Below are 72,089 nucleotides of genomic sequence, written 5' to 3' on the forward strand. Positions count from 1 at the left end.
TCCACATAGACACTCACCCACATGACAAGGAACATTCACACACATCAATGTCCAGGGGGCGTACACATCATTTGGACACTCTCACCACAGCTCCACTCAACTCACACACATCTGTGGGTACAGTCACCTGTCACACCGGGGGGACCACAGAATCACATCAGGACTATATAACAAAAATGGCCAAAAGGATTAGCCAGGCTGAATATGCCATGCACCATGCAGTGATTGTCACAGTAAGCACAATGCAAGTGAGGAGTGCAGACATGAACTACATCATGCTCTGCATGGGAGACATAAGGCATTCTCCCCCCCCTGGGACCCACTCTCAACAACATTGCATGTCTGTGACACCTGGACACAATGCCAGAAGTTACAGTCACAAAAAAGGGGCACAGTCAAAGCTAGTGGAGTCAGCACTCACCTGCTCCCCTGGTCTCCCATACAGGCTGGGGTACTGTGGGAGGATGACGTCCAGCAACGCCTCTTTCTCCTCCTGGGTGAATGGCTGGGCCCTCTCCACAGACCTGGACATGTTGACAGAGGAAGCAATGACAGCAGCAGTGGTGTCCAATGACGTGTTGTGCAGGCAAGTGCCCTCTCATGGGTTCTGGCTGACTTATATCTGCCTTGCTGGCCTATTTCATTTACAGGAGTACAGAGTGATTGGTCAGACTCATTTGCATCCTACGTTTCCTCCAATCCCTTTAAACATACACCAGTGACAGCATTAGCATCTTTCAAATTTGCAGCGGCATGTCAAGTCAACAACCACTTTGCAGCAATGTATAATGTGGCCAACTGCTTTTTCCAGCCCACATGATGGAAAATTTTGATCTTGAAACTCGGTATCCATGACATCCAGCATGCATTGAGGCCCTAATACTTGTCCCTTATGTGTCCCCATTGTAATTTTAAAATCCCCACACAGGTATGGTGCATTTCACACGTACCCCTAGGGCACCACTACTATAGTGATACGGCCCGTACATGCGTGTGTACGGGTCGTATCCCTATAGTAGTGTTGGCGTAGGTGTATGCCATAGTGATACGGCCCGTACAAGCACGTGTACTGGTCGTATCCCTATAGTAGTGTTGGCGTAGGTGTACGTCATAGTGATACGGCCTGTACACGTGCGTGTACGGGTCATATCACCATAGTAGTGTTGGCGTGGGTGTATGCCATAGTGATACGGCCCGTACACGCGCATGTACGGGTCGTATCCCTATAGTAGTGTTGGCGTAGGTGTATGCCATAGTGATACGGCCCGTACACGCGCGTGTACGGGTCGTATCACTATGGCGTACACCTACGCCAACACTACTATAGGGATAGGACCAGTGTGTACACGTACGTGTACGACCAGTGTGTACACCTAGGTGTACACACTGGTCGTACATGTACGTGCACTACCGTAGTACACGTACGTGTACACACTGGTCGTACACATATGTGTGTACGGTCCGTACACACACCGAACTCCTACCCAAACCCAATATAGTGATACGACCATACACACGCCCTCAGAGCGTGTGTACGGTGCGTTTCACAGCTTACACTGGTGATAGGAGGCGCACACGAAAGGAATGGAGGTGTCAGACTCGCACAAGGCTGTACATCAAGTCATTGTCAGTGCAGTCCTTCATGTGCAGGGCCTAGGTGTGTCAGGCAGTGATGTGGCACATGTCTCCTCATGTTTTTGCACAATATATGTGTGGTGACCTGTGTACACATGTCATGTGTGATGGGGCACTATGTTGCACGCTTCCCCTTCACACTTTGCACATGTCTGCATGTAGTACAAATGTGTCAAGCACTGCATCACTGGTATGGCACAGTCCCCAACACCCGCAACTGTCCCCTGATGCCAGGTACATGGATAAATACACCTGACATCTAACTACCATCGTGCCACTATGTGACTATGTCATGTGTGTGTCATGTGTTCCCATGAGCTTGCTGTTGGTGTTCCGTCAACTGCATCTGCTGTTGCTGCATCCAACATGTGTCTGTGTGTAGATGGGCATGGCACACAATTACGCACACCATGCCACATGTGGAATCCCACGTAACGTGCGTCTGTATTAGGCATGGGCTAAAATTTCGTCCCGTTTGCGGAAATTGCGATAATTTGACATTTTCGCGTTCCGCGGAAAGCGCGAAAATGTCAAAATTTCCGCATTCCGCAGCTTAGCGATAATTTGGTTCTTGCGCGCGCTATAAAATAATACATTCTCGCGCGCGCTCGATCGCCTTACCTGAATCCCTGCGTTCGCCGACAAGTTTTCTTGATCCGGTCGCATTCTCCATGAGATGTTGTATTGTTTTTAACCATTTGCGCTGTCTCGCGACAGTTCGCGCCCGCAGTGACGTCATGCATCGCGCGATCACGTCTTTCTTCTCGCGATCATGCACCGCGAGACAACTGAAAACAAGATGGCCGCGCCCACGAGCAACCACATGGGTAAGTTGGCGAGCCGCAACCATGCAGAAAATCTCGCAAACATGCGGGAAAAAAACTTCCGTATCTTCGCGATATTTCCGCGTGTTTGCGATAATTTTTAACATTTTCGCGATAATTTGCGAAAGTGGATTTCGCAAATTCCGCCCACCCCTTGTCTGTATGCATCGAACATGGTATTTCGACCTGAGGACATATCTGCGTTGTCTCAATGTCTGTGTTATCAGTTTTGACATGTACCCCTTCATGGCAATGTGTGTGATCTGTACTTTTTAAATGACATGTGACCTGCGCGTTTAGCTTGCCGCAAGCTGTCTGAATGAGATAACATCCTTCTAATGCAGATATGTGGATGTATGCCACTCCTGTAATGTGTCTGGCTGTTCACTTGCACTGTGCCACAGCTAGTTTCATGGCATGTCATGTCGACCTTGACAATCAACGTTTGTAGCTGGCTCTTAGTAGGAGTATCACCTGGCTGGCATACGTGTCCTGGATGTATTGCACAGACCAGACTCTGTATTTAGCAGATGTGTATTAGCTGTTGAACATGTGCTCAGTTAATTGACATTGGTGTTGTAATGTACTCAATCTTCGTTATTCCTTCCAAATTTCTGCAGGGCACCGCCTCTCCCCCGACCAATGCCAGACTTGGGTGCCATGAGGGAACGTGACTGCATACGCCGTTACAAAATCACCCAACAGTTAATTGAGGACCTGACAAACAGGCTGGCACCACACCTCCAACCGCGACACAGTTATCCGACTGCGCTGACCCCCAAGATGAAGGTGATGGCAGCCCTACATTTTTTTGCCACCGGTTCGTTTCAATTCACCATAGCTGATGTGGGTGGCATGTCCCAGACTATGTTCAGCCATGTCCTGCATGATATTTTAGAAGCCATGTTGGAGCAACTGGATGAATTCTTCCATTTTCCAACTCGTGAGCAGTTGACAGGTATCAAGGGTGAGTTCTATGCACTGGGAGGGATGCCCCATGTAATTGGGTCCATTGATGGGACACATGTGGCTTTGGTACCACCACAGGCACAGGACGTAGCCTATCGAAACCGAAGACATTATCACTCCATTAATGCCCCTGTGGTGTGTCTTGCTAACATGCTGATTTCCCAATGTCTGTGCACGTTTTCCAGGGTCAGCACACGATGCCTACATCATGAGGCATAGCAGGGTGCCAGAAATGATGCTGCGGCTGCACAACGAACGAGCATGTCTTGTTGGTGGGTATACTCTGTTTGTCCTGTATTTAGTGGTATCTTTGTATGTTATGGCATCTCCTGACCCACTTCTTTACATGATGTTTCCATGTAGGGGACTCTGGCTATCCCAACATGCCATGACTGGTGACGCCTCTCCGCAACCCCAGAACAGCTGCAGATCACCGTTACAACAACGCCCATGGGCAGACCAGGCAAGTGATTGAGAGGGCGTTTGGCCTCCTGAAGAGCCGATTCCGGTGCTTCCACAAGACAGGTGGGTCCCTCCCATATGCACCGGTGAAGGTCTGCAAAATCTTCCTCGTGTGCTGCATGCTGCACAACATGGCAGTGGAGAAAGCTGTGCCACTCATCCTGGATCCCGATGAGCAGGAACATCCACCCGTGGAGGATGAAGGCCTTGGTCACGAGGCAAGTGAAGAGGAGGAGGAGGAGGATGAAGACATCCGGAGTCAGCTCATACGCAACTTCTTCTCATAATGGTGAGTCCCTGGGTCTGAGTGTGCACGCTTGGAGCCTTGTGTGGCATGTGTTGCAATGTGTGTGTCCAGCTGACTGTATGCTAAGTGACTTAGAGGTGTGTTCTGATGTGTCACTCGAGTGATGATGTCATTCAACACATTTTAGCTGACACACTCAATTTTCAACTAGCATGGTGTCAACCATATACATGTAGAGTACATGACCATGCATGCAGATGACTATCTTTTTCCTGACTTCTTGTGTGTCTGTCATCCCCAGGTAGTTGCGCATGCTGTCTGCTCGTGGCATCGTTGTGTTCCTGCTATTCCTCATGAGTATTGCAACGTGTGCTGAATCAGCGTTACATGCACGGACATGGTGAGATGTCTCCTTTGGGTAAGGATTGCAGCAAGGCGTGGGTGTGGTAGTTGTTTGGAATGTGTGGGCACTGCTCAGGCAGCATTTTACGGACCAGCAAGTACGATCCGTGCCCACGTCACTCCGCACCGCTCATTTTATATGGCAGCCAAAAACTCCCGGGAAATTGAGGACGACGTGAAGAAGGAGCACCGGTACGCGACGGACAGCCATGGACCCCATCCTACGTGTCAGCCCGGCCCTCCTAGCCTACGACCTGGTGCACAGAAACCGACGCAGACGCAGCAGAAGGTCAGAACAACACCCAGGGGCAAAGGGAGGGTGGGGGAGTGAGGGGCAGGAAACATAACCCCCACCCAATGTAAAACATATATATCCTGCACATAAATTACCTCCATGGTCTGGTCACTTCGGGGGGCGTGTCCACCAATCCCATGTACCGCCACAACGGAAGTGGACGTGGACGCATACACGTCACCACTCCAATGGTGGTACGGCCCGTACCCACGCCACCCAGAGCGTGGGTACGGTCCGTACCACCATTGGAGTGGTGACGTAGGGGTACACGTCGTACGGACTGTACCCACACTCTGAGGGCATGGGTACGGGCCGTAGCACGCGTACCCCTACCTCACCACTAAAATGGTGGTACGGACCGTACACACGCTCTGGGGGGCATGGGTACGGCCCGTTCCACGCGTACCCCCACCCCACCATTACAATGGTGATACAGACGGTACCCACGCTCTGGGGGGCGTGGGTACGGGCCGTACCACCATTGGAGTGGTGACGTAGGGGTACGCGTGGTACGGACCGTACCCAGGCTCTGGGGGGGCGTGGGTACGGGCCGTACCACCATTGGAGTGGTGACGTAGGGGTACGCGTGGTACGGACCGTACCCACGCCCCCCAGAGCGTGGGTACGGTCCGTACCACCATTGTAGTCGTGAGGTAGGGGTACGCGTGGTACGGACCGTACCCACACCCCCCAGAGCGTGGGTACGGTCCATACCACCATTGTCGTGGTGATGTAGGGGCACCGTGGTACAGACCGTACACACCCTATGAATGCAGGGGTACGGTCCGTCTCACCCGTACCCCTACGGCACCAGTACATTATGGATACAAGGCATACACATGCCACAAATGTCGGACTACGGCCTGGTGCAGCATATTAGCAGTAAATTTGGGGGGGTGTATGGCCAGGACAGCAGTGTACTGCACCAAGGGGGTGGGTGGGTGGCTGCAGAGGACTCCCAGCAGTGTCCAGACATATGAGGGGTGGGTGCAGAGGACTACCAACAGTGCCCAGACATATGAGGAGTGGGTGCATATCACTCCCAGCAGTGCCCAGACATATGAGGGGTGGGTGCAGAGGATTACCAGCAGTGCCCAGACATATGAGGAGTGGGTGCATATCACTCCCAGCAGTGCCCAAACATATGAGGGGTGGGTGCATATCACTCCCAGCAGTGCCCAGACATATGAGGGGTGGGTGCATATCACTCCCAGCAGTGCCCAGACATATGAGGGGTGGGTGCATATAACTCCCAGCAGTGCCCAGACATATGAGGGGTGGGTGCATATTACTCCCAGCAGTGCCCAGACATATGAGGGGTGGGTGCATATCACACCCAGCAGTGCCTAGACATATGAAGGGTGGGTGCATATCACTCCCAGCTGTGCCCAGACATATGAGGAGTGGGTGCAGAGGACTCCCAGCAGTGGACAGAGACATGGGGGTGTGTACATCATCCTCAGATGACCACAACTCCATGGGTGTATGAACGCATCCCCAATGTGCGACTATGTTGAGAGTGCCATAACAACACATCACTGACAGCAGTGTCCCACTCCCATGAGGATGGAAGTCTTTCCCCCACTGCATGACACACCACATGTGGGTGTGAGGACAAATGACACATGCATACCCACCCCTGGCGGATGCAGCACAATACACACACTGAGATCATGTCACTAGACTGTATAGTTACGTTAAACCCTACTAAACTAAGAGAGCCAAAGGGAACACACACCGTCACGCACATTCCAGGACTGATAGGAATGTACAGTTGCTGGGACAGCCACCAAGTTGTTGTCTCCCATGGAAGGAATAGGGAGGACTTCCCACAGATACAATGCCCACAATTGTGAGTCAGGTGAACAAATACCCTGCTGAACAAGTACCATATGTTTGCCAGGCTGGGAGTAAACACATGCATAGTGTGAAAAATGGACAATTTCTACATGAAGGCATGGCAACATACTCTATACACAAGTACAGTGACTACCAAGGATGGCACAGACGATGCAGCCGGAGACATTGATGAGCAGGCATGGCCATAGTTGAAGGGATTCGACACCCACAAAGGAAATGTAGACACAGGTTCAGCACAACAATTGTGCAACTCCCTGCAGGGAAGATGTCAGGTGCCACAGAGGAAGGAACACTCCTTGGGACAATGTCTCCAAACACAAAGAGCATACACGACCAAAGATTCTTTTCTGATACCTTGTGATGGCACGCAGATACCAGGGTCCACCCCATGAGCAGCAGACTACATCATTTCCCAGACACCTAACACATGATCACCACCCCAACTCATGGAGCATCAGCACCAACATCAATACCTGAAAACCAATCGTGGTCAAAGGAAAAACAAAATGCTTTATTCAGCATTAAATTAAAAGGTATAAAAGGACAATATTTACAAAGGCCACAGGCCAGTCCAGATGCGAAGTCCTGGGGGGGACACATGTCCACGCATCTCCCCGAGCTTGCCTGCACATACTAAACCTCTGGTTCAGCCACTGGGGGGGACATCATGTGGGGAAGGACCAGGCACCGCAGGGACAGGAGGGGGAAGGGTAGGTGTCGTGGGTGCAGGGACGGACGAGTCCACCACAGGGGGTGGGTCAGAGCCAAAGGTGGCGGTTAGCATGGCGCTGCCCACGTCCGCCAGCTCGGCCAGCGTCTCCCCTGCACCCGAAGGAACCACAGACCCAAGGAGGGGGGGGGGTCAGAGGGATGGGTTGCATCGCTCCTGGGGGAGGTGGTGGACAGGGGGGGACTCAACTCCCCTACCCGTGGAGTGCCTTGCCCGTTTGCGTGATGGTGAACCAGTGGGGCTGAGGCCCAGCACGGCCAAGTATGTCTCCTTCTCAGACTGTGGGGCAGGGGAGCCGAGGGGAGTGACATTGGAGGGACTGGGGAGTGAGGCATGCGGACTTGGACTGTGGCTGCGTGTCTGCCTGTGTGCCCTAGACCCAGTGGGTGTGCCTTCTTCCCCCTGGGTGTGGGTGACAGGAGGTATGCGCTTGCCCTTCCCTGTTGGTGTGCTGCCTGTGTCTGGTGGGGTGCGTGGCTAGGAATGTCTGTGTGTGCTTGGGACAGGCATGGGAGTGGGAACTGTGGATGGTGCAGGGGTAGGGGGGGGACGAAGCGCTGCAGAAGACTCACTGCTGCCGTCAGTGACGATTCCATGGACCTCAGCAACATCCGTTGGTCAGATTTCGCTGATGATATGCCCTCCATGTACGACACCATCTGTGTCAGCAGTCTGGTGTGGCCATGGAGGACAGTCAGGATCGATGTCTGCCCAACCTGCAACTGCCGCTGAATGTCCACAGACTCGGCAGTGAGGGCAGCAGGGGAGACAGGGGCAGGGGGTGCGGTGCCTGGCACGAAGGAGACACGTTGTTGCCCTATACGGACAGAAGGGACCCGAGCAAGTGGGAGGGTGGTGATGGGAATGGAGGGGGCGGTGACAGTTGTAGTGCTGCTGCCAGCTGTTGGAGCTCAGCCTCGGACCCGTCAGCGTCGTAGTCGGTGTTGGTACTAGACAGGTCCTCCGCCTGACTCCCCTCGCCCTCCGTGCCACTTGATTCCGCCGACTCCCCAGCAGTGGTGGCACCGGTGCTCGATCCCTCCTCCTGGTCCGTGAAGGTGTCTCCCTCGGTGTCCCCTGATGATGCTGTGTGCAAGGTGAAGAGACATGAAATAATCAGTCACCTGTGTACATCTGACACATGAGTCCAAACAAAATAGGTCACAGTGCATATCAGGAAATGCATCATGAGTAACATCTAGAATACTCCGCACATATGTAAGCCATGCACTCCCCAGTTGGTTCACCCACCATGCCGCCTGAAAAAATGAACATCAGGACACAACAGCAAATAACTCGATATCCAATTATACTGAGAAGCTAGTGTCTGTGAACAGTGGAGCACAGCCAGACTATGAAGGCATGCCACCTCTTGTTCACTGTGAAAGAAACAGTATTGGTGCACCCAAGGCCAAATAGCATACGCCAATGCTGAAGGTGTCCCCACACCTGTGAGTACTTTGTAAACCCTAAAGAAATACATTGTGATCCCTTGGGAATCACAACACTTTACACCATCGACATGTTTGGAATGTGTGAATGTGCCACTTTTGGAACAGAACACACATGTGCCTGGATAACAGAAGTCACACAAGGAGGGCACACAAAGCTACTTTTACACAGTCATTGTATGAGCTGCCAGCCTAATGCAAATAAGCAACTGTTAAGAAGAAATGTGGTATCAGGAAGTAAATATACATGGCACCACGGTGGTCTGGATGACTTGACACCCGTAAGTTGGTATCAGCAATAACCGAGGACTAACCCACATGCAACCACACTGTGGGAACATGTATATGTATAATCTCTAATCAATTTCATTACAGAACTGTGCCTTTGTGTTAAATGTGCCAGCGTGTCCCCTAAAAGTGTAAAGGTGGGTTCTTGTGCACTTACTTGGTAGACATCTGTCATGCAGGCACATTATTGTCCTTCACAACAAAATATCAAAGTCAAGCATATAAACTATTGGGACATGTTGACAAGTGTAGTCAGTGCCAAGGTACAAGACATCTTGACTAACAACTTGAATCATGCCACCTGTCACATGGCCATCCGTACCATGATGACACAGTTGGCAACACATCTGACCCACTACCTGTCATGTGGAGTGGCACACATGTCCAGACACAGGACAATGCATTAGCTAATGGCCCTGCAATTGTGTCGGAATAAGGAGCACCTGCACTGAGGAGACACCATCATGGGAACCAAGAATGTCCACACAGATGTCAGCACACACAGACCAAACTACGAAGCATCTGGAGCACACACCGGTGCCAAAAATGGATGAGCAGGAAACATGTCTTTTAACTTTTGACACATACTGCAAAGCACAAACATTACCCCCTGCACAACATGCCTGGGTCACTGCACGTTGAGTGTCTGTCCAGACAATTATCACACACAGATCAGACCTGGCAAGGAGACATAAGGTTTGGACATGTAGGCCTTGCCTGCACAAACCCCGCCTACCTGAGACAATTTGATTGAGACAGAGCAAGTACTTACACCTCTTAATCTGGGATTAGCAAAATATGCATCAAGAACTCCTAAATGTACTCCACATCACCTCGTGAGGCTGACCACACATATTTGTGACAAACGACCATCAACAGATAGCTGTACATAGACACACAGGCACTGCCCAGTGTGAGGATGCACAAGCCTAATGGGGTCACCATGGACAGTGGAGACATGTAGCACACTTTACGTAAATACAAATGAGGCCATGGAACAATGCCACAGAGGCCAACCTATGCTGAACACACAGTGAATGGACACAGTGTTTGATGCCACACATGATTCCTAGGAAAAGGTGTCTCAGGGGACTGGAGTGGGCACACTGCTCCATGGTCCTGGAATCTGACTGTAACAGGAGCAACCGTCCCGGCACTATGCATATCTCCGACTCATGCACATCATTTCTGAGGCCACTACATCGGTCATGCATGCTGCTAGTCTGTTTATTTGAAACCTCACAATCCTATGTTGAGACTCAGGACAGTGGCAACAATTATGGATCCCCAAATGAGTGAACAGGACAGGGCACACGCAAGGTACCAACACATGTCACAGACCACCCCACCCATGATGCTGAAAGCAGTGTGCACCTTGATTAACTTGCAGCCTAGATGACCATGTGCAATAGTGATTACACACAGATCAGGGAACACATGTCAAGGAGGGGAAGGGAGGAAGAACAGCACCGGTTGACTTGGGTGAACAGGATATGCACTGCACATATAAACCCTGGCACTGTATCCAGGCAAATGAGCACTTCCAAAAGCTGGTGACACACAACAAACACACTTGTACCTACCCCCTTCCTGCTGCTGTCTCTCCTGTAACCGCCTATCCATCTCAGGAAAGACCACCGCCAGGACACGCTTCATTTGGTGGGTCAGGCGCCGGTGCCCGCCGTGGGGGCGTGGTGGTGAGTCCTCCAGCAGGACCCGGGCGATCCTCCTGGTCCAGCATCGGATGTCCTGCCAGCGTTTCCCCACTTGGGGCAGGCGCCGACTGCGACCCTCCACCATATTCACGGCCCTGACGGCCCTCTTCCAAATTCTCCCCTTCTGGTAGGCGGTTACCTCTGAGGATGACAAAGTGAGACTACATCACTACAGCTGCTCCATGTCACAGAGACACACATTTTAACATCATTGATTTGTTGAACAGGGCATAGTATACTGCCAACTAATAGCACCTTTGTCATAGGGACATTCGCCTCTGTGTAAGCGCCAATGCACCACATGGCATTGAAAGTACACAGGTGGCATGAGGGGTTCGACACACTCCATGATCATGGCACACACTGTGCATCATAAGCAACACAAGGGTGATGGACAGCACCTCCAAGCAGTCACATGCCCCAGGCCACTGATGCAACCTCAGCAGAGTACACAGACACACACAGGCACAGATCTTTCACCTGCCATTGGCAACAGCAGATACAAACCTCACTCTGCACATGTGCCACTTGCCTGGGGGGTGTCACAGGTGTGGGGCTAGCTCAGCACGTCAGACACACAGCACGGCTTCCTTCTCACATCAGATGGGTAGAGCAGTTGCCTCCTCCATGCAGCTGTGGTGCAACACTCCACATAGACACTCACCCACATGACAAGGAACATTCACACACATCAATGTCCAGGGGGCGTACACATCATTTGGACACTCTCACCACAGCTCCACTCAACTCACACACATCTGTGGGTACAGTCACCTGTCACTCCGGGGGGACCACAGAATCACATCAGGACTATAGAACAAAAATGGCCAAAAGGATTAGCCAGGCTGAATATGCCATGCACCATGCAGTGATTGTCACAGTAAGCACAATGCAAGTGAGGAGTGCAGACATGAACTACATCATGCTCTGCATGGGAGACATAAGGCATTCTCCCCCCCCTGGGACCCACTCTCAACAACATTGCATGTCTGTGACACCTGGACACAATGCTAGAAGTTACAGTCACAAAAAAGGGGCACAGTCAAAGCTAGTGGAGTCAGCACTCACCTGCTCCCCTGGTCTCCCATACAGGCTGGGGTACTGTGGGAGGATGACGTCCAGCAACGCCTCTTTCTCCTCCTGGGTGAATGGCTGGGCCCTCTCCACAGACCTGGACATGTTGACAGAGGAAGCAATGACAGCAGCAGTGGTGTCCAATGACGTGTTGTGCAGGCAAGTGCCCTCTCATGGGTTCTGGCTGACTTATATCTGCCTTGCTGGCCTATTTCATTTACAGGAGTACAGAGTGATTGGTCAGACTCATTTGCATCCTACATTTCCTCCAATCCCTTTAAACATACACCAGTGACAGCATTAGCATCTTTCAAATTTGCAGCGGCATGTCAAATCAACAACCACTTTGCAACAATGTATAATGTGGCCAACTGCTTTTTCCAGCCCACATGATGGAAAATTTTGATCTTGAAACTCGGTATCCATGACATCCAGCATGCATTGAGGCCCTAATACTTGTCCCTTATGTGTCCCCATTGTAATTTTAAAATCCCCACACAGGTATGGTGCATTTCACACGTACCCCTAGGGCACCACTACTATAGTGATACGGCCCGTACATGCGTGTGTACGGGTCGTATCCCTATAGTAGTGTTGGCGTAGGTGTACGCCATAGTGATACGGCCCGTACACGCACGTGTACGGGTCGTATCCTTATAGTAGTGTTGGCGTAGGTGTACGTCATAGTGATACGGCCTGTACACGTGCATGTACGGGTCGTATCCCTATAGTAGTGTTGGCGTAGGTGTACGCCATAGTGATACGGCCCGTACACGCGCGTGTACGGGTCGTATCCCTATAGTAGTGTTGGCGTAGGTGTATGCCATAGTGATACGGCCCGTACACGCGCGTGTACGGGTCGTATCACTATGAAGTACACCTACGCCAACACTACTATAGGGATAGGACCAGTGTGTACACGTACGTGTACGACCAGTGTGTACACCTAGGTGTACACACTGGTCGTACATGTACGTGCACTACCGTAGTACACGTACGTGTACACACTGGTCGTACACGTATGTGTGTACGGTCCGTACACACACCGAACTCCTACCCAAACCCAATATAGTGATACGACCGTACACACGCCCTCAGAGCGTGTGTACGGTGCGTTTCACAGCTTACACTGGTGATAGGAGGCGCACACGAAAGGAATGGAGGTGTCAGACTTGCACAAGGCTGTACATCAAGTCATTGTCAGTGCAGTCCTTCATGTGCAGGGCCTAGGTGTGTCAGGCAGTGATGTGGCACATGTCTCCTCATGTTTTTGCACAATAGATGTGTGGTGACCTGTGTACACATGTCATGTGTGATGGGGCACTATGTTGCACACTTCCCCTTCACACTTTGCACATGTCTGCATGTAGTACAAACGTGTCAAGCACTGCATCACTGGTATGGCACAGTCCCCAACACCCGCAACTGTCCCCTGATGCCAGGTACATGGATAAATACACCTGACATCTAACTACCATCGTGCCACTATGTGACTATGTCATGTGTGTGTCATGTGTTCCCATGAGCTTGCTGTTGGTGTTCCGTCAACTGTATCTGCTGTTGCTGCATCCAACATGTGTCTGTGTGTAGATGGGCATGGCACACAATTACGCACACCATGCCACATGTGGAATCCCACGTAACGTGTGTCTGTATTAGGCCTGGGCTAAAATTTCGTTCCGTTTGCAGAAACTGCGATAATTTGACATTTTCGCGTTCCGCGGAAAGCGCGAAAATGTCAAAATTTCCGCATTCCGCAGCTTAGCGATAATTTGGTTCTTGCTCGCGCTATAAAATAATACATTCTCGCGCGCGCACGATCGCCTTACCTGAATCCCTGCGTTCGCCGACAAGTTTTCTTGATCCGGTCGCGTTCTCCATGAGATGTTGTATTGTTTTTAACCATTTGCGCTGTCTCGCGACAGTTCGCGCCCGCAGTGACGTCGTGCATCGCGCGATCACATCTTTCTTCTCGCGATCATGCACCGCGAGACAACTGAAAACAAGATGGCCGCGCCCGCGAGCAACCACATGGGTAAGTTGGCGAGCCGCAACCATGCAGAAAATCTCGCAAACATGCGGGAACAAAACTTCCGTATCTTCGCGATATTTCCGCGTGTTTGTGATAATTTTTAACATTTTCGTGATAATTTGCGAAAGTGGATTTCGCAAATTCCGCCCACCCCTATTCTGTATGCATCGAACATGGTATTTCGACCTGAGGACATATCTGCGTTGTCTCAATGTCTGTGTTATCAGTTTTGACATGTACCCCTTCATGGCAATGTGTGTGATCTGTACTTTTTAAATGACATGTGACCTGTGCGTTTAGCTTGCCGCAAGCTGTCTGAATGAGATAACATCCTTCTAATGCAGATATGTGGATGTATGTCACTCCTGTAATGTGTCTGGCTGTTCACTTGCACTGTGCCACAGCTAGTTTCATGGCATGTCATGTCGACCTTGACAATCAACGTTTGTAGCTGGCTCTTAGTAGGAGTATCACCTGGCTGGCATACGTGTCCTGGATGTATTGCACAGACCAGACTCTGTATTTGGCAGATGTGTATTAGCTGTTGAACATGTGCTCAGTTAATTGACATTGGTGTTGTAATGTACTCAATCTTCGTTATTCCTTCCAAATTTCTGCAGGGCACCGCCTCTCCCCCGACCAATGCCAGACTTGGGTGCCATGAGGGAACGTGACTGCATACGCCGTTACAAAATCACCCAACAGTTAATTGAGGACCTGACAAACAGGCTGGCACCACACCTCCAACCGCGACACAGTTATCCGACTGCGCTGACCCCCAAGATGAAGGTGATGGCAGCCCTACATTTTTTTGCCACCGGTTCGTTTCAATTCACCATAGCTGATGTGGGTGGCATGTCCCAGACCATGTTCAGCCGTGTCCTGCATGATATTTTAGAAGCCATGTTGGAGCACCTGGATGAATTCTTCCATTTTCCAACTCGTGAGCAGTTGACAGGTATCAAGGGTGAGTTCTATGCACTGGGAGGGATGCCCCATGTAATTGGGTCCATTGATGGGACACATGTGGCTTTGGTACCACCACAGGCACAGGACGTAGCCTATCGAAACCGAAGACATTATCACTCCATTAATGCCCCTGTGGTGTGTCTTGCTAACATGCTGATTTCCCATGTCTGTGCACGTTTTCCAGGGTCAGCACACGATGCCTACATCATGAGGCATAGCAGGGTGCCAGAAATGATGCTGCGGCTGCACAACGAACGAGCATGTCTTGTTGGTGGGTATACTCTGTTTGTCCTGTATTTAGCGGTATCTTTGTATGTTATGGCATCTCCTGACCCACTTCTTTACATGATGTTTCCATGTAGGGGACTCTGGCTATCCCAACATGCCATGACTGGTGACGCCTCTCCGCAACCCCAGAACAGCTGCAGATCACCGTTACAACAACGCCCATGGGCAGACCAGGCAAGTGATTGAGAGGACGCTTGGCCTCCTGAAGAGCCGATTCCGGTGCTTCCACAAGACAGGCGGGTCCCTCCCATATGCACCGGTGAAGGTCTGCAAAATCTTCCTCGTGTGCTGCATGCTGCACAACATGGCAGTGGAGAAAGCTGTGCCACTCATCCTGGATCCCGATGAGCAGGAACATCCACCCGTGGAGGATGAAGGCCTTGGTCACGAGGCAAGTGAGGAGGAGGAGGAGGAGGAGGAAGACATCCGGAGTCAGCTCATACGCAACTTCTTCTCATAATGGTGAGTCCCTGGGTCTGAGTGTGCACGCTTGGAGCCTTGTGTGGCATGTGTTGCAATGTGTGTGTCCAGCTGACTGTATGCTAAGTGACTTAGAGGTGTGTTCTGATGTGTCACTCGAGTGATGATGTCATTCCACACATTTTAGCTGACACACGCAATTTTCAACTAGCATGGTGTCAACCTTATTCATGTAGAGTACATGACCATGCATGCAGATGACTATCTTTTTCCTGACTTCTTGTGTGTCTGTCATCCCCAGGTAGTTGCGCATGCTGTCTGCTTGTGGCATCGTTGTGTTCCTGCTATTCCTCATGAGTATTGCAACGTGTGCTGAATCAGCGTTACATGCACGGACATGGTGAGATGTCTCCTTTGGGTAAGGATTGCAGCAAGGCGTGGGTGTGGTAGTTGTTTGGAATGTGTGGGCACTGCTCCTGTGCAGGTTTTGTTACTATGCATACATGTTGACTCACCATGGGGCACATGACATGTAGCATGACTCACATGAATTGATAGTCACACTTCGTGACAGTCATCCGTAATGGGATTGTGGATTGTGATGAAGGCATCAATGTGTGTAAAACTTCCCTCTCAAACATACGGGATGCTACGGGTTGACATAGTGTGGGACATCCCCATAAGAGGCTCAATGGGGAATTGCAGCCTCTCCGTGTGCAGCAGGGGATGTTTGGCTCACGCCCTTCACTTGTGTGCCAGTCCAATGGATTTACAGCATCTGTGGTGCGAAGGGGGTGTCCAGTGTAGGTCCCACATGTTCATCCAAAAGACCTGTGAGTCTGTTCATATTGATGCATTTCCATAGGTGTGAGCCTGAGTAATAAAGGTGTTCCTCACCCTCCAAGGTGCCTCATCTCTGTCAATGCAGGTCTCTTGCCACTGTGCATGCGGCATCTCTGGCATAGATGTCAAAGATTGTGCATATGAGTCTATGTGTAGATTAGCAACCTGCATGCTGTTCTTCATGTATTTGATTCTCTATTGTGCATGAAGTCCATGGCTGTGTATGTGTTTTGGCATGTTGGTCCCCACAACAGGTGCTGAGGGTGTGTTTCCTGTGCTCAGCTCGGCCTTCAGTTTCATGATCCGGTGTCAGTCATCTTTGGTGATTGTGCATCCTTTGTCTCTGGGTGTGCCATGGAAAACCGGACACTCCTTCCTTTACATACACCTGTTGCAGTAGTCCTTTATGACATCCTACTCTTTGTGTGGAACTTGTGGCATAGTTTCCAGGACATGCCGCCTGCTGTTGCAGCCATTGCAGCAAGGGCACATAAAGTTTACGAATTTGGCAAAACACACGCATCAAAGATGCTCCTCCCTTCCTCCCTCAACCCATTCATTTGGCTGTCATCAGCTTGTCTGTGCCACAGTTGCGGCCACGCGGTGCCAAAGGCTGGACCGTCTGCACATGCAACGTGCACATTGCACGACCCTCAGGTCCTTGCATGACCCACATCACACTACAGTCTGATGTTGCAGACACCCTCCAAGCAATGTCCATCCACAAATCTCCCGTCTGCTCTTAGGCATACACTAAGCGCACACACAACACCTTTGCATGATGAGTGTGCAACTCCGACTGCCTACACAGCGCTGCCACGCCTTCCAGGCCCTGTCACACCAACAAGGTCATGTCCCTCCTACTCCCCACCGGCTCTGTACCCCAGCAAGGCCATTGGAGTGGGACTCAAGGCTTCTGCATGTAGTATGGTGTCGTTGTCAGGCACATGGCACAGGTATCATCTCTCAGCGTGTCAATCTACAATGTGCCAGGACCCCCCTCTCCACCATCACATGCGCACAGCACCTCATCATCAGCTCGTATGCCATTGACAGCCAGGTGCTCCTCACCCTCACCAAGGACGCAGACATTGCCAGTTCCAATATTTAAGATTGCACGACATCCATTGATGAATGGCTGAACATCAGCCACCTGAGGCTGGACTTGTACAGGACTGAGGTCAACATCTGAGGATTGTCCCCTTAAAGCTGGGTCAACTGCTTGTGTCCCACCCGCAAGAGCCCTGCACAAGCACCCAGTGTCCACGCACACAAGATGGTGTGCATCATGGATCGCTTGCTCACATTTGCCATGGTAATCACCAGCATCTGGGCCTCAGACTGCAACACCCTCTGCATTATGCACATGATCCCCAGATAGATCCACTCCAAGGAAAGACGGACCATCCCCCAGGTCCACAACAACATCCGTGTCAAATACTGCCCTGCCCTCTACGGAGCAGCCACATCCAAACTCCCGGGAAACTTGTCCACATCCAGGGTGCATCTGCACACCTCAGCTTCAACATCCCACGCCCTAGCCACATCACCGTCCAGCAGAGATAGCTGCAATGGATCACTGTGTGCTGCAGGATGACCTTCAGACTCCCCACCCACACTCAGGAGGCAGGCCACAACCCCGACCCAAAACCAACCCTGTACCACTGTCATCCAAGACCCCGTAGTGCCATCTCCGTGCATCCAACCTTGACCTGGCCACCATTCTTCACATCCACCGTACTCCAGCATGCAGGACATAGTTCTCCCACCTGGGAACACATACCTGGGACTCACTCCCCGGGAACCTCCGAATGAGGCATGACCTCTACGCCTTAATGATACTCTTCCAAATAGGTCTGTCCGCACAGTATTGCAAGCCCCCCCTCAGCAGCTTGAGGCCATCACAGGTGAGTATTGTGCTCCATGTCTGCATTGAATGATATATTGTGACCCATGTGTGTCCTGTACCAGAGTCAGATCCCAGGGTATGGATGGGTGGAGTTAGTTCAACACTCAGGCATAGTTTGACATTTACACACACACATATGTTGTGGACTAATGCAAAATGACAGCAACATCTCATGAAAAAATAATGTTTTTATTTACGGTGGGGTACGTGTTTCGGTAGATAAACTAAGGTGCTCTACCGGGTGCATAGAATCCAAAGTTCACAGGGGGAGATGGTATCCTTTGCTTTGGAAGTCATCAGAGTCCAGACCACAGTGTTGGTCATCATTGGTCAGACTGTGACCAGCAAGTCCATGTGGCAGAGAATGTCATTGGATGAGGTGCTGCTGTTGCGACAGACGGCCAGGTGCCAGGCCAGGTGACCTGGGAGATGTGGATGGTCCGCTGACTCTCACGGTCTTTTCCGTGGACGACCCACCTTCCTGGGCGGACCCTCAGATGCAGGCCTTGACAATGTCTGTGATGCTCCGTCGGACGAATCCTCCTCCTCCTCCCTCCCTGTGGCTGGTGGTGGTCTTCGCCTGGTGGCACAGGGAGGGTTGCCCATGTTGTCGGCGATCCGACGGAGTGAACGGCTCATGTCCGTTTGCACCGCCAGGAGCTCAGCCAGTCTTGCCTCCATCCGTCCTTGGTGTTGTTGTTGACTGGCATGTTGCTCGGCCTGCAGGTTCTTCATCTCGTCGAGGGTCCCCTTCATCTCTGTGAGGCTCGCCACTACCTGGCTGATGCCCCTGGTGTCACGTCGGTATGTGTCCAGGATGTGGTGTATGTGTGACATACCGGTTCTCTCAGCTGGCTGGTCAGGTTCGCGCCTCCGCCTGCCTCCACTCCCACCACCCCTGCCCACACGAGCCTGGCCTGCCATTGTGGGCACATCGGGTCTACGGGACCCCTGAGGGATGGCATTTGCGGGGTTGTCTGCCTCCTCCTGGGTGCCCGGAGGACCTTGTCCCTCCTGGTCAGACTGGCTGTATTGTTCAGTGCGAGCAGGGCTCCTGGGTGTCTCCTGGGATGTGGCAGGAATGGGTGTGGGGGTTGGCACAGATGTACCTGACGCAGGTGCTGCAGGGGCTTGGGCACCAGAGGGGCCAGGTTGGTTGGGGACATCCACAGAGTGGTGAGAGTCGTCGCTGCCGGTGGGATCATCTTCACGCTGAGCCTGGGACTGTGATTGTTCCCCCCATTTTGGGGGGGAGGTCCATGACGTTGCCCTGTGTGTGAGAGAGAGACAATGTTAATGCTGTTTCATGCCACATCCATGTTTCATACATATTCAAGTTGTCACAGTTCCTCCAGGTAGTTGGATGTGCCTAGCATTCCTCTCAATGTCCACTTGGGGATGGGTATGTTGCGGGGGACAGATTGATATGTTCTCCTGAGTGTTTAAACAGTTGAATTTTGGCTAGGATGCTTATTTGGCTATGGATTGGTCTTGTTGTGTCACATGTCCATTGTGAGTGTGGGTAAATCCGTTGCCTGCCCCGGGGGTGTGTGCTTGTGTAAGGGGGTTGTGTGACCGGGCCTGCTGTTGGGTGTAGTGTGATTTGTCATTGGGTCTCCCAGGTGATGTGTCTGTCCCCTCATGGTGCATGCTGGCATGTCAGTGAGTGTGAGTTCCTGTGCTAGATATCTGAGCTTGTGGAGTTGGTGTTTGAGTGTACAGTGGTCACAGGAGGGCCTTGTGCTGCCTACAGCAGGGCCAAGTGTCAGCTACCTTGTCAGTACTTTGCCAGTCCCTGTGCATTGGGCATGGTGCATGGGTATGTACCTAGGCATATGGGCTGAGGGCATTGGTGTCTGCTTCTGAGTTGCACAATGTGTTGTGTGAACCGCACCCTCCCAGCATCCCAGACATCCAGTCTTGGGTTTGTGGTTGGTGTGGCCTGGGACATGGCATTGCCTTTATTTGTGAATGGGGCATAGAGACGTTAGTGGCATGAGCGTGGTTTTTGAGTGTGGTTGTGTGCGGTGAGGCCTTGGGGGAAGTTGCGTGCATTTGGTGTATTTGTGGTGTGGATGCCATTACCCCCATGTTACGTGAGTTGTTTGTGTACTCACCAGGCTCTGCGACTCCTTCGACTCCGTGTACTCCCACCGGCGGAAGCATGGCCATCACCTTATCCTCCCAGGGATGGTAATGTACGGGTCTGCGGGGCAGCCCACCTCCAGTGATGTTACTCTGGGCGTATTCCTCGTTCATTTTCCTCTTGACTGCCCTGCGCAGATCGTACCACCTGGCTTGGCATTCATGCCTGGTCCTTCAGATGGGCGCAACAGCATTCACCTTATTGACGATCCTCTGCCACAGGCTAGTTTTTTGGGCTATGCTGGTCTGTCTGACCAATGTTCCAAACAGCTGTGGCTCGACTCAGATGACTTCGTTGACAAGGAGGTCCAGCTCCGCCCTTGTGAACTTTGGATTCTTGTCTGTGGGCATGGTGTGGGGTGTGGGTGTGGATGGTTGTGGGTGTGTGGGTGTGAATGTGACGGTGTGTGTGTGAATGTGAAGAGGGGTGTTTGTGAAGGAGGTTGTGTGAAGGTGTGTAAGTTAAGGTGTAGTTAAGGTGTAAGTAAGGTGCAGTTGTTTGTCTGTGGGGTCTGTCAGCAGTGGGTCTGTTGCAAAGGCTCATGGGTTGTGTGTATGGGCCCTTTTTATTGGCCCATTTGTGGGTGTGGCTGGGTTTGAAATTTTGGTGGGTGTGTTATAAGAGTTGGTTGTGATTTTGTGGTGTTGTGCGAGTCGAATTGACCCTCCTTGTGCTGTTTTACAGTGTCCTGGTTCTGTACTAGTCTTTTTCGCGTAGGTGAGGTCCGTACATACGCGATGCTGGGTGAGGGTGCTGGGGTATGGTGTTGTGGTGCGGCACGTACAGGTGCGGGGCTGGGGTACGGGCCTGGGGTACGGTGCGTACAGGTACGGGGCTGGGGTATGGGCCTGGGGTACGGTGCGTACAGGTACGGGGCTGGGGTATGGGCCTGGGGTGCGGCGCGTACAGGCACTATGGGCCTGGGGTACGGTGCGTACAGGTACGGGGCTGGGGTACAGTGCGGACAGGGGGGGTACGGTGCTGACATACGGGGGTACGGTGCTGACATATGCGGGGGGAGGAGGGGCTGTATGACTCGTTTCCGGCCACAAGTTTACCCGTGTACATGTGTGCTACTGCGTTCGTTCCGTACGGGGCCTTTTACATGCGGTTGTGTATTCGGACGGGCGGTACGGATCGTACTTGCGCGCTCGGACTTCTGTTTTACGATTTGCACGTAAAAATGTCCGGCTCCCTATCGTACACTTTTCTCGACGCTATTCGAATGTAAAAATTTCCGGCTCCCTCTCGTACCCTTTTCCCGACGCAATTCGTATGTATTTTTCACGTACGAATCGTACTTCGCAGTTTGTACGGTACTTTACCATTCGTACGTGAAAATATACGGATACAAGTCGTACGCAAATTTATTTTGCCGGATCGGAATCGGCACCAAAATCTCACTCACTTCTGACATTTGCAGTGATTTGAAGGTTTTGAATATCACCATCTGCAAGTCAGATTCAGCCATCCATTATTCCAATGTCGGTAAAGTGAGTACCATGAAATTAGGTATTCATAACATCTGTCATTTACATGGTTTGCATATACCGGCAGTGCTTTTTTATGGTCTTGCTTGACAGCACAGCTGTCGCCACACAATTATGTGAGAATCACCAGAAGAAGGGCTTTGGCTACGCCCACATGTTGGAAGCCTGGTGTACATGTATTGATTGGGCAGAAATTGTGTACTTCCAAAAACAAAAATGCTTGCCCTCAACACAACTGTGATCATTTTGAATATTTTTCAGCTGCCTGAGCTGCACATGACATTGTAATGCTGTCGTCCCGGTTGCAGATATTACCTTGGAACTTAGTCTCAGAAATGGAAGTAGAAATCCTCCAGAAAGTCAATGTTTCAGGCTTTATTGGATGATAGGCTCCACACGGCCAGATACCTTTTTGCTGATGGCCTGCTGAAATGGGTTTGCTGCTGTGGAGATGTGTCTAGCAAAAGAACTCTGTTTATTTTGTCCTGCGAAGTTGCACCTAGGCCAGATTGGCTCTAGCTGGTTGGTCCCTGTCATCCAGCACCTGGAAGTCTCAGAGCTTTCCATAGATTGTAGAGAAGTCCAGGTAGACGTAGCCAAAGATTGCAGGACCTCAGGGCTGATACTTAGGGGTCCAGCAAGAAAGGCCACCAGCAGGGCATAATCCAGGCCCAGTTGCAACTGGCCAGATGGGCACTTCAGGGAAAAGGCCTCTTGCTGCTTGTTGTGTCCCTGTAGCTGCATAGGAGTTAAGCCAACTGAACCTTGGAATCCACTTCTTTGTCCTGTGTACAAGTGAGAACATGACCAGCTCTTCATGTCTCCTCACAGTTCAGAAACAGCTGGCACAGTCCTTCTTCTGTTCTTCCATGAGTCCAGAATGGCTCAATGTTCCCAGGAGCAACCCTACCCACAGTTTCTGTCTGTCCTACTGCAACAATCCCGAAGTATACCTTGTTCTCAAAATCCAAAATCGATCAACCCTTCACCTGTTGTGCAGAGCCTGTGTGCCCACCCAGAGCTGTGACCAGGGTAATGAGCAGCCCCCCCCTTCTGTGATCACTCAAAACTGGTTCCAGGGATAGCTCTTCTCCAGCCTGACTAGGGTGACAAAGGATAATCTTCCCCAAATGTTACCTTACATTTACTTGTGATAGGGCAGGCCTCTTTGAAGTAAATGAAGCTCTCGTGCCCACCCCAACTGGTCATTCTGCCAGGAAAAGAAAAACACTTCCCCACTCCTAGGTCATTGTTCCTGCTATGGGAGCAGTTTACACAACTCATTAAGTTAAGAACTTGCTGGACAGCTGCTTGAGAGCTAATGTAAATTAGCCTCCAGGAGCTTCAGGCATGGAAAATATAACTTTCTAAAAGTTACTTTTCATAAATATAATAAAACCATAGGTGCCCCCTCGGCCCCCAACCGGATACCGAAGGGAGAAGGGGGCCCTGCTTTGGGCAACCAAAGGCGCTTTCCGACAGGCTTTTCATGTTGGAACACCCGACATGAAAAGCCTGTGGGAAACCGACATCATAATCCCGACGGCGGAAACACCATTTTCACGGGATTATGTACTGGTTCTGACAGGCCGATGGGCTCCATGAGCCTTTCGGAAGCCAGATGGAATGGCCATCAGGTTTCACTTCTCACTGCCGTCATTCTAATACGGCAGTCGACAGTGAAACCGAAGATGACGGTTGGAAAGCCTCCAACCACAGGTCGGATTCTTTCCGACCGACATCAAAATGAGAGCCTAAATGTTTACATGCCCCATTTTTTATTGCCAAGCACCCTACCTTGTGGTCTAAGAGGCCTACATAGTGGTGACTTACTAATATTCAAACTGAACACTTTTCCCCTGTCAAAGGTGTTATTCGTACAAGGCAGGCTGCAAGTTTAAAGTGCAACAGTCAGGCTATTATGTTAATCCAGAAGACACATTTTCTCTGTCACACTAGTGGATGGCACAATAAGTGCTGCAGTCCCACAGGTAACATTTAACGTTCAATGCCATGGTTGTAGTTTCTACACCTCATTCTGTGGCCTTAGAGGAGAGTTTAATAGCCAATCAGTGGTACTACTCATTTTTGGGATCAGAGCACAAACACTGAGCAATGGACAGCATTCTAAAATTCAGCAAAAATAGCAAAAAATGGGAGGGACCAGGCAAAAAGGGCATTTTCACATCATAACCTTTATCTCAAACAATGGCTATTTTCTAAAATTGTATTTCATTAAATACCCCTGCATCTAATGCACACAGTAACTTTAACTTTATGCAATGGCAAATCTGTTATTGCAATATTTTATTTATATTTAATTAAATTATTTTTAAGTATATGTAATTGTACTTAAATTAAATAGTGAATAACTGTTACCTTTTTGACTATTGACAAAGCAATGGTGTACACTTCAGAGGCAAACCCCAGAGAATAGGAGTTGAGAGGTCTAATCTAGTCTCTGGAGGGGGAAATTCTTCTGAAGATAGGACAAAGAAAGGGAAGACCCTTTATCAGAGTTCCTGGTGAAAAGGGTTATGCCTCTACCCTTCAAACAACATCTAACCATCAGTAAACGCCACCACTTGGTAAGGGGTATGAAATCAAGCTATTCTGGTAGTCAAATTAAAAAATTGGACTCCGTCTAGTGGGCCTGCAGATGTCCGATCCGCCAAGAGAAGAATACACCTTCTGGTACAAAATGTCAAACAGTGGTGAGACGATACAGCTCCCCATTCATCATAAGGACTTTTGTCCCTATAGCAAGCTCACCTTATTCTATGTTTTCCTGCTGTTTCGTACTTTGAAAGCATTGAATTTGCCAATGCTTCTTCTTTGCCATCATAGCTGACATATTTACCCAATTGCTTGCCACCTAGTATAGAAGAAATATCTTTAAGTTCCTTGTAGGGTGAATGTCGGATTGCTTAAGTCTCTAATAAGGCACTATAACATCACAGAGACCGCCAGGAGCAGAGTGGAGACTAGAGTGAGCTGGGCAGACAAAGAAGAGTAAAGTCTGAGGAGCCATTACACCATGAACCGAAAATAAAAAACAACCTGGTCATCAACATGTGCATAGTTATAAAGAAAGTGTACTGTTTCAAAGATTATGATTTCAGAAGGGTTACAATGCAGAGGCAGAGAAATTTACTTTTAAAAAACAGGGGCCAGATTAATTCAAGGTTTTGTGTCACCCTTGCGGCACGCAAGAGTACATAGGGCGAAGTAAAACTTAGAACGAGATTTATCAAACCATGCAAGGTCACCTTGCGAAGCCCTTCATGGCTTGGTGAATCTGGAGTAATGCAAGGCAGCACAAGTCGCTGCCTTTGCATTGCTCTGCCCCAGGGATGTGTTTCATGAGTTGAGAGTGAGTGTTGCTACGCATCCACCCATGTATTTTAACGTATTGCCAGATTTACCATGACCTGGGAATGCATCAAAAAGCTACGCCTTCCCAGTGGAGGCGTAACAAGGAGAAATGCCTTTATTTCTCCTTGTTGTTTCCTGTTTCTAAATGTGTTGCAAAATGAAGCACATGCAGAAAGAGGGAAAAACCTCAAAGGATTGTTTTTGTGCAGTAAGGTGTCTCTTCCTGCACAAACATAATCCTGCCTGCACTGCAGGCACCCTTTCACTATGGTGCAGGGGTGCCTGTATTGGTTCTAGGAAGCCAAAAGTGTACCAGTGCAAGGAGAGAGCAGGTATGCGCCATATCTTAATAGAAATGGTGCATTCCTCCCCTTTCAATCAGCGCTGTGCCGCAAGTTGTCTTGCTGTATTGCGTTGTGTGGAAAAATTATAAAAATGGACCCAAATGCGGGGATTCAACTCTCCCCCATACCAGTCACCTCTACATCACTGGTCAGTTAGTTGTAAAGGTTGTTCTGCTAGTTCTTCCTATTCTAGCCAGTAACCAGAGGTCTTCATGGGGGTGCACGAAGTCGTGAGGCCTCGCTCGCCTTGGCACCGACTATGAATATATATATAAAAAATATAACAGATTTCATGAAGTTGCAATGTACATAACGCTGGGCAATATGTCCATTAAATAATGTTTTTGCAGGTGTTAAAAGTTGTTATCTAGTGGAGTTTGTGGAGTTTTGTCCACTCTGCAAAAACTTCACCAACCGCTGCATGGCGGAATTTTTCTCATGCGAGAAAAAACAAGCGGTACTCCGCCTTCTGGTAAGAATTCTAAATGCGGGCGGTCGCAGCAGGTCGTTGCTGCTCGTATTTGATAAAGGTTCAGCTCGTGTTGTGAAATCTGCTGCTCAAATAGAAAATCTACTCCAGTGGCAGAAAGAAGCAGCGCCCTCTGGTGCGCCGTGTGGTGACAAGCTCCCGGTGCTAAAAATCTGTGCAAGTAACATAACCAACCAGAATTCCGCCCATCCTTAGTCATCTTTAGCATAGTAAAATATGCAGGTAAAGACTGACTTTTCAGGAAGTAGATGGTATTGGGTTTCACAAATATCATTTAAAAAATTTATTTTGCTAAAGGTCTACAATGCTTTTGTTCAAAATACCAATGATCATCCCTAAAATCAATGGTTTCATTTACAATTCTATGTATTGATAGAAGTGGCCGGGATTTATCTACTTTTGCTTCCTGTTTCTCCTGTGGCTGCACAGTTTTGCCTCTCATGCTAGGTGTCATCGAGGGATTGCAGGGACTCTAGTAACGATGAATTTACAATCTGGTAACTGTAGGAAGTTGTGTAACGACATACATTTTGTTTATTTGGAAGGTATCTATTCAATACTATACGCCTCTCTGCTGCTTCTTTAGTAGGCTTATTTCCCCCTTTCTACAACAAATGTATGTCCCTTTTCTTTATTAAACAGGATTTGACTCCAAATGATCCACTCATTTGCACCCATTAGGTTATATTTTTCACAAGAGGGGTAAGGGGCTTATTGCGTTTCTTCATGAAGTTTTTTATTGTAGAGTTTTATATAGCGCTAACTTGACTCGAAGATATCAGGTATCAGAGCGCTTTACATGAGCACCAGTTTCGCTACAGATGGATACCTTCTTTTTTTTTTTTGTTAGGCACGGGGAGATTAAGTGATTTGCCCAGAATCACAGGATGCCGAGACTCGTATCCAGTTCCGCAGCTTCGAGGTCGATCGCTCTAGCTGTAAGGCTGCATCCTCTCCCCAAATATCTCTGATATCTCTCAAATTACCTTATAAAGGAACCTGCATAGTAGTCTTTGTTAAAATTACAACATGTATATTTATTATCAAATGTCCTTAAAAAATTGAGCTTTAGACGTTAAGGGGGTTTTTAGGATGGCGGGCGGATTTTAGTCTGCCCGCCACCCTAGCGGTGCTGAGACCGGCCGCCAGACGTGCGGCAGTCCCACACCGCTAATTAGCATGCGACCCCCACCCTGGCGGTCGCATTCCACAACTTTGACATTGCGGCGGGTGCTGCTATAAGCAGCACCCGCCACAATGCCAAAGTGCATGTTGTGCATTGCCATGCACAACGTGGCAGGCACCGTGCGGTGCCTACCACTTTGTGCATGGCAATGTAGGGGGATACCATAGGTACCCCCCAAGTGCAGCCCCTCATGGAATGGCCTTAGAAGCCACACATCATAATATGGTTGGCGCTGCCTGCTAGGCACCGCCACCATATTGTGGCCCAGCTCCACCTGGCTGGCAATCGTAATGATTGCCAACCGGCGGAAAAGTGGCAGACACACTTTGCGTCCATCGCAATACTTCCCGCCATTATAATATTTTGGGGGGTAGATCAGGTCACAATCGCCTGCCATCGTAATCAGCCCCTAAGTGTCTCCACTGTATCTGATTTTTCTGAAAGTGATTGGACGTGGCTGAAACGTATCAACTCTTTTTATAATCAGAATAACTAGAGAAAAAGTCTGACAAATCTGTATTATAAAATCCTGTTTTCACAAAAAATAAATAACTGATCACAGAAGTCTTGAAATTCAAACAGTTTAATTGCTAGGTATTTTTAAACATATTCTATAGGTTTTCCTGTGGCTTATACGTTGCATCTGAGGGGGCCTCCATCTATCCCTTTTTCTCTGTAGCGCCCTATAACAAATGTGCAAAACAACTATAAAGTAGGGGTCAGTGTAGCACGTGTCATTTTGGGTAGGGTAATAACACAAATATATCAAACAAGTATGTATAGTTATGAATTACGCGAGATGCATTGCACACTAAAAAACTTACCTGAATGGTTTATTCAGCTTTAAATTTAGCTCGAAAATGTAATATCAAGTTGATTTCTAGTTGCTCATGTTCAAAACACTGCCGCTCACGTTTGGATTTGTAGTTTTACGTTAAAAAACTTAACCGAACAGTCCGCTCGGGTAAAAACTCTACCTGACATGCCGCTTGGTTTAAAAATTTACCCAAACGGGACATCATATGTTAAAAATAAAATTCTCCCTGAAATTACATGATGTGGAGGAATGGCGTAAACTTGCTAATTTTGTGCAATAAAATTACATGAAATTACCCAAAGTACGCCAATTACTCTTGATAGTTAAAATTACGCCCAGGCCTACTATAAAGGTGCATATTTGGAAAATTGATTTGATTTCAGCAAAAGTCTATTTCATAAACACTTTTACATTGGTCTGTATAACAAGATAACAACAGTCCTATGACCGTCTTTAACAAGCTGGTCATTTTTCATTTTTATTACATTTTGGGCGATGGGGAGTGGTGCAGAAAGGGGGACACATTTTTAGGTTTGGCGTTAGCCTAAACCTTCTAATTTTGCTAAAGTTTTATGCATAATACCTTACTGAAAGTGGCTTTCAGCTGCCCCTTTTCCACTGTTGGACTGTTATTGTGCCATTCACGTTTTTCTTCCACCCACTACAGTACACAGTTTGGTGTAAAGGGTCAGACCACATTAGCCATTAGCTAACGTCAGTGTGAGTGATGGCATTCTGCCCTTTCACAAGCAGCAAATCCACAAAGTGGCTCCCTTCAGTGCCAGGAACTATTTTGATAGTTTGCTTTTTGAGACCCAAAATTATTTTTGCTTTTGTCCAATATTTTGTTTTCAGCTCCCCAAGCAATAAAGTTTTGCAAAACCATGACTAAAAAAAAGAAGCATCAAAAGGCCGACAGACAAATCCAGACCTATTGACTTTCTCAACGCCTTTTTCAATTTGGTTTAGACAGATATGGCATTGGGTGACACAGTAGCGGGGAGAGGAATGTGGCAGGGCAATACTCAGAGGGGGCGGGAAGACATTTTCCTTTGTGATATCTTCTTCACTGACGTTGCTCCATTATCTTGTACAGGATTTGTAGGATGGAGGAACTCAATGGACCCAAGAGGCCAAAAATTATTTTTCCAAGTTTTGTTGGTCTCTTCTTTTGTTTTAAATGACACAAGGAACGGGCAGAAATCCAAAGCGGACCAAGGACCAAAAATCTTCTGTGTGATGGATCTGCCAGGATCTTTCCTGCTTCGCCAATTCTACTTTCGTTGCACATGCAGTGTTGGTAGTATTGGGAGGCAGCAGGACAGTGCAACAATTGATTTTCCATTTTTTGTAATTGGTGACACATAACATGTCCAATAGAAGGGGGTGTATCCTAGTCCTGGGTGGGCTGAGTAAAATTGCATGCTGGTTCTTGATGATCTGATTGATGATGGATCATTCATGATTATTGATGATTATTGGAATTAGATGCTGGTTCTTGATTGATTATTGATGATATGATTGATTATTGGTGATTGGTGATTGATGGTTCTTGATGAGCTTGATACTCTGAGTGAAATTGGATGCTGATTCTTGATGATCTGATTGATTATTGATTATGATTATTGATGATTATTGAAATTGGATGCTGCTTCTTGATGATCTGATTGATTATTGATGATATGATTGATTATTGATAATTGATGGTTTTTGATAATCTTGATGCTCTGAGTGAAAATGGATGATGGTTCTTGATGATCTGATTGATTATTGATTATGATTATTGATGAATTATTGAAATTGGATGCTGCTTCTTGATGATCTGATTGATTATTGATGATATGATTGATTATTGATGGTTTTTGATCATCTTGATGCTCTGAGTGAAATTGGATGATGGTTCTTGATGATGTTGTTGTTAGCATCCTCGATGACCACCAGAGGAACTTACGTGGATGAGCCTCTGCGCTCTCACTCTTTCATCCTTACACAATGATTATACATTTAATAGTCCCCATCTTGATAAAGAATATTTGGTATTGTTCTGTGCTGTAGTTAGTGATACAAGCCGATAGTTATTGGCCATTAGTGGCCAGCAGAAGTCCTTTCTCGCTGAATAACCCCTCTCACACTCCTTTAAATGTTTAGCGAAAAGCTTGTTAAATATATTCATTTGGAAATAGTGCCGCTATGGTTGATTGCTGAGGTTTTCCTGGCTGTATTGTAGAGTTATCAGTAAACCACAGCAATAACTAACCAAGTCTTCCATTCCATAGCATTATGCCCACTCACTGATGCATTTAAATATTTGTCTGTATTGTCTCACTTTATAGGTATAGGAGTAGTTTGTAATGCTTTGCACGCTCTCTTTATTATAAACATGCCTTAAATGCACCATAGGAATCTGGAAAATATGTCAGCAGAAGTGAGTATGTTTGCTCCAAATTTATTCCAACAATAGTCATTAATATTATGTTTAAGCACATTAATGGTTTTACTCCTCTTTTTATGATGGCGGCTGGAACTCTTTCCCTTCCACAGTTCTGTGTACTCATGTGCAGAGGCCTTCAAGGACTCACTCGTGTATAGGGCAATGAGGCAGTGCCAGATGGGCTGGTCTGACAGGCCAGTCTATGGGCTGGTTTTTCGACTGCTTTAGGATCTGTTTTATGATTTTCCGGGCCGATTTTTACTGTTTTACTATGCAGATTTCCATACATATACAAAACACTTTTACAGCGTCCCTTTACAAGTTCAAAACTTCCCCAGTTTGCAAACACGGCCACTTTTTTAGCTATCAAAGGGGCATATCAACAACACCCGGCGATAATTATCGCTAAGCGCTCTTAGCGTGAGGATAATTATCGCCGGCTAGCGTGAATTTTTATCGCTGAGATAGCGTGCTATTAGCAACGCTTATCTCAATAGCGATAAAAATCCTCACGCTAACAGGCTAACGTGAGATTATCGCTGGAAACCCAGCGATAATCACACGTTACCTTGTTGATAGGGACAGACAAACTTAGCCATGATATCCTCGTTCCATAGGATATCATGGCTAAGTCTGAAAATTAGCAGACGTAAAAAAGCAGCGTTAACCACGGTTAGCGCTGCTTTTTTTGTCTCTAACAGGGTTAGCGATATTCTTGATAATAGGAGAAATGTCGCTTAACGACATTTCTCCTATTATTTTACTCTGGAACGCCCCCTTTGCATCTCATTAGAGATGCAAGGGGAAGCGTAGAGTAAAAGGGTGCTAACATGCAAATTTGCGTGTTAGCACCCTGTTGTTGATAGGGCGCTAGTTTTATCTCTGCTTTTTTGGCTTTTAAAGCCAAAAAAGCAGAGATAAAGCCCTTGTTGATATGCCCCATAGTAACTAATTGGGGCCACTTTATTTTGGTGGCCGGGCCTATTTTCTGCCCCAGTCCATCCCCTGGAGGCCTTCAATATGAGTTTAAGTGAGCATGTCCCATCCTTCAGCTGATAACTGATTCTTGCAGATAAAAACATGATATTTATAAAGGCATTACCTGATAATGCAGCGTTGCTGCCCTGGTATGAGGAACCAAAAATCCCTCCAGCTGAAGTCAAGGGAGAAGATAAAAGCACTGAAAGGAAGAAATCTTCAGGCTGCTGCAAGCCTGCCTTTGCACAAGAGGGATACAGGATGACGGCCCCATCCTTTTGATGAAGCCAGACAGACAAGAAATTGAGTTTCTAGATTGGAACATTTCACAGAGCAATCCTTTAATGAGCAATCAAAACCTGCTGAAAAATGGTACAAAGGAAATTGCACAAGGTTAGAGGTCACAGTGCCTTTCACGGGAGCTGCAGCAGATTCACAAGGGAGACAATGGCGACCCCTGGGTGACATCACTGTATCATGTATGGATCTGTTTGTGCATCTGAAAACAATATGGTGTTTGAAAGCCTACAGAAAAAGCATTACAAGCCAGAGCCTCTTTTGTTTGTTTGACTTTTACATTTATGGCTCGGCCAGTGATGAATCACAGACGCATCTCGCCTCCTCCGCATGTTGTTTTAGCTGTTTTTTGCTCCCATTTTGGACGTGGTTTAAAGTTGCAAATGAAATCAGCTGGTCAGTGTCCCTGAATCCAAAGTCTGCTTTTACTTAAAAAACTAAACATAATGGCTGGTGTGAATCAAATGCATTCTTGCTTTAGACAACTATCAGTTTTGATATCTCTCATCTGAATTTAATTTCTTTTCATCTTTTATTGGAAGACATATATTTTCCGAAACAAAATTTCAACACAATACAAAAAGTTCTCCCCTGAGTCCAACCCCTCTCTGCCCCCCCCTCCCACGCACACTCTTCGAAACAGGATCATTGGCTTGTGAATATCTGGGGACGTTACTTAAAGCTGTTTGTGTTTTTTAAAGCAGGAAAGTCATGTCCAACAGTCCAACGTAGGTCCAGCAGGGCCAGATGAGTGCCAGATGTTCACGGCATTCACAGATTATGTAAACAAGTTGCATTTCATCGTACATGCTGCTTATGTGCATATCCTGAATTTTTAGCATGGATCCGGCCCTCCTGGACCTAAATTGGACACCCCAGATTTTAGCAAAGTTTATGTCTAAAGTTTGACCTTGTGTGAGGAACAGCAGAGATCACCAACTCCACAACAGTCTTGGCGAGCGTCCCAGCCTGGCATCAAGGCTTCGCCTTTGCAGAAGACAAAGTTTCACAACTGCGCATTGTTTGCTTGAGATCTCAGCGTGGTTGTGTATAGTGTGCGGAAGGATGCAACTGTTAAGACAGTCAAGAGTGCCCTATGGACGGCATGTGGTCAGGAAGAACAGGATAACCTCCTTGCTAGTGGACTCACATCCTCCTACCAGAGAGAGAAGAGGGGCCATGGCCACCTCTTCTTGGGGCAGATGTTAACAGTGAGCTCTCTGGTCCATCCCACTGGGCTGAGCAGAGCACCAACAGCACATACACTCATGCGAAGCTAAACATGACCAGTCAAGAGCCTCGCTTGTGGGTGGCAAGGGTTCCCCTGTGGGGCTGGCACTCTACTCATTCTCACATTCACGAAGATCGTCCAGAACCTGCCAGCGACGTATCCACCTGGGGGCCAGATGTAAAAAACCTGCGTTTTTCATCTGGATTATGGTAACCTCTCGCCGTCACTCCACACGCATCATCTCTCTCTAGGTGCTTGTGAGACTGATTAACAAAATAGTGCCTCTCCGTTCCACCTTAGTCTGAGGGCCTACACATGGACACCCTCATAAAAAGTAGGCAAGTACCAGACAGCTGATAAGAAGAAGGACTATTTTAGAAGCACTTTCTATTACTTTGTACATGGGAGATTGGTACTGCTGGCACCCCATCTTGGAGCCACATTGAATTACTTGTCTGCAGCGTCAAACTTCTCCGCGTGGTAGGTGGAGAGAGAGGGTGCAGCGGGTCCCTGCTGTCATGGGCTGAGGGGGAGGCGTGGAAGCATGGTAGGCATGACCACAGCAAGGACATTAAGAGCCCAGTCTGGATACTGTATAAGACATCAGAGTGGCATTGGTCAATCCCTGCAATCTTGAGCTAAGTCTAAAGTTAACCCGTTGTGTTGTGAACTGCGCGTCAATCATGGCGTGGGCTTTTTGAGCCACCGATTCCCTGTCAGTTACAATACTTACTCAACTGCATGAAAAGTCTGCTTTTTAAGAGTTCAGGATTAGCGTCCCCAAGAGGAGCCATTACCTGCCTCGTCCACCCTAGACACAAGTTCGCCTAAACAGCTCTCTGGAGCCTCCTGAATCAAAGGATGCTCGGCCCCTTTGCCAGTCTTGCGCTTTGGGCGCCCAGGCACACGCCCCTCCGCCACCATGGATGCGTCGCATTTACAATGCGGCGCACCATGGGGCAAAAACGGCACGGATGCATGACGCATCTTTGCCGTAAAAATGGCACATTGCTGGAGTTGCGTCGCAACCGCGACACAGCTCCAGAAATGGTCTGGGGAGCCCTATCTGGTTAATGCTGCGTCAATCCTTACGCCTGCTTCAGGCAGGCGCAGGGTTTTGACGCAGCATGGGCCTAAAAGTGACTGAGTGAAATCTTGTAGATTTCACTCAGCCACTTTTAGGAGGCGTTCCTGTGCCGGAAGGCCCCCCCAGCGCAGGAATGCCTACATGTGGCGCAGGGCTTTACAACGTGACGCATCTCCCAGATGCATCACGTTGTAAGTACCCCGCACCATGGTGCAGGATTTGCGCTGCTGCTGCGTCACAAATGTGACTCAACGGCGGCGTAAATGAGGCGCAAGGGGCTTGTAAATCTGCCCCATTGAGTTTTCTAATGTGTGGACCCTGGTGCACCTGTAATGAGAATGCCAATTCCTTTAGATTGCCATGGCCACTGGTTCAGAAGGCATACTCAGTCTGGCCACCTCGCCTGCACATGCTAACGTCTGTTTGTACGTTTTGTTGGGGATGGCCTGCTTAGATGATATGTGGATCTTTAGTTGAGTAACAGTGAATAATGTGAATGTTTTTTTAGGAGGGTTATGAGTGACGTCAAATAGACAAAGAGAGCAAAGCTCAGGTTCTTTATAATGAAAAGTGAAAAGCGTGGTATTTATTTTTTACCCATCTAGAGTTTTATGTTGTGAATGGTCCCCAAAATCATATGCCTCTTCTTGCAACTTAAACAGAGGGGCAGAGGAGCAATGGAGGGGCCAAAGTTAACATAGTCTCTCCTTCATGTCCCAAATGTAAAAAGAAAAAAATATACCTGCCCTCCTGCCAGCCACCCGCACCGCTCTCAATGGCTTCCATTCTCCTCTTCAGAGCTGCCAAGACAGGCTCTGTGGGAGCCCAGCGTGGAATAAGTGACATGTTCTATTACCCACAGCTGCTACGTCAGAACAGTGAATTATTGGCTATAGAATCCAGTTATTCACGCTACTGGCTCTCAATGAGAGCCATGCATAACATTGTAATAGCCCAACTGTGCCAGCAACAAGCCCCTTATGAGCTACACGTGATGGAAGGGTTACAGAAGTGGCAGGAGCCTGGAGAGCTGAGAGATGGTGTTCTTCACCACTTTGTATATTTGTGGGGAGAAGGTGAGATTGGTGTTGACATTATGCCAATGTTTTTATGCAAACAACACAACATCCTTCTGGTTTGATACAGCAGACGTCTCGTGCTGAGTTATCTGTCGACGTATATGTGGGCGAAATTGCATTTTTTGTAATTAATTAAAATTGAATGAAAGTTTCAGTGCGAAATTTGGTTTGCTGTTATTTCATTTGACTTTCTTACATGAGGACACAACTCTTGTAAACATTCTCCTGGATAAACAGAAATATACAGAAATTTCATTTTCTCTGTTAACCTGCCTGTCCTATGCATAGTTTACAAGAAATTGCACAATGTGAAATTTTGAGCCATGTCTGGAAATGCATGCAACAAGAAATTCAGGAAACTTGTGAATGTCGCTGGTGTAAAATCACATTTCGTTCAGGCCTGGGTGTGTCATATTTGGGGAACTCATTCAACTTCAGTTTACTCTCAGGGAATATCAGTGGTACTCCCTCACATTTATCCAGTGTTCAGTGCCTGGAAGTATTTTATTGTGGAGGTTTAAAGTGGCATAGAAACAGTCAGTGAAAGACATGAATCAATAGGTGCATATTTGTATCTGAAAAGTGTATGTCTGTTGTTAAATATTTGATATAACAGTGGAATGTAATATATTTAATCACAGTTTATTAGGCAGGAGATTATGACGAAGGTGGCCCATACAGCTCATCAAAATCATGTTTTTCTATTTCCAGTGTTTCATTTACTCCAGTTTAGACTTATTTTTGCACAACTTGTGTAGATGTCCGTCCCTCACACAACTTTCTGATAGTTCCTGATGTGACACTCCTTAGCAAAGCCCAAGAGATGGGCTCTCCCACAACATGAAATCATGCTTTCCCTAGCTTTTTTTTACTTTTCCCATTTAAAACCTCTACCTACTGGCTTTGAACTTCTATAGGGCTCCAGCAGTACTACTTTTTAACTGTTCCAATTCTTTAATACATGGAAGTGTGTGATTCACATCCTTGGCTACTGAGATTACCTTGTTAAGAGGTTTCTCACTATCGTCCATACTTTTAGCCGTATTATGCTCAACCAGCAAAGCAATACAAATTGATTACAACTACAAGTTATACAAAATGTCCTACAAAGTTGTATCATGATGCTGCCCCCTTAAGGCAGTCAAGTACTCTACCACACTCTCACAGGGTTTCTTATCATCCCAAAGTGATACCTTTCCACGATTACTTTTAATATGACCTTGAATTTGGTGAAGCCTCAGATGTTTTTCATATTCCTGAAGCGAAATAGTCTCCCACTGGTAATGCCATTCTACTGCCTCAACTACATATAATTGAAAGCAAGACTGTGGAGCAAGCAAGCACAAAAGGAAAGGGCCTGGAAACATTGAGCACCAGAGAATTCTGTCCATAGTTGCCAATCACTGGAATTCACATGATTGTCTGATCTTCAAGCTGTACTTCAAAAATGCCCCGGTTACTTACCGGTAATCTTCATTACTCCATGTATAGTCTTCCTCGCCACATGACTAACAAAGTGAGCTTCAGCTCCACACCAGAACCCTCCAAAGCAAAAACGTCAGCCTCCCATGCCTCCCAATATGGCCGACAATACACCCATGACCCCTATAAGACGCCGGCCGTCCCAACCCTTCAGCCTGAAAATACCAAGCAGAAAACATGAAGCCGATAGCCAGACAGGGAGGGAGGGATGGGAACTCATGTGGCGAGGAAGACTATACTCGGAGTAATGAAGATTACCGGTAAGTAAGCGGGGCATTACCTCCTCGTTAGTCTTCCTCGCCACATGACTAACAAAGTGCGCACATACCAAAGCCAAGCGGCTTCATGGAAACACACAAGAAACCAACAGCCCAGAATGGGGCGCACACAAAATAGGGCCAACCCAAAAGACCAGACGAACGGAAGGACCACCCAAGAGAGAGGCAACCACGAGCAGGAAGAACCTGCCCGGGACAGAAAGACACCGGAAGGGCCGAAACATACGGACCCCCGAGACAGAAAAAGTGCCGCCAGAAAATCCACCCCAACCAAAGGCCGAAGGAGGACAGAAGGCATGGAACCAGACTGCAAGGAGCCAAAAGCAACAGCAAAAAAGGCCTCAGAACAGAAAGCAGCAAGCGGGACCAAACACACTAAGACAACCCAAGGGACAGTCAAAAGTGAGAGGGGAGCACAAGCCCAAACAGAGGAACCGAAGAAACAGAGGGCAAGCCCACCACAGCGACCCAGCAAAAAGACACAGCAGACAGACACAGTCCGACCGAAACACAGCAGCCCCGCAGGGTGGACCACCAACAGTGAGAGAGCCGAATCCACCTGAGGACCGAAGCATCGGAACCAGATGCAAACAAAACAGCCAGGCCGTAGACGTCAGAACGGAATGAGGCGCAGAAGGGAACCCAGCACCCCAACCGAACAACAAACCACCGAAGGACACCAAAGCCCACCCGCAAGGAGAACAACGGGTGGGACACGGACCCCAGTCGCACAAAGGACCCCCTGGAATCCAGGCACGCCCAAGGCAAATAGAACAGGACACCGGTAGAATGACCCGGACACTCAGCGAACCCACCGGTCAACAGTGAAAAACTGAAAACCCAAAAGGACGCCTACAGAGCCCGAAGAGCGGAAGGGACCAGGCCCAGGGCCCAGCCACCAGAAAGGAAGCAAACACCCAACAGGGGCCACCATGCCCAGGAAAGCAAGAGAACCCGGCAGGGATGGAAACGTAGCACGGAGCGAGACCGCCCCGCCTAGGGGCTAAGCAAAACAAAGCAATGTTCCACAAGTAGTAAGTAAGCCGCCAAAGCGAGCCCCCAGGAGGCCAGACAGCCAGCCAACAACCAGGCCCGACCCAGCCGAACAAGGAAGAGCTGAAAATCACACGAATGGACAGGGAGGAAAAGGCAAGAGGCAGCACTACACCCAAGGTGAGAAAGACAGAAGAGCTGGGCGAAACGAGCCAGAGCAACGTCAACAACACCAGGGAGCAACCCCGAGCCAGCCGGCCTCAGTACCCAAAAGTACACCCCAGAAGCCACAACCAGTGAAACACCAGGGGCAGAACACCAACCTCAAGGGCAATGGGCAGAGACCCAAACCCCCAAGCCACAGTGCCTCATCCAAAACCAGGTACAAGAAAAAAAGGATGCAAACTCTGCACAGGAATTGAAGGGTCCTGCCTGGGGAAGGGGAACCGGGAAAACCCAGCATCCGCGGAGAAGGAAAGCACCCCTCGAACACACACCCATGTGGGAGAGTACAAAAATCGCGGCAGGAGACAAACTAATGTCCCGAGCAAGCCATGCCCCCAGATGCCCAAGACTCACCCATGGCCCATGAGCTGCGGTAGCCAGCGAAAGGGTAAAGGCAGCCGCAGGTCGAGTCGGGCCCTAGGGCAGAGGCCGGAACCGGTCCGTCCCAACCTCCAAGTGAAGCACGCAGCCGCCCCGGTAGAAGGGTTGGAACCACACCCCGCCAGAGCCCACAGAGACGGGCTGCCAAATGGCATAGCCCAAACCCCAGAGCCCACTATAACAGGGCATCATGTTACAGGGGGGGGCACAGGGCTTTTTTCCAAAACCCAAGAGCCCGCAACCACCAGGGCCCGCCAGGGCAGATCGGGAACCCAAATGGCAATGCGAGGGCCAGAAGGTGGGGGAACCAGAGTGTGAGCCCGCTAGAGCAGGGCCTCTCCCCCAGGGCCCCGGGACCCGCTGGAGCAGGACCTCGCCCAATTTACCTGTACTCTGGAGGAAATGCAGCGCAGAACTAATAAAACAGGCTGAAGGGTTACACTGCCAGAAGGAGGTGGCTGAACAGGTGCGGGTGGGGTTCAAAAACAACAGTTGATGGACAGAATGCAGAACAATGTCATACATTCACCCCAGTACAGAGATCTGGGCCTAAATCCATTGTGTTTTTTTGCTCACCATGCCATTCCAGTTTGAGCCCAGCCATATGCAAATCAGTCTTGACCCTGTGCCTCATGGGAACAGTCCAGTCCGAGCTGCCAAGCCAGGTCCTCCCTGGACTAGAAACAAGCATCCTAGGACCGGTTTCGGGGTTTCACCCCTCTTCAGCCAGGATAGCTTGATTCCAGTGGCATGGAGAGCACGGGACCCATGTCTGGGCATACCCATCCCACTCGGGGTGATAAATGAAAAAACAACAGTTGATGGACAGAATGCAGAACAATGTCATACATTCACCCCAGTACAGAGATCTGGGCCTAAATCCATCGTTTTTTGCTCACCATGCCATTCCAGTTTGAACACATCTGCGGACAAACCATGCCCAAGAGTCACAACTTGACCCAGAACAATGCGTCAACATACATGTCAACACAATGTTAATGTTAATGTAAATGTTAATGTTATTGACATTTCTAAAGCGCAAACTGCTACCCGAAGGTGTCCTGGCGCTACATGAAGTCCTACAGGGGTCCTGAGCGAAAAAGGGTGAAAACAAAAACCAGAGACAAGACAGAAAAGAGCCAAGTCTTCAAAGCCTTTCTAAAGGCAGGCAGGCTTGGCAAGGCTCTAAGATGCATCGGGAGGCCATTCCATGCCTTGGCCGCACCAACCACAAAACTTCTTCCAACCCAATTGGCTTTTTTTGCAAAAGGCACAGACACCAGTTTAGCTTCTGAAGAGCGTAAACATCTAGTTGGTGTATACCATTGAAATTGCATTTTGAGATGGTTGGGCCCAGTTCTATAGAGGGCTTTGTGTACTGTGCACAGAGCCTTAAACTGCACCCGTTTTCGCACTGCCAACCAGTGAAGCCTTCTGATCTCAGCTGAGATGGAGGCATGTTTTGGCGTGCCAGTCAGCAATCTGGCCGCTGCGTTCTGCAGAAGTTGTAATTTATTCATCAGTCCTTCCTGGATATTGACAAATAATCGGTTACAATAATCCAGTCTGGACATCACTAAAACAGTGATAATTAACTGGTGGCTTTCTTTAGGCAAGACTGGCATGATTTTCTTTCAAGCTTTTAGAATGTAGGAGGTGGACGAGACTATTGCATCCACCTGGTGCTTGAGGCTGATTTTTTTGTCTATCCAGACTCCAAAGTTTTTTTGCCTTTTTAACAGGAGTGGGAAGAGGATCTAGTGTGTCTGGTCACCACTCCGGGGTTCAAAAGTTGGCGTCATTACTGAACAAAACTACCTCCGTCTTACTGGAATTCAGTTTGAGACAGTTTGGGGCCATCCATTTGCCCACCGCTATCACGCAGTCCTGAAATCTGGATGCCATTCCCTGCAACTCTGCTGCCCTTAGCGATAACAGAATTTGGGTGTTGTCGGCATATGAGGTCAAATTGAAACCAAATGATTCAATCAGGGGAGCCAGTAGCGACACATAGATGTTAAAAAGTGTTGGGCTTAAGTATGACCCCTGGGGGACCCCACAAGGCAGAGAGTACGGTTTGGTTGAAAATTCGCCGAAGGCGACTGTCTGTCTGATTGAAGTAGGTTCCATGCCGAGCCCTGTACTCCAATCTCTCGCAGCTGGTCCATCAGCAATGCATGATGGACCGTATCAAAGGCCGCACAGAGGTCCAGCATAATCATAGCTGCTTTTCCTCCCTGATCAAGAATGACCCTGATCTCCTCGGTAGATTTAGGTAGCGCAGTTTCCGTACTATGGCCGCTGCGAAAGCCATATTGAGTGGGGTCTAGCACCTGAGCTTCTTCCATGAAGGAACTAAGTTGTTCATTCATGATTTTCTCTGCAATTTTTGCAGGGAAAGGGAGTCTGGATATGGGTCTATAATTGTTCACATCTTTAGGATCTAGACTCGGCTTTTTGAGCAAGGGCAGTATCGAAGCCTCTTTCCACAATTTGGGGAAATATCCTTTTGTAAATATGGCATTTATAATAGAGGTCAGGATAGAAACAACAGGCTCAGCTGCTAATTTTAAAAATGAGACTGGGCATGGATGAGAGGGCAAGCCCGTTTTCACTTTCAGCAGTAAATTAGAAATGTCTATGGTGGTACTTGCAGCGAACGTGATTAACTGTGACCCGGAATGTATTCCTGTCTCAGCGTCCAGTGGGTATTTGGTGGAGGTTTTGCTCCCAGTGCTAGTAAAGGATCAAAAAATGGCATCTACTTTTTCAAAGAAAAAATTCACAATTTTATCACACAGTTCTTGATTGGCCTGGATAGGCGGAGGGGCTGGATACACTAAAGAAGTTACTGTTTTAAAGAGTTCTTTGGTAGAGTTTTTGGCTGAGTTGATTTTCTTCATAAATAACTCTTGCTTCGTTTCTTGCAGCATCTTTTTATACTGGGCTAATTCAACTTTATATTCATTTTTTTGTTATCCTTATATTCCCTCCTCCAGGATCTCTCGAGGTGCTAACAGGCCAGTTTCTGGTCTCTAAGATCTTGGGTATTCCACGGAGAGGAGGGTCATGCCCTGCTAGATCGAAGAAGGTTTTTTGGGGCAAGTTTGTTTCCGGCTGCTTCCAACCAGTTAGTATATTGAAGTGCAGCCTCATCCAGGTCTGTTGGAGGACTGAAGGATGTGGAAATTTGCACCTCCTGTAATTCCTCTGCGAGTACCCATGCTCTGCTAGATAGCTGTTTGGTTACTGGTTTCATAGTATGTCGATCAGGCATGGTCATTTTCTGACCAGACCACTGAAAGAAGACCCAAAACAGATAGCTGCTCGTTATTGGAAAATATGGCATCCAAAGTATGTCCTGCTTTATGGGTAGCACCATTGACCAATTGCTTTAAGTCCAAGCTACTCATCAGATCTATCAAATTTGAGGTGTCTGAATCAGCTTGTGTCTCTAAATAAAAATTAAAATCTCCTAAAATTGTGTAAGAACTGGCACTTAACCCATTTTCAAACATAGAAGGAGCTTTTGTGATAAACGGGCTTCTGGGACCAGGTGGTCTATAAATGAGAGTGCCTTTAAATGTGTAGTGACATGAAAAATAAAAGCTAAAATCCAAAGCTTCACATTCGTCATTCGTTGAGGGCTTAAACGACGCTGTTATAGATTTAGGGTAGATTATTGCCAAACCACCCCCCTTCTTATAAGGTCTATTTTAGAGTGAAGGAGAGATAGTCTGCTGGTGTGACTTTCACCAAATCTGGACCTGGAGCATCGTCCGTCCAAGATTCAGTTATGAATGCAATAATTATATCTTCTTACTCAATAAGGGATCTGGACCTGGAGCATCGTCCGTCCAAGATTCAGTTATGAATGCAATAATTATATCTTCTTACTCAATAAGGGAGCCACATTTCACACTATGTTTAACTGGGAATCTAGCATTTTACAAGGCATACTTCCCGATTTTTTCTTCTTCATGTCGTTTGTTATTTTTACTTATATTTTGTCTCCCTTTAGTCTTCAGGAATACAAAGTCTGGTAGTTTAGTTAGACATCCAGGGTAGGTCAGTTGACTATGCGTAAACCTGGTGTCTACTGAAATACATAAACAGTCAGCTTTTAAAACTGTAGTGTTAAAATTATGTAAAGTCCTGCTGGAGTACTTAATAGGCAAAGATTTACCTGCATCGTAACCGGCAGGGTGGCTGGCGCTGGACGCGATCGGTGCGCGAACGGGCGCAGGTGGGTTTGCCTTAGGGGTGCCTTCGGCGCGCCATCGGCACGTTCGCGCCAGTCTCAGTTTAAATATCCCCAGGGCTGTAGAGACTAGCCCGCTAAACAAAACTCCTCCCAAAATGGCGGTCCCGCGTTAGCAAAGTGGACCCCGGGAGTGTAAAGCCCTCAGCAAGTGCAAAAAATGCAAAGACAGTTTTAAAAATAGAGAGAAGCGGTTAAAAATATACTGCAAACCATTTTAAAATTGAGACAGTAACACTAGCGCCGTACCGAAGGTTTCTCCCTGCTCAAGCCTCAGGAGGACTTCAGGGAGCGCGTTCGCGCCAGCCTCAGTTTAAATATCCCCAGGACTGTAGAGACTAGCCCGCTAAACAAAACTCCTCCCAAAATGGCAGTCCCAAGTTAGCAAAGCGATCCCCGGGAGTGTAAAGCCCTCAGCAAGTTAAAAAAATGCAAACACAATTTTAAAAATAGTGAGAAGCAGTTAAAAATATACTGAAAACAATTTTAAAATTGAGACAGTAACAGTAGCGCCGTACCGAATGTCTCTCCCGGCTCAAGCCTCAGGAGGACTCAGCAATCAGACTGCGGACAGTACTCTTCCTCTTCCAATGTACTTGTCAATCCCTAAATGACTCTGGCTGGCCCTCCAATTGGGTACAATGTGATGTGGGGTTTGCATGGCCATGTATTGCTGCAGCTCCGACACTCCACCGAATATGAATAAATCATTCAAATTCACACAGATGTGTCATGTCCATAATCGATCAAGTATGAAAGTATGGATGAATGTAAGGACATGGAATGCACAAAAAGGTACACCCTGGGAAATGAAAGCAATGCGCATGTTTGACCGTGACACACACAGGCAGTGAGATGACTGGGAATGTGTGCACTAGATGTAGCCTCATTGCTCAAACAACAATCGCGAAATTTTCCAACTTTGCCCCACGCAAAGTTAGAAATAGGGCAGTGTATGAAATGTCAAAGGGGCATATCATCAACAAGGCGATAAAAAATTATTGCCGCTTTCGCGTCCGTTTTCGGACGAAAAGCGGCGATAATTTTAACTCCCTATTAACAAGGACACGCTAACGCGTGAATCCAAACTTCTTCGCCCTTTCCCTTAACGCCCAGCTTTGCATCTCTAATGAGATGCAAAGTGGACGTTCCTCCCCAGAATAACGGAAGAAATGTCGCAAAGCGAAATTTCTCCTATTATCAAGCCTCACGCTAAGAAGCATAGCGACAAGAAAAGTAGCGATAACCTCTGTTATCGCTACTTTCCTTACGCCTGCTTTGAAACTGACTTAGCCATGATATCCTATGGAAGGTGGATATCATGGCTAAGTATACCTTGCCCTATCAGCAAGCTATCGCCAAACCCTGTGCGATTATCTTTGTATTTCCAGCGATAATCGCACAGTTGGCAGCTTGCGCTCTGAATTTTATCGCTTTGGAGATAAGCGTTGCTGATAGCACGCTATCGCCGCGATAAAATTCAGAGTGGCCAGCGATCATTATCCTCGCGCTAAGAGCGCCTAGCGATAATTATCGCCTGGCCTTGATAATATGCCCCAAAGTCGTTCGCAGGCCTAAAGTAGTGTCCCCATCACATTTGACAACAGAACATCTCTTCGCATACCTACTCACACTCAACTAGGTGGACACAGTCTGTTGTTATGGATCACATTGATCCACATGGCAAGAAGTTGGGCACCATACTCACATTACTGATGACACGTAAGAGCATAGGTCTATCAGTAACTATCCCAACCACAATGTCTGACTCACAGAGGGGGAGCTGGCAACAGGGATTCACCCCTGAGTGAAATGCGTCAGTCAGTCCCTTACTGACAATGCTCATTGAGGCACATGATTTGTCAGTCTAATCAACACTCATCACAGTTGAACACCAGTGAAGTTGCGTAGACTTAATTAGCATGTGCGTATCAGTACGGGCAAAACAAGGGCCACAATATGCAGACCAATGCATCAGACACTAACAGGCAGCATTCGGTCATGTTACAGTTCCACGTGACAGGCGTTGTGCATGTGCCTCGGATGTTCTGTCATTGCGTTGGTGGCTCTCGTAGAACCGGCACTTTTCTGACCTACGGCAGTTATGTGGATGATAGGCCACAGCTCGGAGCAATGAGTGGTATGTGTGTGCAATGTTTGGACGTATGGGTTGTTGTGTAGGTAAGTGTCAAGGGCATTCCATGCAAGAGTACCTCGAGCAAGGACTTCTGTGTGTGGGGTGTGATACGTTGGTCTTTCATTAGCGCTGTGCGTAGTGTGGGAGTCGTCATCATCTGATATTGTATCTCTCTCAGGGGTGCCTGCCGCATGCAAGGCCAAGGTCGGAGGTGCAGATGTCCTTCCACCTTAGGTATTGAGACAAAGGAGCTTTCATCCCTAATGTTAGTCTGACTACTGCTTACATTCTGGAAATGTGATGTGGCTTTCGCGCTGAAATTGAGGCTAGACCTTAGGCTTATGGTGCACCAATAGCGATACACACACAACAGTTGGAATGTATGAGCCAAGAGCACGAGCGGCCTTGCACTCCTTGTACAATCCCTTTGTGCACGACCACCCTCCGGGTGCATGCAACATTGTCGATTGCGGGGCATGTGGTGCCGACACTGCAATAGAGACACACGCATCAGTTGGTTTCCTGTCCAGCCTAAAAAAAGGACCACGCCCAGAGCCCAGGCATAATGATTCACACCCCTACGTTGGCTTGGTGTACGCTGACCCAGCCCACTCGGCTTACGTATGAAAGAGGGGGGGACGCTACGTGTCCCAGTTCTTCCCCACTGCCGGAGGTGACATGGCTGCGTCCGCCTGGCATATCAGGAGACTCAATCAGAAAGGGTCCATGACTTGCGTTGCACAGAGTAGGTGGCACCGGATACACTGCGGCCGGCACAGATATACCACCACGGGACGGTGACTTTCAGTGCACTGAGGTAGGGGCACCTTAAGTGCGGAGCGGGTGTGCAGCCTGCGATGATGCACCATCCTGGCGGTCTGGACTGGTAAGGATTTGTGTGAGACATGCTGGATCGCAGTATCGGCCTGAGCCAGCGGGCAGCTCGGGCCTTCAGTCATGTGGCATTGCCTCGCGGTTCACAGAGTTAGTGGCACCTATGGAGCTGAGCAGGTGTTCAGCCTGCAATGATGCCGTGTGCACTGATATGATCTCTGCCATTGTGAAATCAAGACCCAGAATCACGTGTGTGACCTGGTGGCCAGCGGTGCGGGGCTGCATGATATGGAGGCTGACAAGGTCGTGGGCCCCGGGCTTGGAGCTTGCACCGGCACGTGGTGGGCCCTCTTGGAGACACGCTGGTGGCAGGAGGTGAGCAGTGAGGCCTGGGTGCGCAGGGGCAGGCAAGCAATCAGCGCTGGGTGGCGGGAGAGGCTGGGGTGCAGCAGCCTGTGTGTGCAGGGGCGGGCAAGCGATGATGGCGTGTGCAATGATATGAACTCTGCCATTCATAAATCTGGACTCTGTTTCAGGTAAGGGACCTGGTGGACTGCGTTGTATACCGGCACGTGGTTTGAGACGCACCGGTGGCAGCAGGTGAGCAGTGAGGCCTGGGTCCGCAGTGTTGGCACTCTCTCTCCTTCTCCCTGTCATCCTTTCACTGTCTCTCTCTCTCTCTCTCTCTTCCTCTGTTTCTCTCTCTCTCTCTCCTTCTCCCTCTCTCCCCCTTTCTCTCTCTCTCTCTTCCTCTCTTTCACTCGTCTCACTCTCTCCCTTTATTTCTCTCTTTCTTTCTCTCTCTCTCTGTCCTTTGATGAGCGCATGACACACCTTCTTATCTTAAATTTTGTCTTGCAGGTTGTGACTTACAGATTGTCCAGAGAAGACCCACCATGACTCTTCCAAATAGTTGTTTTGAGTTAAATTTGAATAAAATAATTTGTTTGGAAATTCACAGATGAAGGAAGGATTTACCATTTTCTGGACACACATGAATGTTAATTTTTTGTAACTGTGCGACATCAGGCGAATTGTTTTGGTCATGATTTCGTAAAGTTGATGTAAAATATCTTTGTCCGGGGGGGTGTGGCGGTGGGTGTTGTGGCCCTCTTGGGTGTCTGAGCTGCATGATGAGTAGCTCCATGGCATCTGTTGTTCTTCTGGTGTGGCTGTGGTTTGGGCTCCCATTTCTGGTGCAGATTATTGTCCGACTTAATACCAGGAAAGAGAAGGTGTTAAATCCCTGCTGCTAACGCGCCTTATCGCATGTTTTGTGGTCTTATCGCCGATCTGGCTGGTCGTTGAGAATGTTGCAAAGTTGTGTTGCCGCGTCGTTTTGCACGGGAACGCCCACTCTGCATCTCATTAGCGTTAGTTGCCAGTGTCATCCGTGGCGATGTTTTTTGCGGCTGCTATCGCAGGAAAACTGGCGAAATCGGCTGTTAGCACCAGCTTGTGAATAAGGAGATAAATCTATCCCCACTTTGGATGTGTTAAAGTGCCGCTAACTCTGCGATAAGTCCTTGAGAATATGCCCCCTAGAGCATATTGTGACCTCTGTAGGGCTCTGAATTGCGCCCTGCCATTCCTCGTTGTCTATGCTACCAAGATCTTTGACCCAGTCCTCTCGGGGAGTAATCAGGGGGTCTAGTACATTATTTAACAGTTTACGGTATATCGTGGAGGACGGTTTCTCAGTGATGGGGTCAAGTAACAGCCAATCATCTAACGGGGAGTATTCCGGAACCGAGACCCCACCATGCATGTGAGTGCACAGGGCATGTGTGAGTCTTATATGATGGTATCTCTGAGACTGGTTTAGGCTGTATTCCTTCTGGAGAGCCTCAAACGTGAGCGGGGAATCCCCTTTCCATACACCCCCCAGGTATTCAATACCAATCAATTTCCACCCTTTAAAACCAGTCAGCGCGGCTACCTCACACAGCGGATCACCCATCCATAATGGGGTCCTACCGGTCAGTTTTCCTGCTGAGCCCAAGAGTTTATTGGCCTCTCTCCAGCACTGTGGCACCACTTTAGTGTGTTGAGGCCACTCCAGACACGATCTCCGAGAATATAAGAGGGGCTCGCAATTCCCTGGCAGCTTTATCAACCCTATAGACCGGCTTCTCCTCACCTACATATATCCAGTCATTGATGACCCGAAGCTGCGAGGCCCAGTAATACAGCCTGATGTCCGGAATGGCTAAGCCCCCATCATACACCCCCTTCTGTAGCTTGTGAAGCGCGATTCTCAGGGATCCTCCCTCCCACAACAGTAGCCGGACTGCCTGCGCTATACCTTTGAATAAGGTCGGAGGGACCGGGTAGGAGGTGTTCCAAAGAATATAGCGAAGCATCTGCAGCATCATCATTTTAAAAAGAGCCGCCCTACCCATGAGGGAGAGCGGGAGGGTGTGCTAGGGACTTACTTCTGCACCTAAGCGACTCATTTAGGGTCCCAGATTCCTGTCTAGGAATACGTTCTGGTCTCTCGTGACATAGATGCCTAGATACATAAATCCCTCAGACACCACTGGAGCCGAACACCGTGATGGAACCCTGGGGTGGGGGGGACTCAACAATGGAAAAATTACCGACTTGGACCAATTAATATTGTAGCTGAAGTAGCCACCGAAGAGCTCAAAAATATGTCGTACCTGCGCCATTGAATAATACGCCGTGCAGACACAAGACAATATCATCGGAATAAAGAGAAATGTGCTCCTCCCATCCCCCCGGTGCCGCTGTACCCCAGATCATGGGATCCCTCCTGATCCAGTGCTCCAACGGCTCCAGCGCGAGAGCAAACAGGAGTGGAGACAAAGGGCATCCTTGCCTGGTGCCTCTATGCAATTGAAAGGATCTGGATAATTCCCCATTAACTCACACCCGGGCCGTGGGCATCTCAGAAAAGAGCCAAACCCAACCGCAAAACTTAGGTCCGAAACCCAACCATTGGAGAACCATAAACAGCTATGGCCACTCAATACTATCAAAGGCCATTGATAAGTCCAGCACCATCAATGCCGTCTGTTGGGTCTCAGAACCGCTAGTCATGTGTAGCATCCCATATAGTCTCCGTAAATTATGGCGGGTACTTCTGTTGGGCATGAACCCTGACTGGTCCACATGGACCAACTCCGCGATGACAGGCACCAACCTGTCTGCTAAGGCCTTTGCCGGAACCTTGGCCTCTACATTGATGAGGGAAATAGGACGGTAGTAACTACACTGGTCGGGTGGCTTCCTGGCTTTATAGATCACTACTATCGTCACTACCCTCTGGTCTGACGGCAGTTGCCCTGTTTCGCATGCCTCCTGCAGCATGCCTCGGAGTGGAGGTAGTGTGATCGAGGCTGTCTTTTATAGATCTCTACTGGGAGTCTGTTGGGACCCGATGCTTTCCCGGCTTTGAGGGAGCCGAGAGTGTTACCCAGCTCTTCCTCCGTAAGGTCCGCCTCAAGCCGCTCGCATGCTTCTGGGGACAACACGGGCAAGGCAAAATCTCTCAGAAATTCTGCACAGTCCTCTTCCGACCTTGTGCAGACTGGTGCATAGACTCGCTCAAAATGAATGGCAAAGACCTCTGCTATATAATTGCTGGTGGATTTAAACGACTCAGTCGCATCACACACCCCCGTCACCCATGATCTGTCCTGGTCGCGGTGTTCCAGCCACGCCAGGAGCTTCACGGCCTTGTCCCCAGCATCGTATACCCGATGTTGTGTAGGAAGCACGTAAGCCCGCGCCTCGCCATTTGCCAGGGCCCTAAGGTCCCGCTGCCTCAGTGCCAGTCTGTGTTGCACTTCCGCACATGTGGCAGTTGCACTGCCCCCTCCATCTGGCTAATTTCCTGCTCCAGCTGCCGAATCTGTAGAGACTTTCTGTGCTCCAATCAGCGCCTGTGCCTGTCCCCTCAACACTGTCTTATAGGCCTCCCACATAGTAATGTGTGACTCTACAGACCCCTTGTTTTCTTTAAAATAGAGAGCCGAGCCCTCTCAGAGCTTATCCCCAATCACTGGGTACTGGAGATGCCAAGGGACGATCCTCGGAAATGCAGCTCTGTCGATAAACGGGCGCCTAAGAGGGACGCACACTAGAGAGTGATCCGAGATCCCCCGTGCCATGTGTTTGGAGTTCAGGAAGTCCCCCACCTTATCGTTTCGGGTAAAGAAATGATCTATCCTGGAGAAGGACTCATATTGTGCTGAGTAAAAGGTGTAGTGTCTCAATGAAGGATTGTGCGCCCGGCACAAATCTATCATACCCATAGCCATGATGAAGTCTGCCAGACCTTGTGCCCCTTCACTGCCAGTCCGGGAGCCAGACCGGTCCATCTCTGGGTCCATAACAGCATTTGTGTACCCTCCAATAAGGAGGACACCTAGGGGAAAAATATACATATAATTAAAACAATAATAGATACATCAAGATCAAGCCCTCCAGCTGCTCAAAGAAACAAACCGTAACATACTAATTTATCTTAATTGATACATACGTTTCCAACCAAGCACACTATATACATTCACTATACTCACCAAAACTATTTTAAAAACAAACATGCAACATTTTAAAAAGTTCACCTAATCCAAAGAATCAGGAACCTGCATGTCTAGTCCTCAGCATTCACCGGCCAATAAAATTAAAACAATATTGTACAATAGTCTAACCATGAAAACAAAACTTGCGGCAAAATAAGCATGACAAATAAACTACAATACTATTGTAGTCAATGTAAAAACAAAAATATATTTTGTTTTATTTACTTATAAAATGTTGTAAAATGTCACACTAATTTGGACAAATAGTATTAATGTTTAAATGTATTTTAAAATGTGATTTGAGATTAAAAAAAACGGGTTTTGAAAAAAATATAAGAGAAATTGTAACTTGTCTCTATCATTTTCGATTTTTAAAACTTATACAATGATCTTACATGTTACTAATTTCTAATTTTACTATTTATATTTTTCATATCTCACAATCTATGCTTACTTTTGATTAATAATTGTTGTATATTAATTTGTATTTTCCATTTGTACTACATTTAATGTAATTGCAATTAATTTTGATATAGGTGTTTACACATGGTATTTCTATTTAATGTAAACACATTGCTACAGAATTATAGAACATAATGTTTTTATTGCTAAGAAATATTGTTTACATTTATAATTTAATCAATATATTATTTATATGTAATACTTTTCAAACTAAATCTAAACATGTACACTCATTAGTTTTAGATGCATTAATGATTGATCTAACAAGTTACATTTTATTTATATTTCGTAATTGATCTACAATCCAAAATTGTACATTTATAAAAGACAATATTATTGATGTTGCATTTTAATATAATAAGTACATTCCAACAAACTTAACAGAAATGGTACAAATTATGTCAGTACGATTTGTTCTTCTAAGTGAGCCCAACAATTATTTTGAAACGTGCATGTGAGAAGTTGGCCTGGCATATGCTGGTCACTAGTTATAGTGGCTACCTTGCACCAGTCCAATTCGACTCTTATGGTAGATAGGTTTAAGACAACCTTTTAAAGAAAGCCATCCTAGTGGTAGCTGTGTAGAGAAGCCTTCAGGCTAAGTCTCAGAGGAATGTAAAGCAGCTTGTTTTACCTTATAATCTCTTGAATTACTAAATGAAAAGACACCACACAGGTATATATATCAAATATATATGTATTTATTACTAGACACACTCTACTAATCTCTTTATGAGATTAGAAGTCAGGAACACATTCAAATATCAACGTTTCGCAATAAGTTAAGCACAAATATGGCTGGGGCCCTAGGGGCGTACCAGACCATATACTAAAAAAGAGGTTTATTAAACTCGACTTGCAGAGGGACAAGGCCTAGGGCCTGTAGAATCGCTGGGCCTTCACTAATCCACCCAAGGCAGGTAAGTAAAAGACCCACGGGAGACGTGTGCAGTGTGAGAACACAGCCGCGGGTCCCCTATTGATTTCAATGGAGCAAGTCGTGGTTGGATTTTTAAAGTTTTAGGGTACTTTGGGGAAGTCTACAAGCAAGCCACTTACAAGGTAAGTAATTCGAGGGCCAACACACACTAGTGCACCGGAGTGCACGAGTTACCTCACCCAGGGAAGCCGGGTGCATAGGTGTCGGGTCGCGTCGCTGTTTTCTATGGAAGCCAAAGAAGATTTGCTGCTTGCGAAGACTGAAGAAGTGTCCGGTGGAATCCAAGGCTGGATTCAAGATGAAGATGACCTGAAAGCAGAGGGGACAGTGTTCACAGTCACTTGCCAGTGACCCGGGGCCAGGAAGATGGATGACCACGGAAGTCGGGTGATTTCAGGTGATCAAGGGTGTTTTACTCTTCGCTCACGAGGACCAGGAGGCATCGAGATGACCAGCAGCTGGATCCAGAGTTTTCCACAACGTCTGCAGCTTAATGAGGTGTCGGCAACCGGATTGGGGCCAACAAGCCTTGGCAACAGCAAGTCTTGTGGAAAGGGAAGAAAGTCAGCGGTGCAGACCAGCAAGGTCTGAGGAACTCACCCAGCAAGGGTAAGTGAGGGCAGGCCTGGAGCAACCAGGGGAGCCCTTAGGCTTGATCATAAAGTCTTCAGGGTACCCACAAGCTAACGGGCAAGGGATCGCAAAGATGCCTCATGAGGAAATGCTTTACAGGAGCCCACGGTCACTCGGGACAGGGTAGGCCTCTGATTTTCGGTGCACAACCTGCTGGAGGCTTGGGACACAAATGGTGCAATGCACAAGTTCGTAGAACATCGTGAAGGGGTTGCATTTGACAATAGTGCATGGTACCCGGGTATTGCTGTTCCTCGTCACTCGTGGGGTTCACTCGCCTCAGCTCTGCTGGGGACTCACAATGGCCATCGAGAAGTCAGGAAATCTACTTCTGGGGCTGCAGGGACTTCGGACTCTGGCGGGAGCGGGAAAGTTTGCGACCGTTGATTAGAGTTTTTGGTGCCTGCCAAGCAGGGGAGTCACTCCTTGACTCCAAGGGAGATTCTTCCGTCTTCCAAAGGTAGTGGAACATCAAAGCGCCAGGATTCTTCTTGTAAAGCGTCGTCCAGGGATATCTAGTTTGCAATGGCAAGGGTTCCCTATCTTATACTAAAAGAAAGGGAGGGATTAGCTTTATGACCACTCCTCTGCGAGGGTCAGGGTAGGGGGTGGTTACACCCACTTCCCTTTGTCCAGTTTCGCGCCAGAGCAGGGACAGGTAGACCCTGAACCGGTCTGAGCTGGCATATGCACAGAGGAGCCTACTGCTCCCCCAGTGCAGGACTTCAAAGCACTCTAGGAGTGCACCGACCCAGCCCCTATACACTAAATCCTGCCTGGAAGGTGGTGACACCTCCCTGTGACAGGATGCCTATTGTTGGGCCTCCTCCACTGCGAGTTTCAGTCAGCAGCAGGAGGGCAGCCCAGTGTCTGTGCTGGTGGCATCCATTTTTTGATGCCAGGGCTCTTTCAGATTTCTACTGTGTTTCCACAGTGGGTACATGTCGTCCCCTCTAGAAGGGTGGGATCATACTCCCACACCAGTTACTGGTGTGGGGGTATGATTCCAAGTTGTTTGACACCAAACACGACATGTTTTGATGCAGTCATTCCGTTGGGTTATAATGCACTTAAGAGTATATGGTTTAGCCGCATCCACAAACAGCCACAGAGAATAGACTCTGCCAGCTGCAGACGGGCCCTGCTAATGCAGAGACACCCCCTCACATTGTAAACCAAGCACCCTGCCCTCAGGATTGATAGGGTCTGACTTAGGGGTGACTGATAGGTTTATATGTGTGGGTATGGTGAGATAGATATAGAAACCTATACCTCAGTGAGGAGTGCTAACACTACCTCACCCTGGCTGCAGTAGCAGGCCTGTGGTGTCAGATTTAGTCTGCTTCCTAGGGGTGGCATAATACATGCGTCAGCCCCTGGTAAGCCTGTGAAGTACCTATGCCCTTGGTACCTAGGGTACCATACACTAGGGGCTCATAAGGTACCACAGTATCCAATTACTAGTACATCTAGTATGCACTCCAAGTTGTTTAGAGAGAACAGAGAGACTGGGGCCCTGATTAGCAGGGACCCAGCCAGACTATAGCCAGAAACCAGTGTTAACATCAGAAAAAAAGTGGGGGCAACATAAGTGCAGCTCCTACTCTCCTACAGTGCATATATTGGTTAGGGTGACACTTACTATTATCATTCTGCTCCCCAAACATTGGGTAATGTGCAAAAATTAAGATGGTTGATGTATTATTTTTAACTCCAATCCATCAAACATAGGGGAAAGTGCATTTATTTGAACAAAGGGAACATAATTACTATTCAAACTGAAATCCAACAAACATTGGTGAAAGTGCATATTTTGAGGTCAGAGACAAGGGTGTGTTTGATTTACTATTCTAACTCCAAACCAAAAAAATTCTAGGCAAACGGCATATATTTAGGGAGTCACCTCAACTATCCCATCTCCAATTGATTAACTATTGAGGAAAGTTCAAATATGGGAGGGTTTTGGTTTTGTTATTCTACCTCTAATCCAGCAATAACCGGGGAAATGCATATATATTGGTGCCATCAGAATTACTATTCTAACACCTATCCCACAAGCATTCATATGTCTCAGTCTAAATACTGAATCCTGTTTTTTTATTTTAAATAGTTGTTAAAATGTATTTAAACAAAGTACTTTAGAAGCATTTCACAACACATTAATTGCCCAAAATGTATTTAAATTAATCATAATAACACTACCCGCAGAGTTCTCCAACACAAAATCCTCATTAAGAACCAGAAATTAATTAACTAAAATGTCAAATTGAAACAAACTACATTATTTATATTTTATTAAATTAAATAATGTGTACTAAAATTACTAATTGAAATTACAATTGCTATTTTTATATTACATACAATAATTTTAAAATAAAGCAGTACCTAACCAAACCTTCAATTAAACCCACAATCCATTAAAGGTTGCAAAAAGCCACACATTTATAAACCCAAATATAACTTTAAATTTTTTTTATATTGTAATTATTTTAATTAAAATATTTTTCATTTTCATATTTAAGTTTCTATAACAATTAATGTAAGCAACAAAGCAAACTACCTATAATTCCCCCAATAAATCCCACATTCCATTGAATAAAATAAAAAAATCCACACATAAATATTTCATTATTAAAAATTCTACAACAAAGTCATTTAGATTTATCCACCAAATGTAAATAATTCATATTTAAATATGAAACAGTATTCTTTCGAATTACTAAAACAACTCCCAGTCCACAAAAAATATCATAAAAAACTGAAATAATATTAAAACTATGAATAAATATATTTGTATGTACATTTGTTACAAAACATGCATGCTATGATATTTATAGAAGCTATATTTAATACCACAACATACTATACTGATAAACTCAATATTATTTACTTCAAGAAAACAACAATATATATATATATATATATATATATATATATATATATATATATATATATATATATATATATATATATATATATATAATATATATATATATAAATACCAACAAAATTCTCTTCAACTAACAATGGAATAAAAAACGTTCTTAAACTGAGAACTGAACGGTATAGATAGCTTTGTTCTGTTCATGTGATTTCATGAGTAAAAGAAAGATCCAGTGAGAACTTCATAAACCATGCAAACTGCCAAGCTCATGGATCGTTGAGGTAGTTCTTGTGGTTCTCTCTGAGCCTCATGTTTTTTCTGAGAAAATGACAAGAGCTGCCCAACCCACAAAATCATCTCATTTCTCAGGTTCACCGGTGGAGCACATTTGGATGGGTTTTGTGGCCCAATTCTGCTCTTTAGGCATATTAAAAAAAATGTATACATTTTTTTAATTGACAAATTTCACCTACTTTATGCTTTGCAAAATAATGTTGTCCCTCCTCATCTAATACTACCCAGTTAAAGGGCAAGTTTTCCCAGACTAGTAAAGGTCACCCATGCCAGCCGTTGGGCATCTGCCTGCCCTGGAGCATTTGTGTTTGTGGTCAAAAACGACCATCAGGGTCCATAAATGAAGAATCACCCCCACCTGCCACTGCCAACACTGGACTAATTTTATTAATGGTGAAGCTGGTGTGCTGTGTTCTTCCTGCCTGGTTCGGACAAGGCTAATTATGGAGCACACAAATAGGTTTCGGTAAAGTTTGATATTCAACTTGGCAATGTGGTTTTCAAGTTCAGGGTCGATCGAGATAGTTTTCCAATCGTATCTTCAGTAAACATCTTCACCTAGGAGGAGAAACGAGGATCTCAGCATCCATGGTGGGGAAGAAGCACTGGTCTTGCTTTCAATTTATTGGGCAACAATGAAAAATATGTAAAAAGTATTCTTAACTCCTGCCAATGTGTTGTATTGGAAAATGTCAACTGTATTTTTAGCTCTACCTCATCAATCTATGACAGAGGTTCTGTACCTTGTTATCAGCTGACACCAACACATAGGACAAAGTACATGTCACCCCCTTTCAACCAGGCAACCAAAATGGCAGATAATTTTGTGGCCTCGCCAGCAGTGAGAAGCGCTACGTAAATGCAGCAGTACAAAACAAGAGCAAAATGAACAAATGATTGACGGAATGCTGAACAATGCAAATATTTACCCCAGTCACAAAGATATTGGTTTAATACATTGTTCTTTTGCTCACCACACCCCCCCAGTTTGGACCCAGCAATATGTAAACAAATCTTGACCCTGTTCCTCATGGGAACAGTCCAGCCCGAACTGCGCAGCCAGGTCCCCCCTGGACCGGGAATAAGCATCCTGGGACCGTTTCAGGGCATCACCCCTCATCAGCCAGGATAGCTTGAATCCAGTGGTGCCTGGCTGATGAGGGGTGATGCCCTGAAACCGGTCTCAGGATGCTTGTCTCTGGACCAAGGAGGACCTGGCTTGGAAACTTGGGCTGGACTGTTCCCATGAGTACCAGGGGCAAGACTGATTTGCGTATAGCTGGGTCCAAACTGGGGTGGCGTGGTGAGAAAAAGAACAATGGGTTAAACTCAGATCTTTGTGACTGACAATGTTTGCATTGTTCAGCATTCCGTCCATCAATTGTTCCTTTTGTAGTGCAAAACAATGCAGTAACTGTACTGGGTTTTCCATTTCAATTTGAAGCACATTACTGTACTCAAATGTCCCTTGAAGGCCATTCACATAAAATAATCCTAACATCTGTCATTCCAGAACAGGTTGTCTCTTATTAGTACATAGTCAGATATTTTCTTGGAAAAGTCTTTTTCTAAATTTACATTGTGTTGGATTTTCTCCCAATGCATGGAGTACATTTGTGTACGTTCACGTCCGGGACTGCCAAAATGAGCCCGATCAGGTGTCTTACTTTACTAATGCATCCACTGTAGGGACATGTGTATGATCTCGTGGTCACAGGCTCAAATCCTGGCAGGTCCACTCAGCCTTTCATCCTTCTGAGGTTGATAAAAAGAGTACCATTGAGATGAGTTCTGAGGTTGATAAAATGAGTACCATTGTTGGGTAAAAACAAACATCTGTTATTCAGCACCAAGATACTCTTGGGTGAACTTGCGCTTTACAAATGCACACGTTATGTTATTGCGGATCCAGACAGATGAACACCACTGGGAATGTCATTTGACAAGGCAACCCGTCCAACACCATCCGTTGCTGTGAGGGACTTCCCAATGACATTGATGGCTGTGGTTCCACCATTGGGAAAATACATTTTCCGCACATTCGAAATGAGGAACTGGATTAAGGCATCCTCCTTTGAATGAGACCTTAAAATGTCAGAGGAATATTGCTCTAATCTGTCAATTCAATGGTCCATCTCAGGGGAGTCTTGAAGGTCAGTTGCTCATTCACCTTGCACCAGACATTCAGGTCCTTACATACAAGGATGAACTTGAAAAGGGAAACAGCCTTAACAACTCGGGCTAAGCCACACGTGCCTTTTCCCCGCAAGCCTTACCACGCTTACCTTAACCACGCATGTGCATTAATAATGCATATGTGTGGGTAAGGCAATGCGCTGTCTAGTTGCCGAGCGGAAGGGAAAGACAGGAACACAGGGTGAGGTACTTGGGGCTGGGGCTTGATCTTGGTCTTGAGGGGTGGAGGTGGTAATTTGTGGGGTGGGGGTAGGTTTTAGGACTAAGGAGGGGGTCAGGGAAATTTTTCGGGTTTGGGACAGTTTTTAGGGCTAAGGGTGGGGAAAAAAGGGACAATTTACAGGGCAGGGAGCAGAGTTAGGGTAGTTTAGGGATGTAGGGGATAGTTTTTAGGGCTCAGGATGGGCGGCTGGGTTGGGGTAGTTTTTGGGGTGTGGGTTTATGTTTTGGGGCTCAGGGCAGGTGGAAAAGGGACAGTTTACAGGGGAGGTAGCAGGGTCGGTGTAGTTTAGGTATGTAGGGGATTGTTTTTGGGGCGGGGGCTTAATTGTTAGGGCTCAGGGCAGGGGGACAAGGGACAATTTACAGGGCAGGTTCGGGGTAGTTTAGGGATGTAGGGGATAGTTTTTGGGGCTCAGGGCAGGGGGGCTGGGTCAGGGTAGTTTTTGGGGCATGGGATTCATTTTTAGGGCTCAGGACAGGGGGAGAATGGACAGTTTATAGGGCAGGGGGCAAGTTTGTGGTAGTTTAGGGATGTAGGGGATAGTATTTAGGTCTCAGGGCAGGGAGGCTGGGGTCGGGTCATTTTTGGGGTGTGGACCTAATTTTTAGGGCTCAAGGCAGGGGGAGAAGGTATAGTTTACAGGTCAGGGTCGGGGTAGTTTAGGGATGTAGGGGATAGTTTAGGGCTCAGGGCAGGGGAGCTGGGGTCGGAGTAGTTTTTGGGGTGTGCGTTTAATTTTTAGGAGGCAGTGGAGAGAGAAAAGGCAGGGGGCAGGGGTATGATCTTTAGACCACATGCCACTTTACCCATCATGTCTTTACCTCAAAATTGCATGTTAAAGGCATGCGTGGTAAAGGCATGTGTGCTGCAGACGCGGTCATGGTAGAGACCGCGTGGTACAGGCATGCGAGGTTTAGGCATGCGATGTACCATCATACAACTACTTGAAAAGCTTTGGGTAGAAATGGTTGCAAGAAGATAGGAAGTGTGCAGAATCTAGAACTAGATGGAGGAGTTCTTAGGAAATGTGTACTAGACAAATAGTAACCTAATTGTTGGAAATGACTGTGATATTCCCCCAGACTTTTGCCTTCTTCTTCTGAACCCACATAGGACTCTGCACACTTTACCCCTGCTAACCAGTGGTACACATGCCAAGCTGGTGCTCATTTATAAAGCAATGGCAGGAAGTGCTATAATGGCAGTTCCTGGCAATGCATTTAATTGTTTTATGCAGGGCACCGTCAACATGAGCCTTGCACCAAACATTTTTATTTTTTTATTTTTTAAATGTAATTCCTGAAATAGGATTTTATTTGTGAAAATAAAAAAAAATGCACCCCTCGCCATGGGAGTCATCTCCCTTAACGAGGGTGGCACTATTTTATTTTTACTGCCCCTCAATACCAGGATTTACCTGGTGGTGATGGACAGTACAAAAATGGCTATATGTCGGCCCATCCTATTAGGGCAGATGTACACATAGCCAATTATCTATGGCCCTTACTCTGTCAGTCGTGGCCAACTTGAGGTCCACCCACTTCGAAATTAGGTGGGCAGATGACTGTGTTGGCAGGGAGGGAACTCTATCTCCATTGCAACAGAGTTCCCGCTCCACCGACATATATATCGGCCTTTAGTCTCTGAAATGGAATTCAAAATCCTCCAGCGTGGCAAGATTGCAGACTGTTTCCAAAGAAGTCCTCTTGAAGCCAGAAAGCTGTTGGACGAGGTTCCGCTGAATCTGTTGATTTTAGTGGGAAAAGCTCAGAGTGGGAAAAGTACAAATTTTATACCCAGTCCTATTGTTGGTCGGCTACCTTTTGAGCTGTTGTCCGTTCAGGATTTCTTTGTTCTGACTTAGTCTCATTTTTGAAGCTTCATCTTCTAGTGAGGCAAGACCCAGGCTGCATCTGGAAAAGATGCATCGAAGTTGGATGGGCTCGCCGCGAGGGTCCGTGGAACAACTTTTCTGAACAAGCACTCTTAAATGAAAACTGCTGCCTGAATCTGTGATCCGCTGCTGCCTAAATCTCAGTCCGTGCTGTATTGGTTAACTTATCCAGCCAGACAGAGGTTCAATATTTAATTTATCAGCAAGTTTTTTGGATATAAACAAACACAAATACTGAAAAGTGGGACACAAGCCTGCATCCTACTACACAAACATACAAACATAAAATAGGAAGAACATTTAAGCGAGACTCAGGCAACGCTTACGGTTTGTTTTAACAAGTAGTATGAATTTAAAGAAACAAATCGCAAGTAACGTCTCTACACAGTTAATAATAACATCACATTTAGTGCATGAGGCGTTTTAAGGTGTCGACGGCGTTTCGATCCAAGTGAGCAATGCGTGGATCATCTTCAGGACAATATATTAGCATGCCTGTATATAAGTGCCTTAGATAATTGGGGAAGTCCGAAGGGCCTGCCACAAGACTGTGGGTGTGACAACACCGGATGCGGGAACGTCCGGGCTCGGTAGGGGCTCCGGCCATCGCAGATATGCGGTACTGCGCTATCCTGGATGCTGACCCCCTGAGCAGCACGGCGCATTCATCGACTATTGGTCATTATGCCGTCCGAGCACACGCCGGTGGCTCCACTTCCGTGAATCCCTCCAATTTCTTTACTTGAGGCCATCGCGCTGCCATCGCGAAGTTGTATTACTCGCAGCCCCTCCTGAAGTGTTCCCTGAAGTGCCCCTTGATACTCGACCTGCCAGTACAGCATATCTGCGACGGCCGGAGCCCCTACCGAGCCCGGACGTTCTCGCATCCAGTGTTGTCACACCCACAGTCTCGTGGCAGGCCCTTCGGACATCCCCAATTATCTTAGGCACTTATATACAGGCATGCTAATATAATGTCCTGAAGCTGATCCACGCATTGCTCACTTGGATCGAAACGCCGTCAACACCTTAAAACGCCTCATGCACTAAATGTGATGTCATTATTAACTGTGTAGAGACGTTACTTGTGATTTATTTTTTAAAATTCACACTACTTGTCAAAACAAACCGTAAGCGTTGCCTGAGCCTCGCTTAAATGTTCTCCCTATTTTATGTTTGTATGTTTGTGTAGTAGGATTCAGGCTTGTGTCCCACTTTTCAGTATTTGTGTTTGTTTATATCCCAAAAACTTGCTGATAAATTAAATATTGAACCTCTGTCCGGCTGGATAAGTTAACCAATACAGCACTGATTGGGTCTGTATTTATTTGTTACTTCCTATCCCTACCTCCCTAGGGACCATTGTAGCACAAAATAATTGATTCCCAAGGTCCCTGGCTAACTTTACTTGGGTCCCCTTGTTGTTTGAAAAGAGGTGTAAATCTCAGTGGCACACTGCTGCCTCAGTCTCATTGTCTGTCTGCTTTGTAATGCTTATATGTAAATTGCTGCCTGGGTCCCTAAGGGACACCGCTAGCTGTAGCTCAGTGACACAATGCTGCCTGAATTTCAGGAAAACAATGCTGCCTGACTCTCAGTGACACCCTGCTACTTAAGTCTCACTGCCTATCTGATAGATAACCCTAGGGGCGTGCTGCTCTACAGCAACTCTCACTACCACACATTGAATTGAATCTCCATGTCATACTGCAGCCTGCATCTTAGTGACATACTGCTGCCTGAATCTCAGTGAAGCACTGATGCCTAAATCTCAGTGACAGACTGCTGCCTGAACCTGGGTGACATGCTGCTGCTTAGGTCACATTGCCCATCTACTGTGTAACTCTTAGAGGGACACTACTTCACAGCGCTCACTGCCACCTGGTGAACTGAAACTCTGTGCCAAACTACTGCCTGATTCTCAGTGAAACCCTTATGCATGAATCTCAGTGACACACTTCTGCTTACATCTCATTGTTCATCTAATAGGTAACTCTTAGAGGTACACTACTTCACAGGTCTCACTGTCACATGCTGAACTGAATTTCCATGCCACACTGAAGCCTGTATCTCAGTGACATACTGCTGCCTGAATCTCCATGCCATACTGCAGCCTGTGTCTCAGTGACACACTGCTGCCTGAATCTCAGTGACACACTGCAGCTTAAGTGTCATTGCCCATCTGATAAGTAACTCTCAGAGGTGCTCTGCTTCACAACACTCACTGCCACATGGTGTTTCCATGCCACACTGCAGCGTGATCTCAGTGACACACAGCGGCGTAATCTCAGTGACACACTGCTGCCTAAATCTCAGTGGCACACTGCTGCCTAAATCTCAGTGGCACAGTGCTGCCTGAATCTCAGTGATACACTGCTGCCTGAATCTCAGTGACACACTGCTACCTGAATCTTAGTGACAAACTACTGTCTCTGACTTATTGTGTAACTGCTTTGTAATGGGTATATGTAAATTTCTGTCTGGATCTGTGCTGCTTAAGTCTCATTGCCCATCTGCTAAGTACTTCTCAGAGACAAACTGCTTCAGAGCTCTCCTTGCCACAATAGGAATTGAATCTCCATGTCACACTGCTTCCTGAATCTCAGTGACACACTGCTTCCTGAATCTCAGTGACACACTGGTGCTTCCATGAGAAACAGGGTCAAGACTGATTTGCACATGGCTGGTTCCAAATTGGGATGGCGTGGTGAGCAAAAGAACGATGGATTTAACACAGATCTTTGTGACTGGGGGTGAATGTTTGCATTATTCAATATTCTGTCCATCATTTGTTTATTTTTTAATTTGTCGCCCTAAGTGGGAAGGGTATGCCCAGATGTGGGTTCCTTGCTCACTGCACCACTCGATTCAAGCTATCCTGGCTGATGTGGGGTGATGCCTAGGGCACCCGGTCCCAGGATGCTCATTTTAGGTCCAGGCAGGAACTGGCTTGACAATTTGGGCTGGACTGTTCCCATGAGGAACAGGATCAAGACTGATTTGCATATGGCTGGGTCCAAACTGGGGGTGGGGTGGTGAGCGAAAGAACGATGGATTAAACCCAGAACCTGGTGACGGGGGTAAATGTTTGCATTGTTCACCATTACATCCAACATTTGTTTCTTTTTGCCTGAATCTCAGTGACACACTGCTGCCGAAATCTCAGTGACACACTAATTCCTGAATCTCAGTGACATGTTGCTGTCATAGTCTCATTGTCCGTTTGCTATGCAACTCTTACGTATACATACACGCTTTCTGACATGATTTCCATGTCAGACAGGCCAGCATGGAAACCATGTTGGGAACCGTGCATCTTAATCCCAAGGGCGGAAAGGCCTGCCCATTGGGATTAAGAAAGCAAATGTAAAACCTTGCTTCCTACATCAATGTCTAAATATGGGTCAATACACTCTAATGGATTTCACTAAAACCATATCTTCCAACTCATGGAGTAACCGATCACTAGATGAGTCATCCTGAATGCTGTCCTCTACCACACTGGCTATTTGTTTGCAACTTTGTGATTGGCTTGAGACACTTTAGCAAAGTGTCCTACTTTTGAACAATTACTATATGTGACTTTTCTCCCAGGACATGGTTTTAAATTTTTAAATTTTGGTGAATTTCCATACCGCAAACATATCTTCCGCTGTTTAAAAAAACATACTCTCATAAATCTTTTTTTCCTTCTTTGTTGATGATAACCACCACCTCAACTACGATTTGACTCTCATTTAATTATTTTATTGAAATCTGGGACATCCCAATGCTTTTAGTTACATTTATAACATCCTTCAGTGAAGGGTTACCCATGGTTAGGAATTTTTGTTGAGCATGTCTGTCTAAACAATAATAATAAATTATAGAAGTGTGGCTCAATGGTTAGAGCGGCAGACCCTGATGCAGAGGTCTGGCCCGGGACCAGGGTTCAATTCACCGCCTCGGCGGGTCTTGGGCTCAAAATTCCACGGACCTGATAATTCTTGCCTCGGTGCCTATTCCAAGCATGGACTCCCACTCTGCAACTCTGGGCAATAGCTTGCTTAATCTCCACAACGGCCCCCAAAACACTAAGGATGCCTGGCCTCCACCTTGGGGGTGCCCAGGAGTGGACACCCCACAGGGAAAGCCAGGATGGGTTCCACAGCGGTATTCGTACAAGCGCCTTGAGACCCTTGCGGGTGAGTAGTGCGCTATACAAGTATCAATTTACATATCTCTAATCAATTGGTCATTAAAATTCGCTAGTTGACACTGTGAACTAAGTCTTCGTTGAGTACTAACATACGTATCTACACTTTCACCTTGTGTTTGTGTTCTTTTAAAGAATGTATGCCTTAATACTACTAGTCTCAACTGTATGTCAAACCTATTTTCCAACTTTTTCACAACCCCCTGATATTTATCTAGCTAATCTTCGTTCTCCAAGACTAAATCAGGAAGGTGTTTAAAAACGTCTCTTCCTTCAAACCCCAATGAATGCAGAAACAGAAATTTCTTTCTTTCTGGCCTAAATCGTGAAGCACTAATTGCGCCCAAATACATTTCAAATGCATCATGCCATTGCTTCCACTGAATTGAAGACACCACTGGTGTTTCCAAGAAGGCTGGAGGTGGACTTACTGCCTGCTTTGTATACTGTATGAGTTCCACCACAAGCTGTTTTCTAAGATTTAACCAGAGACTCGAACCACAGCCTTAGCCACTGTTCTAACATGGATTATGTCTGCATCACTGTAATTGTAGTGCCAAATACCAATAATCTAGTCCTCCTTAATGGTTCAGAGTATTAACTATACAAAGGGTCAGGATGTTTTACGGTTTAACATTTAACCTTTCACATTTATAGAAAAGTCCATTTCGCTATAGAGAGCAATGAGAGTAGGGACTAGTTCATTGTGTTGTTCACAGTGTCCATTCTTCACCCTGCATGTGTTATTCAAATCATCAACTTGCTTATTCACCTGACACTTGAAGAAGACCTCTGTCCAAGAAATTGCCAAAAGAAATGGCCTGATGTGCACTGCTGTGAAATAAATAACCTGATGTGCACTATCACTGATGACAGGCGAAGAAAATAAAATCCTCTTGTAGACACCTCATATATTAGATTTATCCAAATGACAGGCTTCTCAATCTTTTAAAATGGCCACCACTGTTTTTGTTTATATGTGGTTTCTACAGCTGATGGGGCTTGTTTTTTAGCAGAAGAGCTCACTCTGAGATGCCTGCCAAATGTCTCAATATATTTTACAGGGTCGATTGGGCATGCTGCCTATATTGCACTACACTCGCCTGCCCCCAAAATCGCTGCCAACTGTTTATCGCGCCTACATGAGGTATATTTATGCTTGTAAGAAGAGCACATCGGGACCCCCGACCTTTTTGCTCCTCTCTCATCTGTTGATTTGCTCCAAGAGAGAGTAGCTGCACTCCACCTGTTGTCTTCCCTATCATGGCACTCGTCCAATCACTGGCATCAACTGCATGGGTTCCGGAGCGGTGATTGCAAACTTCCAGCTCATCACCAAATTGTGTAATGATCTGAGGTGCTTCTGATAAGTAAAACTGTTCTTTTTATTTAAGACAACAATCACCGCCTGTACGCCATGATCCCGTTTCTTCGTCAACTGTCAGTCTGGAATGCCTCTGTTAACATTCCAACTCTATATGTCATCAGTGGAATGTTGACAGCACATCCCTAGTGTGCAGAGTGTCATAGCACACTGCTGCACAGCTCTCAGTGTCACACGGTGGACTGAATCTCGGTGTCACACTGCAGCCTGAATGCCAGAGAATAGTGCAATGTATGGATGAACCAATGTAAGCAGAGTCAGCTTTAGGCCACTGAGGAGAGTAAATGACGCCTCATATTTCTCGGAGATGCTCTCTCCGTGAAAAGCCGCTTCATGTTGGCAGCTTCTGTACACAGAGTCTTATTCACTTTATCAACAACACCAGTCAAAGCAGGGAGTTTAAACAGGAGGGCAATATCTCTGAAATAACCTCAGAGCAGGCCAGCACTTCAAAGGCATCAGTAACGCCGCACCATGCAGCTTTAATACTCTCCCCATCCCATTGATTTGACTTGTTGGCACTTTTTTCCTAGATTCTCTAAATGGCAGAATGTTCTGATTTGTAAAACAAAGGCCTCACGGAGTCCGAAGGGGTTCAAATCTCCCCGGGCTCAGTTAGGCCTTTGTTAAACATTGAAATGTTGATGCTCCGGGCTTCTACCGCCCATTAGAAGCCCGGAGCACTCTATTGTTTTCAATGGAGCGCTCAACATTCCAGTGTTCTAATCCCGAGTAAAGCACTGTAGCTTTGGTTGTCCACAGGCCAGGATACTTGCTAATTCTAAGAAAAAAGGCAGCAGATCCCTGATGCGTCATTGTTATTAGGGGCTGGGAGGAGATTCCCTAAAAACTACAATTTCTAATTTCCCTCCAGGAAAGGGAAGGGAGAATAGGTTAGGCATAGCATTTGCATGACTGACCTAGTGAATGGATGGAAAATTATTAGATAAACGAACGAATGAATGGATGAATTAACAAAGGGGTAATGAAGGAATGATTATCCAAACTAAGGAATGAACCAAGTGATATGAATGATTAAATGAATAAATAGCCTGTGCTTCGTGGCTCCACAATCACTCTCATCTCAAGGTGCTTCCTGACTGGAGGCTTGGCAAGGTGATGGGACAAAGGGAAAGCTGCTAGTATATGAAACTGACATGCTAACTCTTCAGCTCACTGTGGAATTCTTTGACAGAAGCCTGGGGTGGTTTATTTATTTACCTATTATATTTATAATAGCGCCTTTATACGAGGTGTTTTTAAAAGTAAATCACAAATGGTGCAGAACACATAATGAGAAAATGTGATATGTACATAAGAACAACAAGACACTCTCTCAGCGGGTATCGCAGCAAGAGTTTCTTTAAGCAGGAAACAGCGGCTGAACTCAATGAAATAAAGAGAGATTATTTAAAAAAATTGGGGGTGATATTTACTATGATTTTGCACCGTGTTTGTGTCACAAAAGTGACGCGAAACGGTGCAAAATCTTTTTTGCCTAATTAATTTTCCGTAACAGTAATGCAAAGCAGCGCATTGCGCTGTTTCGCATTACTTTGCGCCATGGGGGCGTGCCAAGGGTAGTGCATGGGCGTTCCCATGCAACCTCGCGCTAAACCCAATTTTCTAAAAACTGTAGATAGGGTTTAGCGTAAGAAAACTGTGCCCTTTTCAACTAGGCGCAAGGAAGGAGAAATTATTTAAGGGGAGGAGAGAGCCATATCTTTGATGATATGGCGCTCCACTGCTCCCTCCCAATCGCACAACAAAGCACAGCCTCACAGGGGGCTGCGCTGCATTGCGTGACTTTTTTGTAAATCTCCCCCAAGGGGGAGATTTTCAAAAAAGTCCTGCAACGTAGCGCAGCCCCCCGTGAGGCTGAGCCGCGTTGCGCGACAGGTAAGGAGCAGGAGAGTGGCATATTTCTAAAGATATGGCTCTCTCCTCCCTTTTTCCTTGCGCCGGCGCTGATTTCAGCTGCTGTGCGCCATGTACACACCTTAGCGCGCAGAGCTAGGGTGTGCGCATGAGTGTAGCATAGGTTTTGTGCAGGAAGGGTATCCTTCTTGTGCAAAATACTATGCAAGGCACGATGCAAAGCTTTTCCCACTTTGCATAGTTGCTGCACAGTGCAACACGCATGGAAAGTCAGAAAAGCATGGAGAAATAAAAGCATTTCTCCTGTTAGCACCTCCTTTGAAGGGGCATTAACTTTTTGCACAAAACCATGTTTATAAATATTTGTAAATATGGTTTTGCGTCAAAAGGCATGGGTGGTTGCATGGGATCGCCCATGTACCACCCATGTAACGCTCCCTCGGCGCAAAGTAATGCAAAGCAGTGCTTTGTGCTGCTTTGCGCTACTTGAGAGTGATTTCCAGTTTTGCACTGGAAAGAAAATAGCAACAAAAAAAATTGCGCTGGTTTGCGTCACTTTTGTGATGCTAAACCAGCGCAAACCTTTTGAAAATCTCCCCCTAAGAGTGTTGAGGAACTAAAATGTGACGGAGCACATTGAGGTGCAAAAACAGGGCGAAGAAATTGAAAACCAGAATGAAAGGAGTGGGCCAGAGAGTGTAGAGAAATTAAAGAAGGTAAGTAAGGCAGAGGAAGTACATGTAGGCTCTTATAGAGGAAACAAAGATAGCAGAATCTGAGCTGAACTCATCCTGGTAGTGGTACAAAAGGGGGTGGTGATGGACGGAGCATCAGAACCAATCAAACACTCACACCCAGTCAACAGATCTGGGTTTGATCCATCACCGTTCTTTAGCCCACTCTGCCACCCCAGTTCAGACATGGCCATATGCAAATCAGTCTGACCCTGTGCCTCATGGGAACAGTCCAGCCCGAACTGCCAAGCCATGCCTTCCCTGGACCGGAAACAAGCTTCTTAGGACCGGTTTCTGGCATTTCAGCCGTCTTCAGCCAGGCTTGCTTGAATCCGGTGGCAAAGTGAGCAAGGGACTCACGTCTGAGCATACCCTGCCAACTTATGGCAAAAAAAGCGGTACAAAAGGGTGTGGTGATGGACGGAGCATCAGAACCAATCAAACACTCACACCCAGTCAACAGATCTGCGTTTGATCCATCACCGTTCTTTAGGCCACTCTGCCACCCCAGTTCAGACATGGCCATATGCAAATCAGTCTGACCCTGTGCCTCATGGGAACAGTCCAGCCTGAACTGCCAAGCCATGCCTTCCCTGGACCGGAAACAAGCTTCCTAGGATCGGTTTCTGGCATTTCAGCCGTCTTCAGCCAGGCTTGCTTGAATCCAGTGGCAAAGTGAGCAAGGAACTCACGTCTGAGCATACCCTGCCAACTAAAGAATGGTGATGGATCAAACCCTGATCTGTTGACTGGGTGTGAGTGTTTGATTGGTTCTGATGCTCCGTCCATCACCACCCCCTTTTGTACCGCTTTATTCGCCATAAATTTTGTATACCTTCTCTAATTTGCATGAAATTAATTACGTAATCATTCTAAAATTAAATTAAAATAACCTATTTGCAGTGGAAGTGTTATTAATCAACCTTTACATCTTGATAAACATAAATACACGTGGGACTAAATTGCTAATTGCATGGCAGTACAATTAATTAATTAACTATGGTACGCAAACTAACCTTAGATTGTGGTGCAATAGTAAAATTGCATGATTTATGTTGCTTTGTGATCGTTTGTGCTTTAAAAGTTATTAAGTGGTAAGTATTATTGCTTTAAATGTTGATACAGCTAGGAAAATACTAATATAAATTGGGATTAGTATGGGTTTGAACATCAGAACTTTCAATTTCTATATTTTAATTGCTGTTATGTCTATTTCTGCTTAAGTTGGCATTCGGGCCTATTAGGCCGCAGTACCCAAGATGGCGTTCCCTGAAGCAGATGCTATCATGTGCACGTGATGACTTCTGTGCATGCCCAGTTGGCTCTTGAAATCACGAGGTAGCTTGAACTCTTGACATCGTGTTCCCTGCCAAGGCCAAAAGTCGGGAACTTGTCTGTCAGCCAAAGGATGACCAAATAGGAGTCAAGGAAGAGACAAAGAGAGGACCTATCAGTAGAATCCTTTTACCTTGGGAAAAGATACAGCTACTGTTTGCCCGCATGGGAACGGAACAGACAATATTGATTTGAAAACTTTGTGAAAAGTCACTATAAAGAACCAGGTTGCACTGGGAAAAGTTCAATATAATACTGATAACCCCGAACTGTCCAATCAGAACATTTGGTCTGCCCCTAAAGTTACTATATCTAAAATAAAGTAAGGCAGAAAAGGGTATAAAAACCTTTTCATCAATCATTATGGGGCATTGGCAGTTGGAGTTGGAAGGGTTGGTTGCAGCAGCGTTCTTCCGTAGGTGGGGTTTTGGTTGTGGCTGCATATATCTTTGGGTTATTCCTTTGCGTTTCCTAAATTCTATGTTATCAGTCTGAGTATGGAATTGGTACATGCTTCGGATTGATTTTCGGACTTTGCTGAAATTCTGAATTTTACTATGCTGTATCCTGTATTTCGCACACCGGTTTTATCCTTTGGTGAGAATCGGACTGCCTGTTCTAGGGAGTCTTCATTTGAGAATGCAGATAATTCCTTGTTTGACCTGAACTTTTCATCATCTTTCAATTGGTAATGATTCAATGTACTTTTCTGAAAGTCTATGTCTAAGAGTAATTTCTGAATGTTCATAGTTTTCTCTTTAATAAATTTAATGATCAAATAACGAGCTCTAGAAATAAATGACAATTTAAGAGTTTAATTTACGCTAAGATAAACAAAATTGAAATAATAAGAAATTAGTTTGTGGTTCTTGAATCAATTGCAGAAAATAGCAAATGTTTCCTAGGCTTTGATTGTGTCTTAGCTGGTTCTAATTCACCATCAACCAGTCCAACTGGTTGGTCCATCGACCAACTAGTGTAGTGCCTTGATGTTAAGGTCAGGATTCTGAGATGTATATAGAATGTGTGTACAGTGTAAAAGCAAATTAATCCTGATAGGTAATAAGGTACCCACATGTCCAGCAGCCTTTCTCCTGTGTACAGATTTGGGTGTGTTCGTGTGAAGGTAATGTGTGTTGGTGTTATGGGCCCCATCAATGAATGAGTGTATGAATGAGCTGTTGTGATTAAGGATCTGTGACATAAGGAGAATATGAAAATGTTGTCCTCTGCGCTGGATCAGTGTCCACATCTACAACACAAAGGAATTCTACCTAACTGACTCAGTGTCTTTTTGATTTGTTTTTTATATCCAAACAGGCAAAATAGGTGCCCAAGGTCCTGTAGAATGCTCCATTAGAGCAGAAGACTTGCTCATGGGACTGAAATACCCCAGGTGAGCACCGTAAACAAGAAGATGGCATCTTGGGAGTGAGTTAGGAAGTGGTGTGTAGAAAGATGTTTCTATCTTGAGCAGAAGGCTGTATGACAGAGTAAATAAATGAACGGAAGTGGCACATCCCAGATCCAATAATGTTTGGATTGGTTAATGGAGGGCAGTGATTCTAGTTTAAAACAACCTTTGATTCACTGAAGTGGAACCTTTCTTGTTTATTGAACTTTGACTGGGAAGAGAAGGTGGGACCCAGATGAGGCAAGCAACCAATGGTAGTGTTCTTCCTACTCCCTACTCTCCCGGATTGGTCAGCTCTCTATCTACAATGATATATTCTGCAGTTGACTGACTAAAGCATTCCTCACACCAATAGAGGAGCTAGAGGTTAAGTTTGTGATGTCAAAAGGCACCAATACAGTAGTGTGTTCCACCATAAAATGAAAGTTTAAATATCAACCTGAACTTATGTTGAATTAACAGTATTGACTGCCTGCATACTGTCATGGTTAGTGGATTTAAATTAAAGAATAGTAAATCTATACTTACGTGTAACGCTTATCTTGATGAAATATTGGAAATCAACTTTCTGGAATCAATATACACCAGGTCGATGTTCCTAACCTTGTTATTGTGATGTACAGCCCACAAAAGAGAAGTGGCATTGACCTGCAATGGAAGAAGTCTGAAATCTATTTTCCAGAAGGTTATTATAGGTAGAAATGTATACAAATTTACCACTGTCCAAACAGTGTGACTTTGAGCAGGCACCATGTTTTTCGAATTGTAGAGAGATCTTAGAGGATCGTTAGACACCACTGGGGAGAGAGGAATACAACTATTGGAGGGTTGACAGCTGGGAGTTTTTACAGAATGCACTCTTTATTTACAAAAATTATAATGTAAGATTCGACAGAATTCATGGATGGTGGCAAAATACTCTGCGTGAAAATGGAGTCATGAGAACTAAAGTGGTGATTCCACCAGCAAACCAGTGGTACAGCTTGCACAGCTCCTTCGCACATTCAGTCAGGTTTGCCTCTGGTAGGTCACCACTTAGCCCCACAGACAAGTGGTGCGAATGTGTAATGACTGAGGGATGTTATGTTAAGTTATGTTAAAATCATTTATAAAGCGCA

This window comes from Triturus cristatus, chromosome 4_2, assembly GCF_964204655.1.
Source record: "Triturus cristatus chromosome 4_2, aTriCri1.1, whole genome shotgun sequence".
Classification (NCBI taxonomy): Eukaryota; Metazoa; Chordata; class Amphibia; order Caudata; family Salamandridae; genus Triturus; species Triturus cristatus.